This window comes from Euleptes europaea, chromosome 10 (assembly GCF_029931775.1).
Source record: "Euleptes europaea isolate rEulEur1 chromosome 10, rEulEur1.hap1, whole genome shotgun sequence".
NCBI classification, from domain to species: Eukaryota; Metazoa; Chordata; class Lepidosauria; order Squamata; family Sphaerodactylidae; genus Euleptes; species Euleptes europaea.
Window position 1 is genome coordinate 79,184,532 of NC_079321.1, and position 72,089 is coordinate 79,256,620.

Genomic DNA, 72,089 nt, shown 5'->3' on the forward strand with positions numbered 1-72,089 from the left:
GAAGCATAAGTTCCATTACTTCCTGGAGTTGATCAACACGGTCGGAGAGCTCCCGATTCTGGGCTCGTAAGAGATGAACCTCCTCACTTGGGCCACCAGTAAGATGAGGCTTACTGGTTCGGAAGCTTGTGGCCCATTGAGAGCTATCCCCATATAAATCCTCGTCTTCAGACTCTCCTGAGTCTCGAGGTCGGTCAGCCAAACGGCGTGCGCGTTGGGTCGCGCGCGACGGGACAAACGCCGGGGGAAAAGACAGACCTGATAGCCCTAGTACATAGTCCTTGGGGCGCGTGTCCACGTTCGCCTGATTCCTAATCCTTGCTGCAGCCGCCCTGGCTGCTTCCGCAGCCTCTCTCTCTCTTGCGACCCTAGCCGCTTCGGCGGCTTGCTGATCCGCAAGAACTTTGGCGTTCTCAAGTCTTAGGGCAGTCTCTGCCGTAATGCGCGGCAAAAGTTCTGTCTCGAGGAGTAAGAGTATGGGGTCGGGTTCCCCGCCCAGCAGAGGTTGTACTCGAACCGCCAGTGCGGGTGCCTCGGCTCCAAAGGTCGGGGTCAAAACTTGAGCCAAGGTGGCTACCGGGGTGTCCTTTGTACATTCCACAAGGAGAAGAGCGGTGCTAATAGCGACTCACTTGGCCTCAGCCTGACAGCTGGCTGCATCCGGGATCAGGGAAAAACCCTCCGGCGGGGCTCCCGCCATGGTAGAAAGAGTTTCTCGAGAAATAAGATTATCCAAAAGTCCAGTTAATATTTGTAAATCCTCAGTCGCCAATCGGGCATCGTCCAGTAATTGATCCAAGTCCTGAAGATCTAAACGAGCATCAGTATCCTCCGACGTTAACATCCAGAGACGTCCTGTAAGAGATTGCCACTGCTCCTGTACCAGTCCCCTCAAGCGGCAAACCTCTCGGGTCGTCCGGAAAAGTTCAGCGATTAAGTCTTGTAACAGAGTAGGGTCCTCAGAGAAGGGCTCCAGGGTAGTAGATCACCTGGAGAGCTGCACAGCTCCCATCCAAGTGGCAGGCGAACCCCCCTGGGCTCCAGCCTGGCTAGTAGAATGGTGAAGAGGGATAGCTGTCATAATGTCAGCCCTTGGCCCACAGAACCAGAAATCACCACAAAGTCATATAGAGTCCAAACAGATGGCTTTTACTGGTCAAATAGGCATACAGTGCAAACGAATAAAATGACAGCTATGAGAGACTCACTAGCTGGGAGATATTATAAGGCAGGAAAGGCGGGAGATTACACGCATAGGCTGAATACAGTTTCCCAGGAGCTGAGTTCCCAGGCCTAGGTATGCGACCTTGGGGGGCAGACAATACAGCGCAGAGACAGAGGCAATAACGAAACCGAGATAGCAGCCTGACAGTCTCATACTTTCCCCCCATCCACTTTATGTGTGTAATTGTCCCAAACATAGTAAAGAATCAGACCTCTCCAGCTTTCCAACCCCTGCCCCAATATTACAAGTGACATAATTTGCTGTTATTCTGAGGTCAGTGAATAATAATCTCATTGGAAAAAAAATAATCAATGCTACTTACTCCCATATACATCTAAAACCAAGTTTCAAAGTAATTAAAAAGAGAAAATATTCACCTTCAAAACCATTTTTATTTAGACTGTACAATCCAAATTAGCCTGTTGATTTTTAGTCCTTCCCAAATCACAAGTCTCAGAGCTTATCATGTAAATGTTGCTTCTCTATCAAACTGCTGTACAAAATTCATAAGACATAAGTAGTATTTATACAGTAAATATTAGTTCAATAACATTTCTTTTAAAAAAAGGCAAAACAGATTAGCTGACATCTTCATATTATTTTTCCAACATGTGTTTCTACAAAGTGACTCAGTTCTTAAAACCTCCAAGATCTGAAATAATTAAATGGAACATAATTGTCCGGAAGACAGAACTTCCCAAAAGTTGTTCTGGACTTTGTCCTTATAATGAAGGGAAAGAGAATTATTTGCTTTAAAAGACTTAAACCCACATAGGTTTTACTATTTGTACAGGTTAGAGCTTTCTGAAATTCAATCAGAATTAAGTTTAGATTCTTTATTAATCACCTCCATGTACAAAGATCTGAGAGAATTACTTAGAACAGTTAGATACGTGTATTATTTGGCAGTTCAAGTCAGAGTCCTGTAAAGTCAAATTTGTGATTAGCCATTTTACATGCATTAGTTTTGCTCAGTGACGTCAAACATCTGACAAATACATAAATTAAGTATACAAATATTTGCTAACTTTAAATGTGTCTCAACGCTTTTAAGGTAAGCACATCAAGCCCCTTTTATCAGATTAGACTTTGCCAAGTTTGCCAATACCCAGAACCTGGTTTATATCAAAATATGAAAAAAGTGTTCTTAAACAAAACAAAAACATTGGTTCTTGTAGGTTATATGTAGCCTTCGACAATATTTTAAAACAAAAACAGCTGAATTAATCCAAATGTTTCAGAAATATTGGATAGAAAGAGAATATAGCTGCCAGCAACCTATTAGATTTGAACTGTTCACATGAGGAGAAGTGGCCAGACCTGCATCAGGAATTACTGGGGCACCATACATGACTGCTTACAGAAAAGAATTTAAAAGTTTCAGACTACAATATCCATACACAGAGTAATTCATGATTTGTTACAAGAAATAAATTGGCCCAACAAAGCCATGGATTAGAAATTGACCAGATAAACTGAATTTTGACAATTTAAGCCCTGCATGTTGCTTTTTAATCTCCTCAGTGAGAACTTTAAAGGGCACAACTGAATGACTTGGCTCACAGCCCTCAGAGGGTGCAAGACTCCACATATCTGCATCTGCAAGCTTGCCCCACTTGAACAATAGGTCATATACTGCACCGTGCCATTAGGGTGTTGCATAACCATTGCAACTTGGCCTGGAGGCAAAGGAGAAGACTACAGGATGGCAGGCATGGAGAAGAAGTAGCCTCCCCCCAGGTTAAACACTGGCAATATACCCTGCTGCATTCAATGGTGCAATAAATTCAGTGAATCACACTATGGAAGCTGAAGGAAGGGGTGGAGCACTGCTGGATTTAAAAAAATGCATTATGTAGAAAAGCAAAAGTGATAAAGGTGGATCCGTCATTTACTGAACAGCTTCATGAGACATCTGTGGAAATCCTCCTTCTTAATTTGATTTTGTTGCTCCCCATATGATTAGGCCAAGGATGGTTCCGCCTACAACCAGTACAAGAATGAGGATACACATTCTCTTACGGGATTTGTGCTGCAGAGGCAAGAAAAAGGGAAATTTTTTAGTAAGGAACAATTGGGAGATGGACACTAAACATACCAGCACTTGGAAACCACAGCTTTCTCCCAATGAACATATGAGGTGGCAAGTTTGTGTATGGAGATGGGGGCTTCTACTATATATAGCCTCTACTACATTACAATTTTTCCCTGTCTTCCAGCACCCAACCGGGGTGGAAGAAGAGAGGGTTTTTTTAGAGCAAGGATTAACATTCAGTCATGTGAGCCCCACCTGCAGTTTCAACTTCTACAGTCCAGAGCCTAGTCTACCACCTTATATGCTGTTGATAAAATCTAGGCCTGCAGCATCAAATATGAAATGGCTATCATACCATAAAGACAGTATTTCATTAACACTGACATCTTGTCAACACAATATTTTCTACAAGAGGCTTGATGCACCCCATTGTGTATGCTTGGTTCCTACTGTTCCTTCCAAGAATGAATATACTGTGAAATGGAGGAGGGAAATTCCTCTCCTTCTTTCTCCACTCCTTGGGATAAAAAAAGAGAAACCAGGCACATACAACATTTCCTATCACTGTTTTCCTGACATTTAGATACTACAGAATAGTTAAAGAGGACATTTAGTTAAAGAGGAAAGAATAGTTAAAGAGGATGGTGCTGCTGCAGTCGTCTTTTTTGTGGCTTCTTAGAGGCATCTGGTTGGCCACTGTGTGAACAGACTGCTGGACTTGATGGGCCTTTGTCTGATCCAGCAGGGCCTTTCGTATGTTCTTATGTTCATTTATAAGAAAGGAATACAGTTTCCATTTTAACTTTTAGGAATTCCTCCATGCATTGTTTATAGTATGTATTAAAAAGGTAAAGGTCCCCTGTGCAAGCACCAGGTCATTCCTGACCCATGGGGTGACGTCACATCCCGACGTTTACTAGGCAGACTTTGTTTACGGGGTGGTTTGCCAGTGCCTTCCCCAGTCATCTACACTTTACCCCCAGCAAGCTGGGCACTCATTTTACCGACCTCGGAAGGATGGAAGGCTGAGTCAACCTTGAGCTGGCTACCTGAAGCCGACTTCCGTCGGGATCGAACTCAGGTCGTGAGCAGAGCTTGGACTGCAGTACTGCAGCTTACCACTCTGCGCCATGGGTCTCCTATGTATGTATTACATGATATGTATTACACTGCTTTTATTGTCTTAATTAATCAGATTCCCAACACAGCCTCAAAACGTAGATCAAAAAATCTGCACAAAACATACAATTTATAGACAAGGGGATTTTTCTGTAGGCCTAGGGGCACCCAGATTTGCCTAGCAACCAAAGCACTGGAACCTGGGCCTAGGCAATCCCAGCAGGAAAGAAATCTGTGGGGGGCGGAGGCAGCGGCTGAGTGAGTGAGTAGGGGGGCAAAGTGGAGGAAAGGCTGAGAAGAGAGTGTGAAAAATGGGAAGGAGCCAGTGGGAGCCAGTGTGGGAAGATATGTGTTGTTGTTTTCTAATTTGATATCACACTTTGAGTCTTAACAAGTAAAACAGACTACAAGTAAAGAAATGCATCCTAGTCTTGAGTCAGGAGATAGCACAAATTGCTGCAGGTGGGGAAGAAGAGGCAGCCCACTGGCAACACAGGCCAGACTACAGTGTGGCTATGAACGTAGCAATGCGCTGACCACCAATACAAGGAGGCTCCATCACATCATATCAGTGCAATAAAAAAAATGTGATATGCAAATATAAATTCATTCTAAGTCAAAAAGGCTTTTAAGTTTAAATTGATTGGAAAGGCTGAAAAGATAAAGTTGTTTAATAATTTTACTTGAATTAATTCCTATTAATGGGAGAGCAATTAGAGATTATAGTATTGTAGGAAGTTAAAACTATCCATAATTATTTAAATCCTACATTTCTTACTTTCCTCCCTCCATCATGGAATAATCTCACTACTGGGAAATCAGAAGGAAGCTAGATTAATAAGAATAAAATTTGCACTGAGTTAAGTGTTCAATGCAGGAGATCGAATAGCTTGAGATAAACATGACAGGTTGACTGTGCTAAGAATCCATCAAAGTTCCTTTCAGGAAACCTATTTTAAGCAGGTTTTTATGAGCTATCCATGAAATTCATTGTATCAACTGTGTTTAAACTACTGAGCCCAAAGCAGGCAAGCAGGCTGAAACTTTACCCAGCATGCATCTTGACCTTGATCCCACTTACACTACAATAAAGACCCATTAAATCACCTTGCACTTATACTTCCAAGTGAGAATATTTAGGATCATGACAATGGTTCTTTTTTCTTTAATGTTATCAGCTAAGTCAAAGTGATTTTTTTGAATTTCTTTTTTTAATAGATGGTATTTAAATTCTGAGGAGACTTACATTAACAGTATACTAGATTTATTAATGTTTGGAGTTGCTACCTTTATCAATCAAGCAACAGCTTCCTTTAAACAATGTGTTTCATTAATGTCATTTATTAGGGTCCACTACTGATTTCATGAATTAGGCTTTGCTGAATGGCACAATCCCTGCACATTTCATTCAAACTGGAAGGAACATAAAAAATACTTGCTGCCACCGACACCAAGGGAAAGATAAATGAACACAACAAATCATGAAAATGCAGCCAAGAACAAACACGAGGTCGATAAATGAAAATACAATGACAGAGTACTACTAAAGAGATTCTTGATGACTTTTGACAGCAATGAAAAAGATTGGCCAGATAAATACTAGTTTTGTACTGTATGATCTAAGCATTATTACTACCAGCAAATGCCTTAATGAGAATGTGGCCTAGAAGGAAAGGATCCTGAAAATTGGCTCCCAAAATCCAAAACTGAAAGAACTTCAACTTTTAATACATCTCATGGAAGTGATGCAACACAGTCTTGCAATAATATTTACCTGGTAGTCTGCTGCTCTGGACAACTGCTGATTCGCTTGCTGGACATGGACTTCAGCTGTTTCTACGTTGGCCTCTATGCTATCTTTGGGAAGGGAAAAATAAAGTTACAATCTGCTTCTGAAGTCATATGATAATACTCTGTAACAGAAATGCACTGCTTTGGGGACCCTTACATTTTTAGTCAAATTCTATGACAACACAGCAAATATTTGTAACATAATTCCAGGAATATTCATTCAAAAGCACATTCCACTAAAACAAATGCAAACTCAGATGGAAGTACACATTACAAAAAAAAAGGGGGATGCTCCTATTGAAAATAGGACAGTCTTAGATATGGAACAAACAGGGCAGCTTCCCAAGGCCCTGTCTGACTGCCATCACAGCCATAGCCACTGCTTGAGAGGCAACAGAATGAACAAGAGGCAGAGGCTGGTTCCCAACAACTGTGTGCTGAGGAGGGCTCGAACCACCCTGCAACTGTCCTGAGGCAAAGCGAGCCACCTCTGCTTTCACGTCCCCAGTGTTGCCTTGCTGATTGCAGAGAGGGCCAGCCCGCTCCTGCTGTATGATTGGCTTGCATGCCAGGGTGCAGAAGCGTGGGAAGGCAGCAGTAAAGGCTCCTTCTTCTTGCTCACGGCCTGTACAGCAGCTGTTCTCACACAGCACTCCGCCCACTATTGCTGCCACCGAAAAGAATTCACAGATGACTGATACACGATAGTCCGAATGAAGGGGGAGGGCCCCCCAGATTTTTACCCAGGGACCCAGAATCACTAGGCCTGCTCCTTAACGATGCTCCTGGAAGATGGGGACTACATATGTGAGGAGGTATAGGTCACCACCCCATCACTGATGGGCAGGGCCAAGGAATGCATATCACAGTAGCATCAGAACATGAAAAAAGTTGAACTAGACATCATATGGGGAAGAGATCAACACAGGACAGCTGTTTTCAGTAGCAGCCATGCTTCCTTTACAGAGTGCAGTTCCACTCTTAAGGGAACATGCTTAGAATCAGGTTTATTGTTTTGCAACTGGCTGTCAGGCTGCTATCTCGGTTTCGTTATTGCCTCTGTCTCTGCGCTGTATTGTCTGGCCCCCAAGGTCGCATACCTAGGCCTGGGAACTCAGCTCCTGGGAAACTGTATTCAGCCTATGCTTGTAATCTCCCGCCTTTTCTGCCTTATATTATCTCTCAGCTAGTGAGTCTCTCATAGCTGTCATTTTATTCGTTTGCACTGTTTGCCTATTTGACCAGTAAAAGCCATCTGTTTGGACTCTATATGACTTTGTGGTGATTTCTGGTTCTGTGGGCCAAGGGCTGACATTATGACAGCTATCTCTTCACCATTCTACTAGCCAGGCTGGAGCCCAGGGGGGTTCGCCTGCCACTTGGATGGGAGCTGTGCAGCTCTCCAGGTGATCTACTACCCTGGAGCCCTTCTCTGAGGATCCTACTCTGTTACAAGACTTAATCGCTGAACTTTTCCGGACGACCCGAGAGGTTTGCCGCTTGAGGGGACTGGTACAGGAACAGTGGCAATCTCTTACAGGAACTCTCTGGATGTTGACGTCGGAGGATACTGATACTCGCTTAGATCTTCAAGACTTGGATCAATTACTGGACGATGCCCGGTTGGCAACTGAGGATTTACAAATATTAACTGGACTTTTGGATAATCTTATTTCTCGAGAAACTCTTTCTACCATGGCGGGAGCCCCGCCGGAGGGTTTTTCCCTGATCCCGGATGCAGCCAGCTGTCAGGCTGAGGCCAAGCGGGTCGCTATTAGCACCGCTCTTCTCCTTGTGGAATGTACAAAGGACACCCCGGTAGCCACCTTGGCTCAAGTTTTGACCTCGACTTTTGGAGCCGAGGCACCCGCACTGGCGGTTCGAGTACAACCTCTGCTGGGCGGGGAACCCGACCCCATACTCTCACTCCTGGAGACAGAACTTTTGCCGCGCATTACGGCAGAGACTGCCCTAAGACTTGAGAACGCCAAAGTTCTTGCGGATCAGCAAGCCGTCGAAGCGGCTAAGGTCGCAAGAGAGAGAGAAGCTGCGGAAGCAGCCAGGGCGGCTGCAGCAAGGATTAGGGATCGGGCGAACGTGGACACGCGCCCCAAGGACAATGTACAAGGGCTATCAGGTCTGTCTTTTTCCCCGGCGTTTGTCCCGTCGCGCGCGACCCAACGCGCACGCCGTTTGGCTGACCGACGTCGAGACTCAGGAGAGTCTGAAGACGAGGATCTATATGGGGATAGCTCTCAATGGGCCACAAGCTTCCGGACCAGTAAACCTCATCTTACTGGTGGCCCAAGTGAGGAGGTTCATCTCTTACGAGCCCAGAATCGGGAGCTCTCCGACCGTGTTGATCAACTCCAGGAACTAATGGAACGTATGCTTCAGGAGAACAGGCAATTACAACAAACCCTGATAGCTCAGAGACAGCCCGTTCCGATACCGGGTCAGGGGGTACCCGTACAGCCACCCGCTAATGTGCCTGCTCCACCCTTGCCTCCTGGAGCTCCTGTTATTCCTCCGCCCGGACCACCCGTGCAACCACCCGCTAATGTGCCTGCTCCACCCTTGCCTCCTGGAGCTCCTGTTGTTCCTCCGCCCGGACCACCCGTGCAACCGGGCCAACCTGCGCCCGGCCCTTGGAAGCAACTCAAATTGAGGACTACGTATGACGGATCTCTCGAGACTTTGCCTTGTTTCTTGCATCAAGTGGACAGTTATATGCGAGAACAAGGACAACTTTTCCCCACGGAAGATAGCCGGGTGCGTTACGTAGCTTCCCTTCTGACAGGCAAAGCGGCTGACTGGATGGTCCTCCAGTTTGACACCCGCTCTCGTGCTATTCGTTCCCTCAACAACTTCATGACTGCCCTGAGAAGGAGGTTTGAGGACCCCTTCCTAGGGGAAAGAGCCAAAACGGAACTCTTACAATTAAAACAAGGCTCTGCTACAGTACGAGAATTTGCCGATGAATTTCAACGACTGGCAAGTAAAATTGTAGGTTGGCCCGAGACCACCCTGATCCATCATTTCAGGGAAGCCTTGCATCCTGACATTCTGAACTGGTCTTACATGCGGGGCGATCCCGATACCCTCGAAGACTGGATCCTATTAGCCGAGGAAGTGGAAAGCCGCCGACGCTTTATTTCTCTCGTTCGTCAAAAGCACAAGGAAAAAGGCACCCAAAAGCCTCAACCCAAGGCACCACTGCTCGTCCCACGAAATCCCCCACGTCCCCCCCAGGAACGTGAAGCCCGATTTCAGAGGGGTGCCTGTCTTACTTGCGGAGAAATGGGCCACTTTGCAGCCGTTTGCCCGCGCCGCCAGGAATTATTTCGTCCCAGCACGACAACCCGCGCCCGAGGTCGTCCACCACGCAGAGGCACCGCGGCCACCCGCAGCGCAGCTCCGGGAAGACCCACACCCTCTGCACTCCATGCCGGGGACCCAGCCTCCCTGCCTACTACCAACGACCCCGCCGGGTCTCGGATTACAAGTGCCCCATTGGGGGACAACTTTCCCTCTTCGGATGAGGAAAATCCTTGGATTTCTCCAGCCTTAAACCTGGAATCTCCCCTCGACTTGTCAAAAAACGGCTCCGGTCTGTGGTGAATGGAGCGTCTCCACAGACCTCTCAGGATCTTCCTATCAAACCGAATGCTCCTACCAAAATCAAAGAAGTGGACTCCACCGTCTACGTGGATGCAGTTTTACAACACCTTAACGGTGCTCCACAACTCCCCGTCAAAGCACTAATTGACACCGGTTGCTGTCGCACTCTCATAAGCGAAGCCACTTTTGCTGCACTCAGAGCCGACTCTGAGGCTTTACCCGCCCCCGTCCAATTTGCCCAAATGGACGGAAGCCATTTCCAGGGGGGTCCAGTTGATCACCGCACCATAGGGGTGGCAATGGGAATTGGTTCCCACTGGGAACAAATAGACTTCACTATAGCCCCTATCCGATTTGAAGTGGTCTTGGGAATTAACTGGATTAAAGGACATAGTCCCAGTATTGATTGGGAAACAAACACTATCTCCTTCGCTAGTCCCACCTGCGACCAGCATCGGCAGAACTTTGCTCTGCTATATCCGCCCGTTCCAGCATTAACCTCTACTGCCCCAGCACCACCGGTTCTACCTGCTGTATACCGGGACTTTGAAGATGTCTTCGACCTTAGGGAATGTGATGCCTTACCCCCCCACCGGGCCTCAGACTGTGCGATTGAAGTGGTAAAGGACTGCACATTAACCAAGAGTAAGATTTACCCTATGAGCGCTTCCGAGCGCACTGTCCTCCGGGACTTTTTGGACAAAAACCTCGCCAGAGGGTTCATTCGCCCTTCGAATGCCCCAAACTCGGCCCCCGCGTTTTTCGTCCGGAAAAAAGAGGGCGACCTTCGCCTGTGCATTGACTTCAGAAAGCTCAATGCGGTTACCCAGACCAACGCCTATCCTATCCCTTTAATATCGGATATTTTGGGACAATTACAGGAAGGCCGTGTGTTCTCTAAATTAGACTTGGTGGAAGCTTACTACCGAGTCCGTATCCGCGAAGGGGATGAGCACCTCACTGCCTTCTCTAGCTGTTTCGGAATGTATGAATTCCTAGTGATGCCGTTCGGATTAAAAGGGGCCCCGGGGGTCTTCATGCAACTCATCAATGAAATCCTACATGACCTTCTATATCGTGGGGTGGTGGTCTATTTAGATGACATTCTCATTTATTCGAAAACTATGAACGAGCATGTGGCTCTGGTCCGGGAAGTTCTGCAACGCCTGCGTGACCATCAACTTTTCGCAAAACTAGCTAAGTGCGAATTTCATCAAAGCAAACTCACGTTTTTGGGATACATCATCTCCCACCAAGGTCTTCGCATGGACCCCGCCAAAGTCCAAGCCGTCCTCGATTGGACTCCCCCCACCAACCGTAAGCAAGTACAACAGTTTCTGGGATTTGCAAACTTCTATCGGGGATTCATCCCTAACTTCGCCCAAGTGGCTCTACCCATTACGGACCTACTGAAAACTAAGGGAAAAGTAAGCTCGGCTGCCTTGCCCTCCGCAAAAATCCTATGGACTGAGCAATGCCAAGCCGCTTTTCTGGCCCTCAAACGCCTCTTCACTTCGGAGCCGGTGCTACGGCACCCAGACCCAAATCAAATGTTCATTGTGCAAGTCGATGCTTCTGATGTAGCCATGGGAGGGGCTCTCCTCCAGCAAGGACCGGATGGTCTTCTTCACCCTTGCGCTTACTTTTCAAAAAAATTTGCGCACGCTCAATTAAACTGGCCCATCTGGGAGAAAGAGGCCTCAGCAGTTCATCATGCACTGACTCTATGGCGACAATTCTTGGAAGGGTCTAAAGTCCCCTTTGAGGTTTGGACCGATCACAAAAATCTAGCTGCCCTCACGGGGTCCCATAAGCTATCGGCGAAACAACAACGGTGGGCGGAGTTCTTTGCTCAGTTCCGTTTCACCCTGAAGCACGTCCCTGGGAAGCAGAACGTTCTCGCGGATGCCCTCTCCCGTTTACCACAATATCCGGTAAAACTCGAGAGACCCACCAACTCTCTGTTCACCCCTATGCAACGTGGGGCCCTACCTATGCTGGCTGTGCAAACTCGATCCCAGCATCAGCACGCCTCACCCAACTTACAAGCTCCGCCAGCCCAACCGGCTGCCCAGCCGCCACCGCAACAGACCAGCGTTCCCGCCCTTCCTACCCCTCCGGCCGCCCAGCCGCCTGCAGTCTGCGCGCCGCCGCACGTAAGCACTAGCCCCATAACTGTTTCTAAGATCTCCATGGCCGACGGGGGGGCCCCCTCCAAAGTCCCCATCTCCGAGTCCTTTTTAAATGTCCTTCGGGACCAGTGCCTTTTAGAACGCTCCGCTCATACCCTACCCCCTGGTGTTTTGGAACAGGGAGGGTCCTGGTACAAGGACTCGAAATTGTATGTACCCAAAGCTCTCCGGAAGGACGTTTTACATTTAGCTCATGGAGCCAAAACAGCTGGGCACTTTGGGTTTCTGAAAACCCTTCACTTATTGCGCAGACAGTTCTGGTGGGGGGGAATGCGTTCCGACATTGACTCCTTCATCCGCAGCTGTCCAGTTTGTGCCGCTGCGAAACGATCGCAGGGCAAACCCCCGGGACTGCTACAACCTCTTGAAACGCCCAGCAAACCTTGGGAAGTGATTGCTATGGACTTTATGACTGATCTCCCTCTCAGTGGGGGTAAAACTGTGTTGTGGGTTGTTACTGATTTGTTTTCTAAACAAATACATTTGATTCCATGCGCAGGGATCCCCTCTGCTCAGAAACTGGCCCGCCTCTTCGTGACGCATATCTTTCGTTTACATTCGTTTCCGCGTAAGATAATTTGTGACCGCGGAAGTGGTTTCGTTTCTAAGTTTTGGAAAGCTTTCCTCAAGTTGGTGGGAGTGGAACAAGGGTTGTCTAGTGCATACCATCCTCAAACTGATGGTCAAACTGAACGTGTCAATGCTGTACTTGAATGTTATTTACGCTGTTATGTTAACTACCACCAGGATGACTGGGTGGAACTGTTACCTTTAGCAGAATATGCCTACAATAATGCCATGCATCAATCCACAGGTTTTAGCCCATTTTTTGCTGTATTTGGACAAGATTTCAGTCCTATTGCTCCTGCAGATGATGTAGAGGGGGAGGGGAACCCCGACATTGCCTCCTGGGCACACGCCCTCCGTACCACTTGGCCCTGGCTCGTTAGCAACCTCGACCGAGCCAAGCGTAAATACAAAGCGCAAGCTGACAAACATCGCTCCCCCGGGGGTGATCTGCAAGTGGGTGCTTTGGTTTACCTTTCCACCAAAAATCTCCGTTCCACCCGTCCGTGCCATAAGCTCAGTGCTAAATTCATTGGCCCTTTCCCCATCACCCGGGTCATAAACCCTGTCACGGTGGAACTGGCTCTCCCCAAGTCCTTGAGGCGTGTGCATCCTGTTTTCCACATTAGCCTCCTCAAACCCCATGTTGCTTCTCCACAGTGGCATCCGGATCCACCTCCTGCGCAACCCATCATGGTGGGGGGGGAGGAACACTTCGAAGTCTCCAAGATCCTTGACTCCCGTGTTCACCATGGCAACCTGCAGTATTTAGTCCGTTGGAAACATTTCCCCCCTGCCTATGACGAATGGGTGCGCGCACGGGATGTCTCCGCCCCCGACCTCGTCAACGCCTTTCACATTGCTTACCCGGATAAGCCAGCCCCCTTACGAACTGGGAGGGGGCCTTGAGGGGAGCAGAATGTCAGGCTGCTATCTCGGTTTCGTTATTGCCTCTGTCTCTGCGCTGTATTGTCTGGCCCCCAAGGTCGCATACCTAGGCCTGGGAACTCAGCTCCTGGGAAACTGTATTCAGCCTATGCTTGTAATCTCCCGCCTTTTCTGCCTTATATTATCTCCCAGCTAGTGAGTCTCTCATAGCTGTCATTTTATTCGTTTGCACTGTTTGCCTATTTGACCAGTAAAAGCCATCTGTTTGGACTCTATATGACTTTGTGGTTATTTCTGGTTCTGTGGGCCAAGGGCTGACACTGGCCCACGATCATCCATTGAACTTCATGGCTGAGTAAAGACTTGAATCTGGGTCTCCCCAGTCCTAGTCTGACTCTAGCCACCACTTTATACTGGGTCTCTCGTAATGGCTTTTCCCTAGGCACCCCACTGTTTCAACCTGTCACTCTGAATGTACTGGGAAAGTCTTTCCATGTAGACACAGTTTCCTCAAAATTTGAAATGTGGACACAAAACGCTGACCGACAAGTTTTTATCCAAGAACCCATCTGAAAATATGCTTTTCTGTAACAAAACAAAGCATGCACAAGACAGTGAGAGGGGCATTTCATTCAATTTTTTTCTAGCCTGAAGTTTAACTGAAAAAATATATAGAATACACATATGGAGTAAAGGCACTCAGATTCTTGGTAAACAGAATCTGACCTTATTAGATTGCTGGGTAACCAAATTGCTGCTGTGAAATCAGTGCCTCCAACTATTGGGTGCATATTTGATAAACATTAGCAAGCAGCCCTCTCAAAGCACTGATCTCTGCTTACCTATTATATCTCCTTGTTCATGAATCATCATCCCCAGATCTTTAAATATTTCATTGATATCCATAATATCTGCCTGTAAAAACAGGAGACACATTTTATTACAAGACCTACCAATTGTTTGCGCAATTGACAACTATTTTTCTATCCAAGTTGTTGAATGGAGGAAGGAGATAGGACAAGTGGAATCAGGAAGATGGATGACTGCCTACAGAGCCAGAGAGTTTAAGAAATATAGAGACCACCACCACAAAGTCTGGATGGGCACGTCTGATATGATGCATAAGCATCAGCTGGCAAGCAGGGGGGACACTGGCTGGAACTCATCAGATCCTCCCTGGGAGAGCAAGAGAGGAAGAAGCAGGGACAGGTGGGATTTCCACTCCCTGCCCCCATCTTGTACATATCTAAGTACAAAGAGAAAGACAAGACTACATGATGTCTTCGCACATTATATTTTTGACATGAATCTAAAATATAGGTTTTGATCAATATGTTTCAGAAGACATTTACATATTACAGATACATTCAGAAAACAGCCTGCAATTTCCTGTTGTGAACACACTTTAGACATATCCCCAGGTTTGTCACTGTGTCATATGCAAAACCACACAAGCCATATAAGGCTGTGGGGCTCTATCACTACAGAGCATTTAAACATCTCTCCTCAGTTTTATATTTCCAGGTTGGACCCCCACCCCCACCCCCACCATCTGCTTGAGAGAAAAGCTTACAGGCCACTAGACATTTTTAAAAAATCTTGACACAGACTGAACATTGAGGGATGCCGCTCTCAATTCTCCAGTCTGTAAAATGGAAACTATGCCACCTGCTGTCCAAAATGAGCTGTACATTTAGATTCAATCCATCTGGGAATTGCAATACAAGCACCAAAAAAAGGGGAGTCTGCAATACAAGGCTAACATTTAGGAGCATTAGGGCCTTCAGTGAAAAAGGAAGAAAAATTATATTTGATTTCATTGTTGCTGCAAGGCTTACCTCAAGCTGCCTGATGGTAGTTTCTCTCTCTTCAATAAGACGAAGGTCATCTTCTGTGATTTCTTCATCTAGTACTTGATTTTGAGGTTGGCTGTAAGTGAATAGGTACACAGGATGTTCAGCTCCCAAGTGGATAAGCTTGGATGCTTTACATGCAATATGACAGACTATATTAATTTGAAGTAGTGGCTGGGTTCTGCTGGTCTCCCAATTAACTGGGGGGGAAAGGTCTCCAGCATTAGGGGAACCATGATTCAGTTGCAAAGAATGTTTTTTGTATGCAGATATTGCCAGGTTCAGTCCTTGGCATCTCCAGTTTAAAGGATCAGATAATAAGTGATGCGAAAGACCTCTACCTGAGACCCTGAAGATCCACTGCTAAAGCAGAGAGTACTGATCTTGACAGACCAATGTTCTGACTCAGTATAAGACAGCTTCATGTGGGGACCCTTTTTCTAAGCCAGCTTCTAGCTTAAAAAAACTAGTGACTGACAGTCACTAAAGTTTTGACACTGCAAAAAATGAGTCAATACTTTAAAAAACAACAACTGCACGGCACTTGGGGGGGGCATGAAAGTCAATAGGAAATTTTAACTAGTGCAGAATGTAGTTGTCTGCTTTCCCCCCGATCCTAGTTCATACACTCAGTTGGAGCAAGGCTGAAATAGCGCAGTGGAGTGATTCTTCCCTCACTTTAAAGAGGAAGATTCAGGCAAAGGAGACCTTTTCTATATGGTGTTGGTGTGGAGTGCTCACGCAGACTGCTCTCCACTGCGGGTGGCAGAATCGCAAGCCTTTGCCATGCTACTTTCAGTGCTATCCCAGCAGAACATATGAAGCAATGAACTGAAATCTAGAAAACAAGGCCCTGCTCCAGTTCCGCTTGTTGAAGCAGGTATCACTAGTGGGAGAAAGATCTTTCTCTGCTTTTATTCTCCTGCCCATGAAGCCCTCATATGACTATCACTTCTCTTTAGAAAACTAATTAAAGCTGTGTTTGGAAGTGTTAACTCTAATATGCCTTCTGGATTTAACCTATGTTAAATTGCTTCAGACACGAATCTCGACAAAAAAATAGCCCAATAAGTTATTGTGTTTAGGGATTTCATGTTTTTACTTTTACTGGGAACCAATGAGTTTTAACACACACACACACACACACCATAAAAATGAAATAGCAAAATAAAACGCAAGTCTCTATAAACTCATGATCACATAAAGCATAAAAAAAGAAGTGCAGCCAGTTTTCATGCTGTCTATGGGTAATTTCACTAAATGCTGCATAAAAAGCTATTTATTTTACTTTTTTGCTGCCCTTTCCCGACTTTTAGCCAGGCTCAAAGGGGCTTACAGCACATAACACAGCTAAAATCCCCGCAATTTACAATTTAAAACCACAGAATTTTAAAATTATCAAAGGCGCCCTAAACCATATAACGGTAAACAATTAGCAGAGACCAATTCAGAGGGAGAAAGTAAGGGAAACAATGGGATACCCTCATAAAGAAAAGGATAGGGACTAAAATAAATAGGATATATGTGTGTGTGTTAAGTGCCTTCAAGTCGCTTCTGACTCATGGCGACCCTATGAATCAACATCCTCCAAAATGTCCTATCTTTGACAGCCTTGCTCAGGTCTTGCAAATTGAGGGCTGTGGCTTCCTTTATTGAGTCAATCCATCTCTTGTTGGGTCTTCCTCTTTTCCTGCTGCCCTCAACTTTTCCTAGTATGACTGTCTTTTCCAGTGACTCTTGTCATCTCATGATGTGACCAAAATACGATAGCCTCAGTTTAGTCATTTTAGCTTCTAGGGTCAGTTCAGGCTTGATTTGATCTAAAACCCACTGATTTGTTTTTTTGGCAGTCCAAGGTCTCCATAACACTGTCCTCCACCACATTTTAAAGCAGTCTACTTTCCTTCTGTCAGCTTTCTTAGAGGTACAAAATTTAAAAAGAAGAAGGGAGGTAGGGAGGCCGGCATGATGGAAACCATTGCTGGCCTCAACTGTAGGCCTGGTGGAACATCTCAGTCTTACAGGCCTTGCAGAATTGCTTCAGATCTGATATCTGCAGCCAAGTTCTCTGTGTCTTGGCATTTTTGGTTTGCAAAACATCAGTGATGGCATGTGAGAAATATAAAGTTAGGAACTGAGCATTTATCCCAGCATTTAAATATTTAAAGTAGGAGCACTGGCGGCCAAAAATGCCAAAGCATGGATCATCAATGTTGCCTATTAAAAAAAACACAGAACTGAACACCAGGGGTTCCACAAGCTTTGGCTTGTTTTAGTAGCCTAGTAGTGTTTGTGGTTGCCATCAACTCCTCCTCTCCTGAAAGACCTCTGTTGCACAGAGAAAGACTTTCACCACTCTCCTGAATTGTGTGTGTGTACCAGAGGACTCTGGGGGACAGAATGGGTAGTGGTCACTTCAATCTGGCACTTCCTCCAAATTTCAGAATGGATGTTTCTGCTGGGTGACCAGGAGAGGAAGTGTGTGGTTGCATCAGGCTAAGGGAACCCTTCAACACATCCTAGTGCCCACTGCTGAAGGTGAGTTTATCTAAACTGTTTGTAAACAGGACTGCAGAAGTTTTCAGGGTACATCCTACCAAGATTTTGTGCTAGTAGAGAACGTCTCTGCCAACGGAAAGGATGTGTGTGATGATCTTTGCTGCTTGGGGAGGGGGTGGTAAATGAGCTTCCAATGCGCTCAGCTGAGACTAGACAGAATAATTTGGGAATAAGAAAACACTGTACTTCAACAATCTAAACATCACATTTGTAGTCACCGGCAATCTTATTCATTTGAAAATTAGCAGTGGTACAGATACTGAGATTTAATCATTTTTGTATTTTATTATATATAGGATTTAAAAACTGTCATTGTCAGGTTTTATTACACATCTTACCTCTCCCAAGATACTAATGTTCCTTCCCTGTAACTTTCCTCAGGGGCACCCCCCTGAAAGGTTAAGGAGAAAAGAAAATAGATTTACAACTTTCCTTCTGAGCCTGGTATTAAATCACGAACACTTCTGTAATAAGTCAGGCAACCATACAAAGTCCATTTCTGAATTAAAGGCCAGCTTATCATCACAAGGGGTTAGTGTACACATACAAACTCACAAATAGATCTTCTGGCGATTAGTATTTAAGCACTGTCCCTGGGTCATACATTCACTTATCACACGGCAGCCCCTATTTTGCTTGCCCCTGCCATGAACATCACAAAGGGAAACTGGCTCAAATAAAGCCAAATAATTACAGAGCTGGTACTTAGCAAGAATCCCATAGCTCTTGTTGCAAATGGTGTAAACTATGCCTACAACCTCTGAAACGTCAAAGGCTGTTGTGAAAAGCTGTCCCAAACAGATACGAGTCTATTGGTTCTCGTAGGTTATCCGGGCTGTGTAACCGTGGTCTTGGTATAGGAAAGAAAATACCAAGACCACGGTTACACAGCCCGGATAACCTACGAGAACCAATGAACTCTGACCGTGAAAGCCTTCGACAATATTTTAGATACGAGTCTCTTTGCCCTGGCTTCTCCCGATATTTTACTGCCATCAGTGGTAACGTTTCAGAGGTCTATGCTTACCGACACCCTGGAGCTGGCTCGTACTCTTGCCACAAACTCCCTCTCTCTCTCGGCTGCTTGTCTTTGGACCCGCTGGAAGTTGGTCAGGGCTGCAGTGAACTCATTCACAAGTCGGTCTTTCTGTATTTTTCTTTGACGCTAAATGGCGAGAGAAGAGAAGAAAAGAATCTACTGAAGCAAAACAGATTATAACTAATTCTTTAACTGGAGCTTTCGGATAGGGATTCCCACCTCTTCAGGGTTCAGTGCAAAAGAAGTAGCCAACCTTGTAAAAGCAATTTCACGGATGGCCTTCGTTTCCGCTGGAGATCACATGACTGAGCAGTACATCATAAATGAAAACAGTGTGTGAGACATCTTGCCAGATTTAAACAGTCCTCAATGCTCTTTCCAGTTTACAATTTGACGAACACATATGTACTTAAATTATGGCAAGCTCTAATACTGCAGCCTGTACCTGCCAAATTACTGAAAGCCGCCCTTCTGAACGTATCAAGAAATTGCACACCGGCAGAAGTCACCTCAACTGGCTCACAGTGGAAGTCTAACAGTGCATGACTGTGATCACGGAGGACCATAGCAGAGCTGACTGACACCTATTTGGTGGCTCGGCATCCTCCACGTTTTGAAGGTATACCCACACTGAGGGATCACAACAACACGCAGAGAAGCAGATCAATGACCCCCCACCCCCCAAGGCCATGAAGTGAGAAGGGATTTTATCTTGGCATCTCCGTGTCTCCAAACTCCAGCCACCACCCCGCCTTGTCTTTCAGAAAGGCAAGAACCACCAGAAAGCAATTCATAATTAAGTATGAATGCTGCTGAGTGGCTAGGCTGCTGTTTTAGCAGAAAATTGTGGGCTGAAGTGAGTCGAAAACACAAACAAGCTCCCGTTCAGTTTTCAGAAAACACAGGCGAGGACACACGAGCCGTTACCAGGCCTCCAGACTGGATGGACAAGAGAACAAGATACCGAGCACAGCCCTGGCCGCTGCAGCTTTGCCGATGGGACCAAATTTCAAACTGTATGTTGCCAGCACCAATATCCCACAGGTAAATAAGTGGTCACATGACTAGTACCCAGTGTTAATTTCAAGCCCTGCCAATCCATGCTCTTACTGAACAGACATGGGCACAGGAGCAGCACTGAGCAGGCCCAGAAAAAAATGGGCAGATTGGGAGCAAAGTACCAGAAATTTGGATTTCTTCCCCTCTCAAAAAAACACACACACACACACACCAAAAAGTACTGTTGGTGTGTTTGAGCAAATAATTAATTATAAGGAGATTTTGGAAGGTACTTTAATTCTGTTTTGCGACCAACAGTATAAAGAAGAAGAGGTGGTTTTTATATGCTGACTTTCTCTACCTTTTAAGGAGTATCAAACCAGTTTACAATCTCCTTCTCTTCCTCTCTCCACAACAGACACCTTGTGAGGTAGGTGGGGCTCAGAGAGTTCTGAGAGAACTGTGACAAGCCCAAAGTCACTCAGCTGGCTTCATGTGTAGGCGTGGGAAAATCAACCCTGTTACCAGATTCGTGTCCACTGCTCATGTGGAGGAGTGGGGAATCAAACCCAGTTCTCCGGATTAGAGTCCACTGTTATTAACCACTACACCATGCTGGCGTTCAGGTACATTCACTCCTCTCCCTCCCAAACAGAAAAGGTTGCAGTCCTGAACATTGAGTTAAGTTGCTTAAACCCCACTACAGTTAATAAGATTTAAGCATTATGTTACTGTGCACTGGATTAAATGACCATAAACCACATGCCTACACCATCCTATAATCCCAGTGGCTCAGAAATGCTTTGTGTGGGAGAGCCAGTGTGGTTTAGTGGTTAAGAGAAGTGGACTCTAACCTGGAGAACTGGGTTGGTTTCCCCACTCCTCCACATGAAGCCTGCTGGGTGACCATGGGCTAGTCACAATTCTCTTAAAGCTCTCTTAGCTTCACCTACCTCAAAAAGTGTCTGCTGTGGGGAGAGGATGGGAAGTACGTTGGAACCCGCTTTGATTCTCCTTAAAAGGTAGAGAAAATCGGGATATAAAAACCAATTCTTCTTCTCATATCTTAAATACGTGAAATTAATTAACTGCAATATAGAATCACAGAAACACAGAGTTGGAAGGGACCTCCAGAATCATCTAGTCCAACTCCCTACACAGTGCAGGAAATACCTCCCCTCCCCCACACACACCCCTAGTGACCGCTCAGAAGATGACAAAAAATCCCTGGCCAATCTGGCCTGGAAGAAAATTGCTTCCTGACCCCCAAGTGGCGATCAGCATTACCCTTCCCCATCATTCCCCCAATGGAGGGAGGAAGAACTGGCTGAAGGAAAGGAGATGCTTCCATGTTCCTCACCAGCAGAATTGGGTCCTGGCCCCAGTGAGTCCTTGCAGATTTTTGCCCACCCTGTGTGAGCACTTGTCCCCATGGTAACCCCATCAACAACATCCACAGGCGAGTAGTCCAAAAGAGAGTTGATTTATTAGAAAACCTACAGGTATACAGAGCTAACAGGTAAATTGGCATGAATGAGAACTAAAGGCACGGCTAAAGGCCTATATGGAAGAGCATTGGTCATAACAGATAGTGAAGGCAGCCATGGCACCCCCCCCCCCCCCGAGAGCGGTTCCCACAGAGGAAAGGAATTTGGCAGTTACCAGGCTTGGCCTTGGGAGGCACCTGGCGGAATCATAACACACACAGTCTGGCTGTCTCAGCAGAGAGAAGGCCTGACACCCTGGGAAACGTCCTCCTTGCCTGTCTAAGTAGTCCAATGGGTATAATTCCATTCATTCAGTGACTCTAGTTATGCATCTGAACAGGGTCCTGAAAGTGTTACATGGGCACAGGGTTGCCAGCCGTTCAATGGGGCCTTGAGTTCTCCTGGATTAACAACTGATCTTCATACTGCAGAGATCAGTTCCCTGGCAAATGTGGCAGCTTTGGAGGGTGGATACTATGAAATCAAATTGCCACTGAGCTACCTTTCCTCTCAAAACATCTTCCTTTTCATGCTTCCTTTTCATGAAAATCTCCTTGAATTTCCAGGATGGAGTTGGCAACCCTATTTGTGTATCACTTTCTTAGAATTTGGGATACATTAATACTAACTATGGGAAAAATTAATTATGATTATTGTAATAAACCTTTATAGTACTTTAGTTCTGTTGGCTATTCCTTTCAGACTGGAACCCCACTCTCACTCACCTTTAACTCACCATGCAAACAAAGCCCACTTTTAATATGGTTTATTTTATATCTCCTTTTCTTGCTTTTGCAGGCTGTCTTTCTGCCTCTGCTGCCCCTCCATTGCCTTTGAATGCAGCTCGGGGCTGCCTGCAGGCTCCCAGTGCACGTGCTGCATTTAGGGGCAACAGAGGCAGAAAGACAGGTGGAGGTGGGCTAAAAATACGGGAGAGAAAGGGAGAAGAGAAAAACACAGGGAAGCTGCCCCAGGTTCATTTGTGAATAGTTTCAGCACAAAATGGTGCTGTCCAGTTCCTAAAAAGTCTGACATGTCCACCAAATAACCCTCCTTCATACCATTTTGCAAATGTTTGTAGCCCAATCAACTACTTCTTTGGGAACGGTAGATTAATCTGCTAAGGTTAACTACCTTGGGAGCAGTATGCTGAGAGGTGCCCCCCCCCCCATGTTGAAATGAATGTAGCTCTTATTTTTTTATGTTTATTTGATTCAATACACATGGCCCGGCCTGACCAAGTGACATTTATGTCATACCCAGCCCTCTGAACAAATGAGTTCAACACCCCTGATCTAGCCTCTGCTTAAAAACCTCCAGAGAAAGATATGCATCAAAAGTAACTGCTGAGAGTTTTTTGCAAAATTGACAATGTAATTTAATTGATTTTTAAAAGCATTTTTATACCTGTTCATTTATTGAAGGCAGAGATCCAAACTCTTTAATGTATTTGTCAGTCTCTTTGGCCAGTTGGTTTGTATATTGTTGCTTCTGTTGTCTAAAATAGAAAGTTAATAATTCAGCTACTTACTTCATTGCAACATATTCACATTATTGGTCCATAGTAGATTATGTTCAGAAAAGGGATTATTGACTAAGTAATATTTACTGGTATTACTATTGCCCTTGCAAATGAAGGGCTGGGTCAGACTTGGCTGTTACATTCCTTGAAAATGATCAGTCATAGAAGAAGAAGGCTATTATTTACAATTTAAAACATTGGCTGTGGGAAAGAGGAAGGTAAGGTAAGAGGACTGTATTCTGATGATTGAAAAAAGCTTCCCACTGTACTTGAAACAAGAACTTTAAGAAGGCTTACAGATCCCCTTAGAAGAAAAGAAAGACAAAGAAATTTCTATTTCCTGTACTGTGAGCACTGAATTAGTTTTATGTAGAATACAATACTCTAATTTGGAATTGTGAGCATATGTGATGCATCTCCTGCATTACCAGAGGAAGATGGTCCACAGATTAAGGCCAGTGCAAGTTTCATGCATTAAAATATGGCCCTCTACCAATTCACAGAATGAAATTAAGCAATCAGGCCCATATAGAAACTAGAGCCTCTGATTAATTTCCTTCTTTCATCAAGTATTATGATTTATGTTGTACCAGAAGCCACCCTCCTCCAGAAAACCCTCTTATTCCAAGAAATTCTATGACTCATAAACAGGGCACAAAATGCATTTACACTAAGAAACCCAGTATTTTGATTAAATACCATCACACAATGGCTATAATTCTGTTGATGAGTCAAGCTTCTGCCCAACTTTAAACATACCTGCACAGCTGTTGTACGCACTAGACAGAGGAGACACACCGATGTCAGCCCTCCTTGAAGCAATTCATTTCCACTGAATTTTATTTTTCTCCCCTTTATATATAGTATGTTGGGCTGCATTCCTCAAACTATACATCTGCATTAATTTATCAAACCCAACTTGTTTCACTCCTCTTGAAATTCTATTTCCAGAAACCAGGAAGAGAAATAGAACTACTACCTGACCTCTGAGACAACTCAGTAACTTTTGGTATCTCAGCATTCTCTTACTTCAAGCACCACTTGGATGTTTAACACTGACCAAAAATAGTAAGGTTAATGAGTCAAACAGCAGGTACATACTGCTTCCCCCCCCACTCCTTTTCTATTCTCAGACATCTGAAAGATGGCAAAGCATTTTGGTAAGACATCATCAAGACATGAGGTGGTATTTACAATGAGACATGAGGTGGTATTACAAGACATGAGGTGGTATTTAAAATGCAGTTAAATGAAAGGTCATCTCATGAAGTACTTACAGCTGCTGCCGCAATTCATGTGTGTCTTGTGGTGTTCCAAGTTGATTCAGTACTCTTTGTATTTCTGCAGCTGTTTGCAAAAAAGAGGAAGAGAAATTTCAATGATACATTTCCACCGCCATTTCATGCATTTCTAATTGATGGTTCAAAAATGCACACCAGTTGACAAGAGATATGGTAGGTCAAACTCTGCAAAAAAAAAAAAAAAAAACCACACACACACACACACACACACACACCCTAGATACCAGACGGCGGGACAGCTAGAAACATCTAAAGCCAAAGATCTCAAGCCACATTTTGTTCAAAATCTTAAATAGCCTAAGGTGGCATTTTACAAAAATTATTGCTATTTAAGTGGGCATCCATGCTAACCAAAGGACACAATCACCAAGAATGTGGAAAACAATTTAAGTGTCACTGCTCTTCCCAAATAAAACAATTTAAGTGTCACTGCTCTTCTCCACAGCTGCAAGTTTACATCGGGACCACAAAACGCAGCATACAAACAAGGATAAAAGAACATGAAAGATACTGCAGACTTGGCCAACCTGAGAAATCAGCAGTGGCTGAACATGGACTGACACAAACAGGACACAGGGTCTTATTCCAAGACACTGAAAGACTGGACAATTCTACCAACTATTTTGTCAGATTGCACAGAGAAGCCATTGAAATTCATAAACATCAGCACAACTTTAACAGAAAAGAGGAGAGTTTAAGAATGAATAAGGCTTGGCTTCCTGTTCTGAAAACCTCCAGACTAACAAAGACAACATTCAACAATAGCCATGCAGATTAGCTTTGGATTACACACATTAACAGATCACTTCAGGATACAATGGTTCCATATTAACATACCACACCCTCATTAGCACATTATCTTGATACTCACAGGACAATGATTAGCACATTACTTTTGCAGGACAATACTCAGCTCAAACCCAACCCCTTTCTGACTATATATTACTCTTCCTACACCCTTGACACTGAGAGACACTGTCCTTCAGTGTTAATCCTCTGAAGATGCCTGCCACAGTTGCTGGCGAAACGTCAGGAAAGAAAATTCCAAGACCACGGTTACACAGCCCGGATAACCTACAAGAACCAAAGAGTTGATTTATTGGAAAATCTACAGGTTTACAGCAGCTAAGAGTCAAGATGGCACTAATGAGAACTATAAGCACGGTGCAGGGCATATAACAAAGAGCATAGGGTACATCAGAGCAAATCTGGATGCCATGGCAACCCCCTCCCATGGCAGTAAGTTTCCCACAGAGTTCAGAGTCAAAACACATAGTTGGCAGAGTTGAAGCTGGCCTTGGCCGGAACCTGGAGAAACCACAACATCCTCTGACAGGCACTGCCTGACACTACGCTGTATTTGCACCATCTTTATAACCCTCAGCAACACAGAGCTTTTTCCCTGGCCAGATGTAATGTCATGCCATCTGCGATATTGGAAGGAAGATTTCAGAAAATCCCCCCTTCAGAGAGACTTTGCCCCTGTGGTAAAAACTGCATTGAATCAATTGTACATGTCTTATTCCACTGTAGATTTTATGCAGAAATTCGCAGCAAATTTCTAGGCCCTATTTTGAAAAAAAAGTCAAATTCCCCTGATTTTCTTAATGCTGTTTTTTTTTAACTGAATAATCACTCTCCTGTTATATTGGAGAAAGTGGCACAATTACTGAGACTTGCTGTGAATGTACGCCAGCAAGTTAATTAGAGGGCTTTTACTAATTCTAGCATCTTTTTTTGTATCTATTTATGTTTTAACCTTGTCAGAAATGCTCAACTGCAACAATTTTATGTTACTATGTAGATACCCCATGTTTTGATTTTATGCCAATAAAGGAGATTGTATTGTTGTTGGTAAAAGTTTTACTTTTCTATTTTACCTTGCTTAGACAGTTTCCTGTTTATATTAATCATTTAACCTGACTCCACTGGAAAGGAAATTAGCAACCCCAAGCCAAAACAGTTACCAAAAAATAATAATAATAACCATTTTGTAGGATATGCAAGTACTAACTTAGAGATGGCACCATCAGCTTGATCATGGCATAGATTAGAGGCTAAATCTTAATCTTGTATTTTATTATGCACAATCCATTTACTCAAGTCATCCTGTGTAAATGAATGGTTCAGATGAAATTCCAATGACTCCAATTTAATGAACTCCAATTAATTGTGTTGAAGACTGGTATAGATGGTAACAAATCTTATGATCAAGTGCCACCTGCTGGCCAGTTTAAAAAGATGTTATCCTAATTCAGCAAGAGTGGATGACAAACAGGAAAAAAGCTTCCATAGTGGAAGAAGACTTGACAAGAAAACTCCCTGCGTTAAGCACCTGGGGTGCACAAGCTATGCTTCAGAACCTATGCGCTAGACTTAATAGATGATCCTGCAACTCTGGCCATGGGCTGCCTCTCACATCCATGATGCCTAACTGAAGGACTGATAACCCTAGACACACAGCCTCCTAGAGTGCTCTTGGTTCCCTGGATTGGGGCCATGTTCTAGCTATAACTACATATTAATAGAAAAGTGTAATACCAACCAGAGGAAAAACAATTATTTTTAATTTAATCAAATAGTGGAAAGCTTTAATATTGGGCAAATCTACACTGAAAAATTCTCCTTGATATTGAATTACAGTTTTCTCTTTGTTCCTGTAATAAAGATTAAAAAACTAAATCCTAACTTTAAAAAAATGTAGTTAGACATCACCCTTTCAATTAGGATTTTAGACAATTGATTTTACTTGGGATTAATATTTTTCAACTGAGAACTCTCTTTAACTTGCATTCCACATTTTTGGAGTATTTCCTTAAAAAGGGATTCAACCATCTTGAAGATGTGTAGCGTAACTGCAATGGAAAATTAAAACCTCCTTTTTTTGCAATAAGCAATATTTTACTCTTGGCTTTGATTGTGTATTAAACTACACAGCACCTCTATGAAGCAAGCAGCTGCACACATTTCACATTCCTGTTCCAAAATCAAAGCACCTAAACGCCCCGCTAACACTTAATCCCAGAGATATTTTTAACATATGCCTGTCTAATTCTATGGGCATGAAATATAAACTTTACCACAGACAAAGTAATATGCCTCAATACCAGCCAAAAAGATGTAACAGATGGAAATCATGTGAACAACAAAAGAACCTGCTCAATAAAGACAATATATATTTAGCTCTTCTAGATGAAAACAAACAACAGCTAAATACAAAATGAGGTAAAGTTTCAATTACAGCTCTACCATAAAGGGCAGTCTCTCTGGGGGTGGCTAATACCCTCACAGTCACCTGACAGTTCGGCAAGTGATAAGGCATTTATTGTTAAAAACGTAAAATAAGTCAGTAAGACAGGAAAAGGGGGCTGAAAAAACCCCAAAGGGGGGGGACGTCTCCTAGCATCTAAATTAATAACCTCCTGATCTAACCTCCTCAGTGATTCCAAAGTAAAATAACTCAGCAAGACAGGAAAAAGAGGGGCTGAAAAGCCCCCCAAAGGGGGGAACGATGTCTCCTTGCATCTAAATTAATAACCTCCTGATCTAATCTCCTCAGTTATTCCAAAGCCTTCTTTCTAACATTTGGTATATCAATAGAAGAGGCTACTTTCTCTGGTGGTAAGGAGAGAGAATTGGTGGAGGTGTCTATGAGAACCCCTAGGTGTTGGAGTACCTGGGAGGGAACTAGGTGGCTTTTGTCCCTTTTGATTAGGAAACCGTGAGACTACCGAAGCTGGAGGACTCTGTCGGCAAGACTCTGATCCCTGGATGGAGCACAAACTAGAATGTCGTCCAGGTAGGGATGGACCTGGATGCTGTCCTGACGAGCTTTGGATATTACTGAGACGAGAATCTTTGTGAAGACTCTGGGAGCCAATGCTAGACCAAAGGGGAGTGCCCAAAACTGGAAGTGTTGATTTTTATATTTGAAGTGCAGAAATCTTTGGTGGTCTTGATAGATTGGGACATGGAGATAAGCCTCTGTGAGGTCTACCAATTTGAGGAAGGCCCTGGGGTGAAGGGCGTCCATAATGGAGCGCAGGGTTTCCTGTGGAGGACATGTCGATTGACTTGCTTCAAGTCCAAAATGGCATGCCAACAATGCTTTCTTTACCAGCTATATTTAGTAAGTTCTAAACTGAGAACTAATAATTCAAAGAGTCCCTGAGCTAATCAATACTGAATGGAGGGGGGATATCTAGCAGATAAAATCCCCTCAGTTACTGAAGTGATGGTAAGTTACGGCTGCCAATCCTCTTCCTGTCACACAGCTATTAGAGCTATTAAATGCCATGTACTGGGAACTGCAGCCCTTCAACAACTCTGAATCATTAATTTTTTATCAGCTCCACAGGCTGGATCCGCCAGCTTTTCTGCGGAGGGAAAGAGGGGTACACTTTCACAATCCAAAATTATTATATGCCGGGGTGATGGGACTGCTATGGACAAAAATAATGTTAGATGGGGGGTGTATTGAGGAGAACTAGGAATGACTGAGCAAAAAAGGAGGTAGGGTCTAAAACCCAACAGCACCAGGAAAGTGAATGATACCATTGGGAGTACAGCGTTCAGTTCTGGGCCCCACATTTTAACAAACATGTAGACAAATGGGAAAAAGGGCAATGAAGATGGTCAAGAGTCCAAAAAACAAGTCCTACAATGATAGGTCGAAGAACTAGACATATTTAGAAGAGAATACTTAGTTGAGACATGATTGCTTCTGTTGTGAAACTGCTCATACCATTATGAGTTTTTGCCTAATGTTCAGCTGAAATCTACCTCCTTTTAATTTGAAGCCATTACATCTGGTGTTTTCTTCTTTGATTTGACACTCTTTCAGATATGTGTGGGGGGGAAAACAACCTGTGGGCGGGGGGCTCTCCCTCACTGGAGGTCTTCAAGCTGACGTTGGCAAGCGAACTTCCAACTTTTGATTTCCTGGATTGACCTAGAAGGTTGGATCACTAGCCACATAAACTTACAGCCCCACATACATAAATGTTGTTTGACTTGTTTCCTTTAATTGAGCAAGTAGAACTTGTTTATCTTGTTGAAAAGTAAGCATTAGCAACCTGACATAATTGCGAGAGTCTTGTTTGGATATGATAACAGTGTCTCTGAAAGACCAGCTTCCACACATCAGTAACTTTGACAGCTCTTGGTTGGTCATAAAAGGACAAACAATCTGGATATATTTCAATTAGAAGAACTACAAATATTTACAAAAATATTACATTAATGAGGCCCCACAATCCAGCAGCTCCAAACTGCGGTGTTGCAATGTGACTGAGTTGCAATGTAATACACGGTCAAAGCTCTCTCACAGGTGATCTGCATAGCTGACCACTCCATGCCAACCTTGGGGCCATAGGAAGCAGCAGCTGAGAGGCAGCAGACCCTCTTCCCTTTACCAATGGCTTATTTGCAGCCAAAATATCAAGGCAGCAAACACACCACAATCAACCCTATTACTTGTGATGGGGTCCAAAACCAATTTCAGAAATCTTGTTAGCTTTACAAGTATACGCTGTGGTATGCACTGGTAAATCCACCCAGAATCTACAGATGTTCAGCAGACAAAACTGAGTTTCAAGATGCAAATTCTAAAGGTGTGTCACTAATAATCTCTAGTTTGTTTTCTTCTAAAACACAGATCTCACAGGGTGTTTCCCACATGCCACAGAGCAACACAAGGACGCTCACTCTAGCCCACGAAAGGTTATGTCACGATAAAACTTTGGTCCTAAATAGGTACCGTAAGACTGCATTGCTTTTGCTGCAACAGAACATGAGGACCGCTAATCAGAATACATTTCTTGCAATCATTCTTTTAATAGCCAGTATCCGAAGTTAGATCCAAATAACCACCAGGTTACAGAATGATCCAAATAACAACCAGCTTATGAAGGAAATTGAGTTTTTCTTAAGAATGATTAAGGACTAAACAAAGTGAGTGTATTCAGAAGTCACAAACTTGGTAACCGACTGAGAGACAGGCTTATTTCTAACTAGGGTCCATAACTAACAGGGCAACATGCGGCCTGTTACTCCTCTCTTTCACTGTAACTAGAAGGAAGAGGAGGGGTGCATTATGGGAACAAACAAGAACACAGGGAGAGAAGGGAGAAGGATCACAACCTTTCTATCTATCCAACTCTCACACTTGCTGCCCCCTGCTGATCTTCCTTTCTTTAATCAATCTTTGTGCACTAGACACTGTATTTCCAGCAGCTTACAGAATGGATCTTTCCTCCAGCTTCCATTTTCTGACTCCCACCTCCCATGCTACTAAACCTTGGAAAGCTGATTCCAAGGTTTAGGAGACCCTTGTGAAAAAAATTACGAGTTGTAATGCTGGGACTGCAGCTTGTTGGCGGGGTGGGGGGGGGGAGAATCCACGGAAACTGGATCCAACCCAGGAACTGTACTACTGCATTTTGCACAGGTCATTTGTCAAAGTGCTTCAGTGGAGGTAATCTCCACTGGGGGTATCATGCATAAAACAAACTGATTCTTGAAGGCATACCTTTCCACTAGAGTCAATTTTACACACCACCATCCCAGTACAAAAACATTGGGTGAGGTGAGCCTACTACTCTTAACTCAAATATTTCACTGTCCAGAAAAAGTACAACAGGCTCCAGATAATATTATCAGGAGGAATAAATTGTGGCAAGGTGGCCAAAAAGCTCTACAAGTCAAACAAGTCCAACTGCATGTATGTGTTAAGTGCTGTCAAGTCACTTCTAACTTATGGCAACCCTATAAATCAGTGATGTCCAATATGTCCTATTGTTAACAGCCTTGACTTCCTTTATTGAGTCAGAAAAGCCTTCCTCTTTTCCTGCTGCCTTCAACTTATCCTAGCATTACTGTCTTTTCCAATGACTCTGGAATTGAATACTGGCCAAAAAATTTGCTCCAGAGTTTCAAAACTGACAAACCCCTCATCTAAATGAGGGATGCACAAATGCCTACTGGTCTAGCTCATGTTCTGATCAGCAGTCACGATCAGGGAACTGATAATTCAATATGCTCTTCATGACTGTTTGGCCTGAACAGGAAACTTCACACTGCATCCTAGCCTTACAGGAAATCAGAAGGCATTGGGGGAGAAGACAAGGTGATGGGGGAGGTCAGCTGAAATGCCATTTCTGCCCTCCCCCCAGTTAAACACAGTGTTCCAGCCTTGCAAAGACACAGGGAGAAGATTAAGGGAAGGGAGAAATCAGAAGATGGGAGTAGAATGCTGGGCTTCTTTCTGCCCTTCCAAATTTCCCACTATGCCCCTAAAAGGCTGGAATGCAGGGAGAATGTTTAGTGTGGGGTGCAGAGCTCTCACTATCCCCAAAATGAGCTTCTCATCTTATCTCTCCACCCCAAGGTTCTTGCAGGGTGACAGCAAAAACTCTGGGAGGGTAGAGAACAGAAACACACTCCCAGCTTATTCACATTTCCCCCACATAGAATCATAGAGTTGGAAGGGACCCTCCCAACCCCTGCACAATGCAGGAATTTCACAACTACCTCCCACACACCCCCAGTGACCCCTACTCCATGCCCAGAAGATGGCCAAGATGCCCTCCCTCTCATGAACTGCCTAAGGCAGGGATGGGGAACGTCCGGCCCCCGGGCCGTTTACGGCCTCCGAGGCCATTTTCAGTGGCCCCCGGGAGCTCCAGGGCCCTGCCAGAGAAACACAGCGCAGCATGGCCCTCCCTGAAGCTGCAGCGTGCAGGAACGCCGCAGACCCTTTAAATTCCCTCTCACCGACTGGCAGCTGTTAATCGGCAAGAGGAGGCGGGAGGGAGGGAGGAAGATGCTTCCTCCAAGCCGAAGCGTCCCTGCACACCGCGCGGCACAACAGTTTAAACCTCTCTCGCCGCTGAGGGAGGGGGGGAGAGGAAAAAGCCAGCCGCTCACAGCGGTGGAGCATGCGCGTGGGAGCCAATCAGGTGGAGGACTTTTGTGGGGGGGGGGGAGGTGGGAAGGCCGAAGCCCGGTCGCATGGAGCCGGCTCTGTGTGTATGTGAGAAGCTTTTCTTCCTTTTTCTGTCACTCTCTCTCCTATTCTTTCTTTCCTCTTTTTCTGTCTTTCTTTCTCCCCCGTCTTTCTCTATTTTTTCTCTCCTTCCCTTTCTTTCTTTCTTTCTTTCTTTCTTTCTCTTTCCTTCCTTCCTCCCTTCCTTCCTTCTTCCCTTCCTTCTTCCCTTGCTTCCTTCCTTCTTTCTTCCATTCCTTCCGTCTTTCCTTCCTTACTTCTTTCTTCCCTTCCTTCCTTCTTCCTTCCTTTTTCCCTTCCTTCCTTCTTCCCTTCCTTCCTTCCTTGCTTCCTTCCTTCCTTCCTTCCTTGCTTCCCTTCCTTCCTTCTTTCCTTCCCTGCAGATTGACCGCAGGCTGCAAGCTGCGCCTTCCTGGCACCTCGGTTGCCTGGGCCCACCGCTGGCTGCCCTCCCACATGGGAGGACAGGAAAGAGCTGGGGGAGCAGAGGAACCCTCCAAGCCTTCTCTGCACAGCTTCCCTTAGGGTTGCCAACCTCCAGGTGGTGGCTGGAGATCTCCTGCTATTACAACTGATCTCCAGCCAATAGAGATCAGTTCCCCTGGAGAAAATGGCCACTTCGGCTATTGGGCTCTATGGCTATGCAGTCTTCCTCCCCAAACCCTACCCTCCTCAGGCTCCACCCCAAAACCTCCCACCAGTGGTGAAGAGGACCTGGCAACCCTAGCTTCCCCCACACACACACACCAGGAGATCTATGCCCGGTATGGCCCCCGAACGATGTTATAAATATGCAAATGGCCCTTGACAGAAAAAAGGTTCCCCACCCCTGGCCAAAGGTCATAGAATCAGCATTGCTGACAGATGACCATCTAACCTCTGCTTAAAAACCTCCAGGGAAGGAGAGCTTACCACCTCCCGAGGAAGCCTGTTCCACTGAGGAAATGCTGTTAGAAAAATTCTTCTCAATGTCTAGATGGAAACTCTTTTGATTTAATTTTAACCCGTTGGTTCTGGTCCGACCTTCTGGGGCAACAGAAAACAACTCGGCACCATCCTCTATATCAGAGCTTCTTAAACTTTTTCCACTTGTGACCCCTTTTTGAACGAGAATGTTTTACGCCACCCCGGGTATATAGGTATATAAAATAGGCACACAAACCAAACATTTACTGATAATAAATCATAAATAAACCTTTTGATGTCGCCAAATTTTTTGTGGCCCCCACATTCAGTTACGCGACCCCATATGAAGCTTTGCTCTATATGACAGCCCTTCAAGTACTTGAAGATGGTTATCATATCACCTCTCAGTCTTCTCCTCTTCAGGCTAAACATACCCAGCTCCTTCAACCTTTCCTCATAGGACTTGGTCTCCAGGCCCCTCACCATCTTTTCTGCCCTCCTCTGGACATGTTCCAGCTTGTCTACATCCTTCTTAAATTGTGGTGCCCAAAACTGACCACAGTACTCTAGGTGAGGGAGCAGAGCAAAGCGCTACCAGCAATCTGGACACTACACTTCTATTGAAACAGCCCAGGATTCCACTTGCCTTTTTAGCTACCACATCACACTGCTGACTCATGTTCAGTGTTTGGTCTACTAAGACCCCAAGATCCTTTTCGCACACACTACTGCTAAGACAAGTCTCCCCCATCCTATAATTATGCATTCGATTTTTCCTACCTAAATGCAGAACTTTACATTATTGCTGCTGAAATGCATTTTATTAGTTTTAGCCCAATTCTCCTGCCTGTCAAGATCATCCTGTATCCTGGCTCTATCTTCCACCGTATTTGCTACCCCTCCCAATTTAGAATCAACTGCAAATTTAATAAGCATCCTTCATCCAAATAATTTATGTTGAACAACACAGGGCCCAGGACAGATCCCTGAGGCAGTCCACTAGTCACTCCTCTCCAATTGGATGAGGAACCATTAACAAGCACTCTTTGGGTGCTATCTGTCAACCATCTAACAGTAATAGGATCTAGATCACATTTTCCCAATTTGTCAACATGAATATTATGGGGAACCTTATCAAAAGGCTTACTGAAATCAAGGCTTTTGATAAGGTTCCCCTTATCTTGTGTATGAGGATCAGAATCCCACTCCTAGCTGATCTCCCAATCAGCTGAGAGGAAGTTTCTGACTCCCCACACCCAAAAAAACCTTATCTGCATCTCCCCAAGGCTGTGACAATGACGTTTTTGGGAGGTATGGGGAGGGGCAGTGGCTCAGTGGTAGGGCATCTGCTTGGCATGCAGAAGGTCCCAGGTTCAATCCCCGGCATCTCCAGTTAAAGGGACTAGGCAAGTAGGTGATGTGAAAGACCTCTACCTGAGATCCTGGAGAGCTGCTGTTGGTCTGTGTAGACAATACTGACTTTGATATACCAAGGATCTGATTCTGTATAAGGCAGCTTCATGTGGTCTATCAGTAGCTTAACTTCCAGCTGATTCCCATATCAGCTGAGAGTTGGCTTCTAAATAATCAGGCACTGCAAAGATGTTCAGCAGCTGCCCAAACCATTCAATGCAAACAGAGGACATGTTCTCAGCATGAGTGAAGAACATAGTAGGTTCACCTGTAAAACATATTCACTGCAAAATCTGCAGTATCCTTAATTTTTAGGTACTATTTCTACAATATTTTTAAGATATCAACAATCAATTTTAAATAAAGATTCTCAATATATAACAGTCATAACCTGTAAAAGATAAAGGTATAGAAATGTGTCAACAGTTTAAAATGTAGGATTAAGTTTAAATGTAACTTACAACATTGTGTGATTTTCTGGATATTGGAAGTTATACGCTGTGCTAGTTGATTAGGGTCCCCACTGATGCCTTCGTTGTACGCCATGACTGATCACAATGCTCACTGAATACCATAGGCCAGTAGATTCACCAGTAACACCACCTGAATATATATATGAAAAAGTTAATTTTCCTTTTTAAAAATACACTTAGTGTGATGAGTTACACAATAAGCCATCACATTCAAAATGGCTTTGTACATCAAGTCTTTTTCCTGACACTGGTACCTCTAATATCAGCCTGGATCTTGTCTGGGTAATGTCAAAGAATGAAAGTGACCAAGAACTCTTTGAGCCCTCTCGAGAAAGACAGTCTATAGGTGTAAATAAATTGGCAAAAGAAGAAATATCTGGATTTATCATGTTCAAAGACAGGCTATTCTACAGAATCTTCCCTCTTTACTACCATTAATATCCTTGATGGTTTAAAAAAACTAACATTGTTTTGATCATTTGACTGTACAAAGCTTAGAAGTCATGCAAGTTTATAAAAGGCCAGCAAAGATAATCTCATGGAGAAAAGCTGCTGGAAATTCAGTTTATGAATCTGGAAACCTAGACTAGCACTACTGGTAAGTAAGGACAGAAAATCAAGGAGAGGCTCTATTAGAGACGTCTGCACAGAGAGGCATGTGAGAGTTTCCCACGCACAGATACTTCGTGCGTTGGATGAGGAGGACTGTGGCTAACAAAAGTTTATACCCATAAAAAATTTGTTAGTCTTTAAGGTGCCACAAGTAAGTAGCATTGGTCAGTGGGGAAATCCAGATTCCAAATCCCCATTCAGGAAAATAACGTAAATGAATAAACAGATCCCTATTCAGGATGGCAGCACACCCAAAAAAGTATTCCAACTCGTTTTAAGTCAGAGTACTGCCATGCAACAGCTTCAGTCCCTTATAGTAAAGGTTTACACTACAGAAGGACTTGCTTCATAGAACCAGTTTCCACTGTGTTCAATATATAGTACTGTTGCAAGAGCAACAGTCCTATGAAGTGACTCCCAACTCATGTAATGGAAGCTACCCCCGAGAACACACGTGCAGGATGGCAACTCTAATTTTGTGCTCCAAGCCAACAGTGTAATCACTACTCTGGTTGTCCCTTCTATCATCACTTCCTGAGGAAACTCATGAACAAGGTTGGGCCAATTCCCAAAGCTAGACAAAGATCAGTAGACTTCCCTGGTTGTCTTTCCTGTGCAGTCCTCCACCAAAGTATGCAGAGACAGCCAACTCTAGAGGAACTTATAGAAAGAGCCCCAAAGTAACACCAAATTCTGGTAACACACCACTGGTGTCACTTTCAGAGTCAACAATTCGCAAAAGGCAGTTTTCATGCAGTAAACTGCAATGCTGTTTTTAGTATTTGTTCAATTCCTTTCACCGAAAAGTCCCCTCTTACATCCAGTGGTACTTCCTCTTTTTTCAATTGCAACATTTATTGCAAGTTGACTTTTGACACAAAGCTCGGTGAGCCCTATGCACTACGGTCACAGTGGGACTCCTTGGATGAAGATCCTGGCTACCTCCCTCATACATATATAAGATGCATGATTAGAACAGGTATAGTGATATCCCCAGGACAACCTGGAATTTTGTACCGTAGTGTGTTCCCTCCCCCCCCCACCTCCATGGCTTTGGTCATCAATACTACAGAGTAGAGTCTAGAGTCCTATCACATTGTTCAATTGGATTGTTTTTACATTTTGCCTTGAGTCTCAGTGAGAAGAATGGGCTATAAATGAGGTAAGTAAATAATTCTCTCATTCTCAATGGCCAAATCACAACATTGCCGGATTATCAGCATCAGTCAGGCTCTATCACTGGCCAGCTCAGCCCCAATAGGCTGACTGGGGGCTCAAGGTCTGCTGCGGCAACATATAAACAAGGGTGACCTTCTGCAAGATAAACAAGCGAATTTTAATACAATCTCAGTACAGTTAATTACAGGACTACATCTTTGATCTATTAATGCAAATTGCAATCATACATTGTAGGAGATGAGTAAAGCTCCTGCCATCTCTTGTTTACACAGTCAGTCATCCTGAAGAGCTGCTTAAACTAAGAAGCTGATTTTAGAGAAAGCATCTTAAGTGTGAACACTATAATATTTAATCAACGGTATGCCTGGCTCCAGAAATCTAATCTCTCAAATTAAAAAAATAGTCACAAAATATACTGTGAAAGGTTAGGGATTTTAAGCTTTTGGTATAGTAAGTAGTAAGCTTTCTAAATAATAAATAACAGTGATGTGGTCTTAACTGAACTGGCATGTTTCAGATCCTTCAAGGCAAACTCTGCTGACTTCTCCGTTAGCAAAGACTCATGCACCTGCTCAGCAGTTCCCAAATTCATTTGATGTTAACCCAGAACACATCTGAATTACTCTGCCGTATTCACTCGAAAGCCCAGACCTGGAGCGTCCCAAGGTAGCCTGATCCCATCAGATCTCAGATGCTAAGCAAGATTAGCCCTGGCTAGAACTTGGATGGGTGACCGCCCAAAATCACCGCCCAGGGTCGTGAGGCGGAGGCCGTCAATGGCAAACCACCTCCAGACATCTCTTGCCTTAAGAACCCCTCCAGGGTCACCTTAAGTCAGCGGTGGCTTGATGGTGCATACCCAAAACATTCACTGCCTTATAGTCACTAAGGGCACACATCTCTTCCGTGTTCTTCTGACACCTGCCTGGTGCCGGGCGGCCACGGACCCCGCACGGCCCTCCAGGGCCTCAGAGGTGGCACCTCCATGCAAGGGGGGGGTCCCTGGCTGGAGCCTTTGGGGGCTGCCCGCTTGAACGCAGTGACCAGAGACCGAGGAGGCGGCTCAATACTTCCCCCTCCAGCTGTTTTCCTGCGGAAACTCCAGATGTCCTCCTTTCCTTTCCTCTCCCCATCCCAGACCCCTCATGGGGCGGGGGGGGGAGGAAAGGTGTCCCCCTACAAACCTCCAGTGTACAGGCATTTCCTTTCTTTCTTTTGCTCCCTCTGGCCATTGCGGTCGAGTGCCGGGGGTGGGGTGCCGGGGGTGGGGTGCGGGGGGGGGTCTTCTTAAACTTTTCCCACCCACGACCCCTTTTCGCCTGAGAACGTTTGACGCTACCCCGGGTACACAGGTCTCTCAATCAAACCTTTACTGGCAATAAATCGTACGGGAACCTTTCCCCGTTCCCACGTGCAGTGAGCCGCCCCGCGTAAGAAGCGTTCGGCCTGCCCCACCCCGGGGGCGAGCCAGGCGCCTCCAAGCCAGCGCCTGGTTCTGGCTGCGGCCTCTTCCTCCTCCTCCTCCTCCTCCTCCGGGCGAGCAGGAGTCCGCCCGCCCCGCCCCCGCGTCCTGCTTGCGGCGCGCCCTGCGGAGCCGGGGAGCGGGGTCCAGCCCCACACGGGAAGGGAGGGGGGAGGGGGGAGGGGCTGGCGCCCCAGGGCCCCTCTGGGGAAAGCGGGGCCGCCCCCCGCAAAGCCGGCGCGGCCGTCTGGCCCTCGGGCGGGGGGGGAGCCCAAGCCGCCGCCCCGCCCACTCCCACTCCCCCCCCCCGGCCAGACCACCCTTCCGCGGGGCCGCCGCAGTCGCCAGGGCAGCGGCCGCCGGAGCCCCCACAGCAGGCCGGCAGGGGAAGGGCCTCCAACCGCCCTCTCCTCCCTCTCCCCCCCCCCCCCCCCGGCTCTCCTCTCACCGCCTCGCCGGGCTTCCGCACTCGAGCGCTCAGCTGACCCGGAGCCAAGGGTGGGCGGGCCCGCGCGGACGCCCCGCCCACCGCCCCGCCCCACGTGTGGGCGGAGCACGGGCGGCGGCGGCGGCGGCGTTGGCGGCTCCTCCCTCCCGGCTCTCTCCGCGGGGCGCGCCTCCCACCCCGCCGGGGGCACAACAGCCCTCCAGGGCGGGCGCGGAAGACGTCAGCCGGCGAGGGCCCGAGTGGAAAAGGGTCGCCTCGTGGGCAAGCCGAGCCAGCGGGGAGGCGTCAGATGCGTTTGTCCTCTTGCTTCTTCCGGCCAGGCAGTGGGCCACGAGCCGCCCAGTCATAGAGGCCGCCTCTGCTTTCACCGAAAAGAACGAAGTAGCCACAGTGTCAATAAATATAGGGAGTAAGGTTAGGCCAGCCCTGGCCTGGATGGCCCAGGCTAGCCTGACCTCGTCAGATCTCAGAAGCTAAGCAGGGTCGGCCCTGGTTAGTATTTGGATGGGAGACCACCCAGGAAGACCAGGGTTGCTGTGCAGAGGAAGGCACTGGCAAACCACCTCTGTTAGTCTCTTGCCATGAAAACCCCAAAAAGGGGTCGCCGTAAGTCGGCTGCGACTAGACGGCACTTCACACACACACAAATACTTATGGTTATAGTACAGACTTTCAATTTCCCCCCCTCCAAAAATGGTTGCCAACCTCCTGGAGATCTCCTGGAATTGCATCTGATCTCCAGACAACAGTCACCTTAAGGCAATACAAACCTCGCCCTTACAATCAAGAAGATGTCGCTAAGTTACTTCACAGACATGAAATGAAATTTGTCCACTTATTTAAATCCATGACACCATTAGGTCTCAACAATGCATTTGATTTGTGTTGTTATCTTTAAATGAATTCATTTATCCACGCCTACACACCTACAAGAGACTAACCACCTCTCTGTTAGTCTCTTGCCATGAAAACCCCCCAAAAAAGGGGTCGCCATAAGTCGGCTGCGACTAGACAGCACTGTACACACACACAACGTTAGGCCATAGATTTCATGGGAACGTGCTTCATGAATGACATGAACCATGGGCCAAATCCAGGACCTGTCCCCTTCCACGATGGGTGAATCCATCAGATGAGATGCCTGTACGACTAACTAGTTTCAGCATAACAGAATTTGCCTTCAGCCTCAAGAAATTTTGTAGTACGGGATGCCCTGCTTTTCAAATCAAGGGCGAAATAGCATGACATAATGGGGGGTGGGGGAGGAAAGAGAGTGAAATCCAAATCCCAGTTGCATCCATGGCTGGATACTGCGTTACTGATATAAAGCTAGTAAAATGTGGGCTGGACACTGCTACTGTCAGGTGGATTGGGAATGGGTTGACCAACCGAACCCAAAGGGTGCTCATTAACGGCACAACTTCATCCTGGAGAGGAGTGACCCGTGGGGTGCCACAGGGGTCTGTCCTGGGACCGGTACTATTTAGTATTTTTATAAATAACTGGGATGATGGAATAGAGGACATGATAATTAAATTTGCAGATGACACCAAGTTAGGAGGGATAGTAGAAATCCCAGAGGACAGGGTCAGAGTTCAGAATGACCTTGATAGACTGGAGAGCTGGGCCATAATCAATAAAAGGGAGAAGTGTAAGGTACTTCACCTAGGCAGAAACAACATAAGGCACAGGTACAGGATGGGAGAGAGTTGGCTTGACAACAGTGCATATGAAAGAGATCTGGGGGGTTCTAGTGGACCACAAACTGAACATGAGCCAACAGTGTGATATGGCGGCTAAGAAGGCCAATGCAATTCTGGGCTGCATCAATAGGAGTATTGTGTCTAGATCAAGGGAAGTAATACTACCACTGTATTCTGCATTGGTCAGACCTCACTTGGAATACTGTGTCCAGTTTTGGGCTCCACAATTTAAGAAGGATGTTGACAAGTTGGAGCGTGTCCAGAGGAGAGTGACCAGAATGATCAGAGGTCTGGAATCCATGCCCTATGAGGAGAGACTTAGGGAGTTGGGTTTGTTTAGTTTGGAGAAGAGAAGGTTGAGGGGAGACATGATAGCCATGTTTAAATATTTGAAGGGATGCCATGTTAATGAGGGAACTAGCTTGTTCTCGGTTGCTTCAGAGACTAGGACACGGAATAATGGATTTAAACTAAGAGAAAAGTGATTCCACCTAAACATTAGGAAGAACTTTCTGACGGTGAGGGTGGTTCGACAGTGGAATGCCCTGCCTCCGGGTGGGGGGGATGAGTCCCCATCTTTGGAGGTCTTTAAGCAGAGGTTGGATGGCCATCTGTCGGGAGCGCTTTGATTGTGGGATCCTGCATGGCAGGGGGTTGGACTGGATGGCCCTTGTGGTCTCTTCCAACCATGTGTGATTTTGTGATTTTTTGTGATTTGCAGCAGTATTCACAACTGGGTTGTTATTTCTACATAGAAAAACCCAATTGAAAAAGGTGAAATGATAGGCACAGCATCCAGCTCTGTGTGGCTGCAGCCACAGGGGGACGGAATGCTGAATTTAAACCCAGCAGAACATACTTCCTCACCTATACAAAGGAACTTGGGAGGATTAATGACAAAAGAAAATGTTAACCTGACATTTAGAAGAAGAGTTGGTTTTTATATGCCGACTTTCTCTACCACTTAAAGAAGACTCAAACCGGCTCACAATCGCCTTCCCTTCCCCTCCCCACAACAGACACCCTGTGAGGTAGGTGAGGCTGAGAGAGCTCTAAGAGAGCTGTGACTGGCCCAAGGTCACCCAGCTGGCTTCGTGTGTAGGGGTGGGGAAACCTACCCAGTTCACCAGATTAGCCTCCGCCGCTTATGTGTAGGAGTGGGGAATCGAACCTGGTCCTCCAGATTAGAGTCCACCGCTCCAAACCACTGCTCTTACCCACTACACCATGCTAGGGATAAATCTAAATAAATAACAAATAGTTACCATTATTTTTATAGGTTATTATCTACTCATCATTTATCTTAATTTAAGTAATCTGTTATAACAAGTTTTTAAAGGCATACTTATGGAGAAAAGGGAGATTCTAACCTTCATAATAATGGTTAATTAATGTGGTGTGCAAGACTGTGATCGTATACAGGAACATGGCTGCAGGCAGCTGGCCAGTTCAATATCCCAAAGAACTAGAGCAGTTCTTGAAAGCATGAAAATTATGACCTAGTGCCAGATGGCAGAAACCATAGACCTAGAAGAAGAAGAGTATATATGCCGACTTTTTATATGCCGACTTTCTCTACCACTTAAGGTAGACTCCAACCGGCTTACAATCACCTACAATAACAATCTCATGCAAAATTTGAATCAGCCACGAGTGGGAGCCAAAGATCAGAGATTCCAATATGATACTAGGCTGAATTCACATTGACACACAAGAATCTTGTATTTTTGTTAATTTGATTTTTATTAGATGGGTTCTGGATTCCTTGGCATATATTTTTTTTTAAAAATGACAACAACAATAGGTTTAAAAAATCACATTTATCTCCCTATACCCTTCAGTTTGATGAAGGGAAACACATACACTTTTAACAGAACCACTTTATACAGGTTTGTACTTAGTAAATTCAGTGAGTGAATAAGTTATACAGGGTTTTATTGGCATATCTGTCAACACTTTTTGAACTATTATCTTCAGACTCACAATTCCATATTAGCCAAAATGAGCATTTCACATTTGCATGTTTGGAGTATGAATACTTCCAGTGTATTATCACTCACATTTAAAATATATATATATAGCCCATAGTTGTCTGGTATCCAGATTCCATTTAATACACAGTAGAAAGGCAATGAGTTTGACAGTATGGTACAGAGTGTTGGACTAAGATCTGGAGTACCCAGGTTCCAATCCCCACTCTGCCATGGAAACTTGCTAGAGGACCTTGGGCTACTCACACACATGCTTAGACTAACCTACCTAACAGGGTTGTTTTGAGGATAACATTGAGAAGAAGTGAATGATGTAAGCTGCTTTGGGTCCCTACTGGAGAAGAAAGTGGGGTATAAATGAAGCAGGCAGACAGACAGACAACTGGTAAACAAGTCCCATTAGATAACAACCTGTGCACAAAAATCCAGGTACAGCATGAAAAATTAGCACTGTGTTGCACTATTAAAATAATTACTGGATAGGTACACAATCTGAATTTTGTTCAGTGCAGAATAACAATAAAAACCTATAGGCTTCTGGTCTCTTGGTTTCCTCAAACAATAGTAATCCCCACCTATGAGTGTCAGTTGTTTTATAGAAAAAGCAAAGTGCCCGTCGTTTCCTTGACTTACAAATGCTGCTCCACTCCCTGTAGGCAAGGCAGCTGCCACCCTTCCTCCCTTGGTTTTCTGGTTTTGTAGTGTGGTCTTAATTTTCTTATTTCTCATTAGTCACAGCTTTGGGTAGTTTTAGGCATTGGGCCAGATCCATTTGTGGAGGGAGGCTGTACCTGCGTGCCCATCTGTCCTGGGTGGGGACCCCCTTAATGGGTCTTGGGGATAGAGCCAGGTGGCATCATGTCCAGCTCTGGGGCTGTCACTTGGCTCTGCCCTGTGAGGAAAGGTTGAAGGAGCTGGGTATGTTTAGCCTAAAGAGGAGAAGGCTGAGAGGGGATATGATAACCATCTTCAAGTACTTGAAGGGCTGTCATATAGAGGAGGGTGCCGAGTTGTTTTCTGTTGCCCCAGAAGGTCGGATCAGAACCAATGGGTTGAAATTAAATCAAAAGAGTTTCCATCTAGACATTAGGAAGAACGGTTAGAACGGTTCCTCAGTGGAACAGGCTTCCTCGGGAGGCGGTAAGCTCTCCTTCCCTGGAGGTTTTTAAGAAGAGGTTAGATGACCATCTGTCAGTAATGCTGATTCTATGACCTTAAGCAGATGATGAGAGGGAGGGCATCTTGGCCATCCTCTGGGCATGTAGTAGGGGTCACTGGAGGTGTGGGGGAGAGATAGTTGTGAATTTCCTGCATTGTGCAGGGGGTTGGACTAGATGACCCTGGTGGTCCCTTCCAACTCTATGATTCTATTATTCTAAGCGGGCTGGTGACTGGGGTTTCATTGGCCCAGCAGGTGGGTCACTGCCTGGATCCGTGCCCTATGCCACGCCAATGCTCTGGTGGCTGTAATCAATAAAGCTGGGGCCTGTTTTATCCCATCTTGGTTGTTGCACCCTGCCTCCTCCCCTGCCCCCACCTGCCCTTAGGACCGACCACAAGCGAAACTTTCAAGGCTTCCTCTACATCCATGCAGAGTCCAAGCAAGGGGGCATATATGAACAGTTAGTTACTGGTCCAATCCTGGCCAGTCTGTAGAACAGAGAATGTTTGCTTGTACGTTTAAAGCAAGACATGAAGGTTCAGAGGAAGAGAGAGAGCTTTGTGCAACTATTATTCAGTGCACAGCTGAAGAGATTGCTTTGCACACTGCCAGTGACTGTGGCAGAAGCCGAAAGCAGTTTCATTAAACTAACTCTTATCAAAAGCAGCAGGCATCCTACTATGGGGCTGTACTGATTGTCCCGTCATACAGCCAGTGGATTTCTCTTTTTTTTTTTTTGCATGTTTTCCTTGAGTGATATGATTTCTCCTTGTGGGGGGTAAGCTCTTTTAGCAAGCACCCTCCTCTTTGGATTATGACTTTAGCTAATGGTGTCTGAGTTTCTTTGTTGTGACAGAGGTGTGAATCCCCATACCCTTCTTTTTCTCCAAACCTACTTACTTGTCACTGGCCATTCTTAGAAGCAGTATTCAGAAACTGCCCATCAAATCAGTTGTCCAGTCTCCAGCCCATCTAAAACCTTATCAAACAGGAAATTCCTTGCATGTTCCCCAGGGAATTCCCCATAGTGATGTTCTAAGAATTTCCCCATGTCTCTATGGTATTTACCATACAGATTGGGTGAAATTCCCAGCATGTCACCTGGAAGTGATAGAATCATAGAGTTGGAAGGGGCCATACAGGCCATCCAGTCCAACTCTCTGCTCAATGCAGGGTCAGCCTAGAGCACTGGTTCCCAACCAGGGGTCTGTGGACCCCCAGCGGTCCGGGAGAACTAAATTAAGGTCAGCGAAAGAAAGTTATAAACCCATAATAAATATTTTCAATTAAAAGTTCTCTATTATAAAATATATATATATTCAAATATTATTCTAAGTTTAATGTTTAACTAACAGTTATGATTAAAGTTTATTTTAAAATTCTCTGAATTTTTATTTTGAACCTTGGGGTCCCTGGACCGAACTAAAAAGTCCTAGTGGTCCCTGGTCAAAAAAAGGTTGGGAACCACTGGCCTAGAGCATCCCTGACAAGTGTTGGTCCAGCTGTTGCTTGAAGACTGCCAGAGAGTGGGAGCTCACCACCTCCCTAGGCAGCCAATTCCACTATTGAACTACTCTCACTGTAAATATATATATATAAATCCTAATATCCAGCCCGTACCTTTCTGTCTGTAATTTAATCCCATTATTGTGAGTCCTGTCCTCTGCTGCCAACAGGAACAGCTCCCTGCCCTCCCCTAAGTGACAGCCCTTCAAATGCTTAAAGAGAGCAATCATGTCCCCCCTCAACCTCCTCTTCTCCAGACTGAACATCCCCAACTCCCTCCGCCTTTCCTGTTAGGGCTTAGTCTCCAGGTCCCTGATCATCCTCATAGCTCTCCTCTGCACTCGCTCCATTCTGTCTACATCCTTTCTGAAGTGAGGCCTCCAGAACTGCACATAGTACTTTAGGTGCGCCCTAAACAATGCAATGATGCCACATGCTCCCCAAATGCCAATCTCCCCAGGCCCTGCCCTCAAAATTTCCCTGTAAATCTATGGCAGTGCTGACCTCCCTACGAGGGTCTTAGGTAGAGGTCTTTCTTATCAGCTAGTAATTGGAGATGGTGAGGATTGACAGATTTATGGAGCTTGAGTCCATCAATGACTTCTAGCCAGGCTACAGAACCTCCACATTTTGAGAAAGTAAACCTTTGAATACCAGTGCCTGCGTGAATCAGCTTAAGAAGAGGCACCGCTGCGCCTCTTGTCCACCGACTCCGCACACTGCATTCTCAGGAATGGGCTGTGAGACGTCTGTGGGACCTGTTTTGCTACATCTGTTTCTAAGGTTTAAACTGTTAAATTAGAAGCACAGTGTCCAAGCAGAAGCATAGCATCCAAATCACAAGAAGTAATAGTTCAAGTCTATCCTGTACTAGTGAGATTACACCTGGACAACAGTGGTAAATAGTTCTGGGCACCACACTTTAAGAAGGATGTAGACAAACTGGGACAAGTTTAGAGGAGAGCAACGAAGACTGTCAGAGGTGGGGAAAACATGTCTTGTGATTAGGCTGACCATATTTCCTTGAGACAAAAACAGGACATTGGAATGGCAAAAACAGGACAGGGGTTATGTAATATTAGTGTAGCCCAATCGGAGCACTTTTTCTATGAGATTTTACCCAGCCATGCCTGCATGCAGCATAAGAAATGTCAGAACTGAAGGAAACAAATGCTAAAAGTGTAATGAGGTGCAAAATGGGACAAAATTGACATTTTAATTAAAAAGACGGGACGGCCGGGAAATATGATAAAAACGGGACTATCCCTTTCAAAATGGTACGTATGGTCAGCCTACCTGTGATGAAAGGTGGAAGGAATCAAATTATCATGAGCCTGGACATGGGAGGTTGGCTCTAGTAATACGTCAGTGGAAGGCATTGACAGCTGCAATTCATCCCTGCTTTCTCCTTCCATCAGCAGTCCCTTCTGACCCCAGGAAAGTTGTTTTGTAAGGTCACAGGACTTTCTATATGGTGGGTGGACAGCAATGAGGAAAAGGGGGCAAATTTTTCCTTTCTGCTTCTATCATTAGTGCAGAAAAAAAAGTGTGCTGAAATATTCAGACTAGGACTGTGAAGAGATCCATATTCAAATTCCTCCTCTGCCATGAAACTCATTGGGTGATCTGGTGCCAGTCACTCTCACCTCGCTATGAACCTTCCTCACTGGATTGCTGTGAGGAGAAAATGGGGGGTGGGGGAGTAACAGTGTAGCAGGTCCTGATCATCTTGGAGGAACAAACAAGCAAATAGATAAAACTTTGCACAATTACACTTGGTTTACTTGGTCTAAAATTTGAATTTTGTTTGAATGTTGTTCATACAGAATAGTCACAGCCATGGCATCTTCTCAACCAAAGGTCTTGCTCTTCTATGCAGCCCACACGTGGAGACCATTTTCAAACATTATCTCATTTGGTACAAATTAGGTATCCATGCACTAAACTAGATGGTCTGTTATCCAAATCCAACTTCCTGAGTGGTACCACTTGCTGCTCCCTCCCCCACCACACACACACAACAGTTGCTAACCCTTCTTATCCTCCACTCTTCTTGATATGGCTCAGAGGACCAGAAAGAAAGTGCCAGCCATGGGGGACACAGCCCATGAAAACTACTGTAATCAGTCAGACTAGCAAAGCTACTTGCTAAAAATGGCATTAAACAGTTATCAGTACCAGGTCTTGGGAACCTTGCAGTGAGGTGGAAATTTACTGCTATTAATGCAAGATTCAGGCAAGATTCAGCCCTGGGAGTCCTAGTTGTCACCTTCATTTTATGCACTATATGTAGTCACAACACTGATGGGATGCAATATAATTCCTGAGGGTCCATGGTCACAGATGCAAAATCAAACAAAGAAAATTACTCCCAAGGACTTTTCATAGGCCAGTATCACTCCTCCTGTTCACATGTGAACACACATCTTTTTGTAAGAAAGAACCAATGTGTGTTCACTTTACAAATGAAACTGGGGACACCAATACGTAGAGAAATGTGGCGTTTAAACTGCATGTTCAGCTATATATAAATTGAATGTAACATGTGAATTGCTCAAAGTAAATATTAAGAAAAATATAATATACGCTGTACATGGATTGTTCATGTGTTTGCTATCATCATTGAACAGGGCTACTATCTGAAGTAAAATGTTGACAGTATACGGGCATCTTATATGTTTACAAAAATCAGCGTATCTCCAAACAGTGGTCAAGCACACACTCTGCATGTAGGAGGTCTTCAGCTCAATCCTTAGTTTCTTCTGTTAAATGTTTCAGGCAGCTGGGTCTCTCCCTGAGACCTCCAAGAACCACTGTCAATTACAATAAATACTATCAGGCAAGATAGGCCAATGCCCGGATACGGTACATGGCAGTTTGTATGGTGTGCATTCTTATAACAGGTAGAGTTTTAATAATTAACAATTTATTATTTTGATCCAAAGCTTTACCTCTTGTAACTTCTATTGGACATGGAAGCCATTTATTTGCAGAGACTGAGAAATATGCAATATATGAATGTAAATAGAAGCTCAACAAGGAGTATATTTTTTTTATATTGCTGCCAGGGTTAATCTCAGGAGGATTTTATAATATAAAAGCATGATCTGCATGTATAAGGCAAAAAAGATTCAGTTAAACAGAGCATGGAGGTACATGGAATCTGTAGTTGTCCTGAGTCCATGGCACGCTCCCAGGACTTGGGACTCCTCTTACCCTCCTGAGTGGGTCCCAATGGCCCGGGAGGGCTCAAGCTCGATGACGGAGACCTCCGGTTACCTGGCCAGCTGAGAGGCAGAGGAGTGGCGGCCGCGGGCAAGTGGGACCGGGAGTGCATGGTAGCGCATCCCAGCCCGCCGAAGGAGGCGGGGGGAGGGAAGGCAGCAGGTGGGCCTGGACACGGTGCGAGCGATGCACGTACCCTGGCCAACACCGCAGCTGGGGAGAAGGCTGTTGCTGGCCCTGACACCCCCGACACCGGGGGGAGGGGAAGCCCCAGCACCGAGCGGCCAGAGGCGTGGCTAGAAGCTGCACCCCCAATGGACGGGAAAGGCAGGAGGACAGAGCCAGGCAGCCGAGTGGTGGTAGGAGGGGAGGAGGAGGAATCAGGGGCGGGCGGAGAGCCGGGCGCCTGGGAAAGCACGGTAGTGCAGGCTTGCCTCACCGTAGCAGAAGGGAGGGGAAAAGAGAGAGCTCCCTATGGGAGAGATGGGCCCTGGTATAGTGGGGCAGGGGAGAGATGGCATGAGCCATGGCCCCGCAGTGGGGGCAAGCTGGAGGAGGAAGAGACAGGAGGTCTAGAGCTGAGCGCTTAAGGCCCGGCGCGGCTGGGGGAGGGGCTCACAGGAAGAGCACGTCAACAGAGGACAGGAAGGTTGTGGAGATGGGCCCTAAATGCCCTCGGAGGGCTGGGCTGAGCTGGGGGGAGGAGTAAAAGGGAAGCATGCCCATAAAGGCAGAATGCGGGCAGAGGCCGAGGAGGAAGGAGGCTAAGGGTGTGCTAGGCGGACGCCGTAACACCTGATGCCAGGAGAAGGAGCAGAGAGAAAGGTTCCAAGCTCTTATTCTCCAAGTCTGAGGCCTGTGAAGTTGACGCCTGCCAGGGCCAGGAGCCAAGGTGGACCCACCGATGATACGGGGAACTGTGTCAGGGCATCACAATGTGGTGGAGAATGCGGGCACTGTGAACATCCCGCTGAACACTGTGAGGCCTCCCATCCCTTCCCCCCTGGGGTGGAACAGCAGCCGGAACGTGTTGAGACCTGCAACATTTCAGGGGCCTCAGATATCCTCGCCGGACTGGCAACCCCAGACGGAAGAGCCTGAGGAAGCAACCCACAAAGACCCTGGAGTTGAGATGGATTTTACGCAGTTTGGTCAGTGGTTGGCAAGAGAGATGAAAGGCTGTTTAGAGATATGACCCGTCAACAACAGGAGACACAAGAGGCCTTGGTGAGGGAGATGCGGCATATGGTAGGAGGAGCTGCGCTGGGGAATGCTGGAGCGACAGCCGGCCCTACTACAGTCCCCTGAAGGAAATGGAGTTTTTCTTAAGAATGATCCTGAGTCTGATTAAGGACTAAGCAAAGTGAGTGTATTCAGAAATCACAAACTTGGTAACCGACTGAGAGACAGGCTTATTTCTAACTAGGGTCCATAACTAACAGGGTAACATGTGGCCTGTTACTCCTCTCTTTCATTGTAACTAGAAGGAAGAGGGGTGCATTATGGGAACAAACAAGAACACAGGAAGAGAAGGGAGAAGGATCACAACCTTTCTATCTATCCAACTCTCACACTTGCTGCCCCCTGCTGATCTTCCTTTCTTTAATCAATCTTTGTGCACTAGACATTGTATTTCCAACACCCCTTCTCAAGGTCTAGCATACAAAGTCTACAAGATTGAGGTTCTGGCATAGACCTTTAAACTTGTCTTTTGGGAGAGGCTTTGTAAGTATATCTGCAATCATTTTCTCTGTGCAGCAATATTTCAACTCGACAAGCCCTTCCTCTTGCATACTTCTTATTATGTCTTCCCATGTGGAAGGCTCAGATACAGTCTCTGTTCTAGCCAAATGCGAAAGTCTGTTTGGTGGAATCCCTTTGGTTGTTCTGATGCTTGACTCTTTGGCTTCTGTAGCCCCTTCTGGCTCTTCATTTGTGTCAGGTTCGTGGTCCATAATGTAGAATGTTGTTATTTGTAGGTGCTGTTCTTCATCTTCCTTTGTCAGTGCTTGGTCACTCACATCTTCTTTCTTTCTTCCATCAACATAAACTGCATGGCAAATTTTTATTGTTTCAGTCTTTGGATTGAGGACCCGGTACCCTCTACTTCCTTGTGCATATCCCACAATAATTCCTGCTTCTGCTCTCAGATCCATTTTGGACCTCTTTTCTTTAGGAACATAGCTGTAGGCTTTTGATCCAAAATCCTTAATGTGATTGACATTGGGTTTGTATCCAAACCATAGTTCAAAAGGAGTACTGCTTGCACCTTTGGTAGGCAGTCTATTTTTCAAATAGGTAGCAGTATTTATTGCTTCTCCCCAAAATTTCTCAGGTAGTCTTGCTTCAAAAAGCATGCATCTGCTCATTTCAGTGAGAGAGTGATTCTTTCTCTCTGCCACAGCGTTCATCTCTGGCGTGAAAGGCACTGTGACTTGATGCTGGATCCCCTGCTCAGACATGTAGTTCTTCATTTCATGTCCTACGTATTCACCTCCATTGTCAGTGCGTAGTACTAGTGGTTTTCTCTGGTATCTATTACTAACCAGTGCCACATACATTTTAAACTTTTCAAACACTTGACTTTTCTTTCTGATCATGTAAGTCGTGGTATACTTGGAGTATTCATCAATGAAGGTGAAAATATATCTGTTGCCACTAGGTGTTGCAATTTTCATTGGGCCACATAAGTCACTATGAACCAAGTCTAATGGCTTTCTTGCTTCATTTTTCTCAGTTCTTTTGCCCTTGAAACGTGGTCGTGTTGCCTTGTTTTTAATGCAGCATACACATTTTTCTTCAAAAGCACATTTTGTAAATTTCATCCCTTTTGTTAAGTCATTGCTTTGCAGCTGGTTTATTGCGTTTGCATCACGATGACCAAAACGTCGGTGCCAAATTAATGAAAAATCTCTGTGCTTGCAACTTTCCTTTGCATTGGCAAAGCTTGCTACTTGCTCACATGTTTCCAGTACATACAGTCCATCTCTTTTCTTAGCTATTGCAATTATTTCTTTGTCCTTTTCAATAGCACATTCTTTTCCAAAAGACACATTCATGCCTTTTTCAGTAAGAACACTCACAGAAATCAGGTTAGACTTTAAGGCTGGCACATAAAAACACTTTGTTATTAGGATTTCTTGAATTTCTTCATTTGGAAGTTTGCACCTCAAAGTCTCTGACCCAACACCTGCTATTTCTACAGTCCTGCCATCAGCAACATGCAGTACCTCCCTTTTTTCTTCTTTTAATATTTCAAAGAAGTTTTTGTTTCCTGTCATGTGTGCAGTACTGTCAGGCTGCTATCTCGGTTTCAGTATTGTTTCTGTGTCGGTACTGTACTGTCTAGCCTCAAGGCCGACCACACATACCAAGGCCTGGGAATACTGCTCCTGGGAAAGTTGACTCTGTCTGTGTATGCTGATGTTGTATAATCTCCCGCCATTTACTGCCTTATATTATCGTTCGGCTAGTAAGACTCTCATAGCTGCCATAGTTCCCTGTATGCACTGTATTGCCTTTTTGACCAGTAAAAGCCATCTGCTTGGATTCTATACGACTCTGTGGTGATTTCTGGTTCGAAGGGTCAGGAGCTTACATTATGGCAGCTATCTATCATCTTCTTTATTGTACTACTAGTCAGGCTGGAGCCCAGGGGGGTTCGCCTGCCGCTTGGATGGGAGCTGAGAAGCTCTCCGAGTGACCTACTATCCTGGATTCCTCTCGGAAGGATCCCACCCTGTTACAGGACATAGTCGCTGAACTCTTCAGAACTACCCTAGAGGTTTGCCGCTTGAGGGGACTGGTACAGGAGCAGTGGCAATCTCTTAAAGGGACTCTCTGGATGTTGACGTCGGAGGATACAGATACTCGTTTAGATCTTCAGGTCTTGGATCAATTACTGGACGATGCCCGGTTGGCAACTGAGGATTTACAAGTACTAACTGGACTTTTGGATAATCTTATTTCTCGAGAGACTCTTTCCTCTAGTTCTACCATGGCAGGAGCCCCGCCGGAGGGTTTTTCCCTGGTCCCGGATGCGGCCAGCTGTCAGGCTGAAGCCAAGCGAGTCGCAATTCGCACCGCTCTTCTCCTTGTGGAATGTACAAAGGACACCCCGGTCGCCACCTTGGCTCAGGCTTTGACCTCGACTTTTGGAGCCGATGCACCTGCACTGGCGGTTCGAATACAACCCTTGCTGGGCAGGGAATCCGACCCCATACTCTCACTCCTGGAAACAGAACTTTTACCGTGCATTACGGCAGAGGCTGCCCTAAGACTTGAGAACGCCAAAGTTCTTGCGGATAAGGATGCCGCCGAAGCGGCTAAGGTCGCCAGAGAGAGAGAGGCTGCTGACGCAGCCAAGGCGGCAGCAGCAAGGGTTAGGGATCGGGCGAGAATGGATACGCGCCCCAAGGGCACTGTACAAGGGCTATCAGGTCTGTCTTTTTCCCCGGCGTTTGTCCCGTCGCGCGCGACCCAACGCGCACGCCGTTTGGCTGACCGACGTCTAGACTCAGGAGAGTCTGAAGACGAGGATCTTTATGGAGATAGCTCTCAATGGGCCACGAGCTTCCGGACCAGTAAACCTCATCTCACTGGTGGCCCAAGTGAGGAGGTTCACCTCTTACGAGCCCAGAATCGGGAGCTCTCCGACCGTGTTGATCAACTCCAAGAACTAATGGAACGTATGCTTCAGGATAACAGGCAATTACAACAAACCCTGATAGCCCAAGCACAGCCTGTTCCGATACCGGGTCAGGGGGTGCCCATCCAGCCACCCCAACCACCCGCTAATGTGCCTGCTCCACCCTTGCCTCCCGGAGCTCCCGTTGTTCCTCCGCCCGGACCACCCGTGCAACCGGGCCAACCTGCGCCCGGCCCTTGGAAGCAACTTAAATTGAGGACTACGTACGACGGATCTCTCGAGACTTTGCCTTGTTTCTTGCATCAAGTGGACAGTTATATGCGAGAACAAGGACAACTTTTCCCCACGGAAGATAGCCGGGTGCGTTATGTAGCTTCCCTTCTGACAGGTAAAGCAGCTGACTGGATGGTCCTCCAGTTTGACACCCGCTCTCGAGCTATTCATTCCCTCAACAACTTCATGACTGCTCTAAGAAGGAGGTTTGAAGACCCCTTCCTGGGGGAAAGAGCCAAAACGGAACTCTTACAACTAAAACAAGGCTCTGCTACAGTTCGAGAATTTGCCGATGAATTTCAACGACTGGCAAGCAAAATTGTAGGCTGGCCCGAAACCACCCTAATTCATCATTTCAGGGAAGCCTTGCACCCTGACGTTCTGAACTGGTCATACATGCGGGGCGATCCCGATACCCTTGAAGACTGGATTCTATTGGCCGAGGAAGTGGAAAGCCGCCGACGCTTTATTTCCCTAGTCCGTCAAAAGCACAAGGAAAAAGGCACCCAAAAGCCGCAATCCAATGCACCACCGCCCGTCCCACGAAATCATCCACGTCCGCCCCAGGAACGTGAAGTCCGATTTCAGAGAGGTGCCTGTCTTACTTGCGGAGAAATGGGCCACTTTGCAGCTGTTTGCCCGCACCGCCATGAATTATTTCGTCCCACACGACGACCCGCGCCAGAGGTCGTCCACCACGCAGAGGCACCGCGGCCACCCGCAGCGCAGCTCCGGGAAGACCCACACCCTCTGCACTCCATGCCGGAGACCCAGCCTCCCTGCCTACTACCAACGACCCCGCCAGGTCTCGGATTACAAGTGCCCCATTGGGGGACAACTTTCCCTCTTCGGATGAGGAAAATCCTTGGAATTCTCTAGCCTTAAACCTGGAATCTCCCCTCGACTTGTCAAAAAACGGCTCCAGTCTGTGGTGAATGGAGCGTCTCCACAGACCTCTCAGGATCCTCCTGTTAAACCGAATGCTCCTACCAAAATCAAAGAAGTGGACTCCACCGTCTACGTGGATGCAGTTTTACAACACATTAACGGTGGCCCACAACTACCCGTCAAAGCACTAATCGACTCCGGTTGCTGTCGCACTCTCATAAGCGAAGCCACTTTTGCTGCACTCAGAGCCGAATCTGAGGCTTTACCCGCCCCCGTCCAATTTGCCCAAATGGATGGGAGCCATTTCCAGGGGGGTCCAGTTGATCACCGCACCATAGGGGTAGCAATGGGAATTGGCTCCCACTGGGAGCAAATAGACTTCACTATAGCCCCTATCCGTTTTGAAGTGGTCTTGGGTATTAACTGGATTAAAGGACATAGTCCCAGTATTAACTGGGAAACAAACACTATCTCCTTCGCCAGCCCTATGTGCAATCAGCACCGGCAGAACTTTGCACTGTTATATCCGCCCGTACCAGCATTGGCCTCCGATGCCCCAGCACTTCCAGTCCTACCTAATGTATATCGAGACTTTGCGGATGTCTTCGACCTTAAAGAATGTGATACCTTACCCCCCCACCGGGCCTCAGACTGTACAATTGAGGTGGTCAAGGACTGCACATTAACCAAAAGTAAGATTTACCCTATGAGCGCTTCCGAGCGCACTGTTCTCCGGGACTTCCTTGACAAAAACCTCGCCAGAGGGTTCATTCGCCCATCGAAAGCCCCAAACTCGGCCCCCGCGTTTTTTGTCCGGAAAAAAGAGGGCGACCTTCGTTTATGCATTGACTTCAGAAAACTCAATGCGGTTACCCAAACCAACGCCTATCCTATCCCATTAATATCTGATATTTTGGGACAGTTACAGGAGGGCCGGGTATTCTCCAAGTTGGACTTGGTGGAAGCCTACTACCGAGTCCGCATCCGCGAAGGAGATGAGCACCTCACTGCCTTCTCTAGCTGTTTCGGTATGTATGAATTCCTCGTGATGCCGTTCGGATTGAAAGGGGCCCCGGGGGTCTTTATGCAACTCATCAACGAAATCCTTCATGACTTGCTGTATCGCGGGGTGGTGGTTTACTTAGATGACATTCTTATTTATTCAAAAACCATGGAAGAGCATGTAACTCTAGTCCGAGAAGTTCTGCAGCGCCTGCGCGACCACCAACTCTTTGCAAAACTGGCTAAATGCGAGTTTCATCAAAGCCAGCTCACATTTTTAGGATACATAATCTCCCACCAAGGTCTTCGCATGGACCCTGTCAAAGTCCAAGCCGTTCTCGATTGGACTCCTCCCACCAACCGCAAGCAAGTGCAACAGTTTTTGGGATTTGCAAACTTTTATCGAGGATTCATTCCTAACTTCGCCCAAGTGGCCCTACCCATTACTGATCTACTAAAAACCAAAGGGAAAGCAAACACAGCTACCTTACCCTCCGCAAAAATCCTGTGGACTGATCAATGCCAAGCCGCGTTTGTGGCTCTAAAACGCCTCTTCACATCCGAACCCGTACTACAGCACCCGGACCCAAACCAAATGTTTATTGTGCAAGTCGATGCCTCCGATGTCGCTATGGGAGGGGCCCTCCTCCAGAAAGGTCCGGATGGCCTCCTTCACCCGTGCGCTTACTTTTCGAGAAAATTTGCGCACGCACAATTGAACTGGCCCATTTGGGAAAAAGAGGCAGCGGCCGTTCACCATGCCCTGACTCTATGGAGACAATTCTTAGAGGGGTCCAATATCCCCTTCGAGGTTTGGACCGATCACAAGAATCTAGCTGCCCTCACGGGGTCCCATAAACTATCAGCAAAACAACAACGTTGGGCTGAATTCTTCGCTCAGTTTCGTTTCGTCCTAAAGCATGTTCCTGGGAAACAAAACGTTCTCGCAGATGCCCTCTCCCGGTTGCCACAATACCCGGTAAAACTCGAGAGACCAACTGACTCTCTGTTCACCCCTACGCAAAGGGGAACCCTTCCTGTACTGGCCGTGCAAACTCGATCTCAGCAACAGCACCCCAGACCCAGTTCTCCAGCACCTCCAACCCGAGCGGCTACCCAACCGCCCTCGCAACAGCAACGAACCGACGATTCCACTCCTCCAACCCCACCGGCTGCCCTACCGCCTACAATCTGCGCACCACCGCACGTAAGCACTACCCCCATAGCTGGTCCTAAGACTACTATAGCCGGGGGGGGGGGGGTTCCCGCCAAGGTTCCCATCTCCGAATCCTTTTTAAATACCCTTCGTAACCACTGCCTCTCTGAACGCTCCACTCACACCCTACCCCCTGGGGTAATAGAACAGGGAGGTTCATGGTACAAAGACTCTAAATTGTATGTACCCAAGGCACTTCGAAAAGATGTCTTACACTTAGCTCATGGAGTAAAAACAGCTGGACACTTTGGATTCCTAAAAACTCTCCACTTATTGCGCAGACAATTTTGGTGGGGGGGAATGCGTTCCGACGTTGACTCTTTTATTCGCAGCTGCCCTGTTTGCGCCACAGTGAAGCGATCACAAGGCAAACCCCCGGGGCTACTGCAACCTCTAGAAACACCCACCAGACCATGGGAAGTGATTGCTATGGACTTTATGACTGATCTCCCTCTCAGCGGGGGAAAAACTGTGTTATGGGTTGTTACTGATTTGTTTTCCAAGCAAATCCATTTAGTTCCATGCGCAGGGATCCCCTCTGCTCAAAAAATGGCCCGCCTCTTCGTTACACATATCTTCAAATTACATTCGTTTCCGCGCAAAATAATCTGTGACCGCGGCAGTGGCTTTGTTTCCAAGTTTTGGAAAGCATTCCTCAAGTTGGTGGGGGTTGAACAAGGATTATCTACTGCATACCATCCTCAAACCGATGGTCAAACTGAACGTGTAAATGCTGTCCTTGAATGTTATTTACGCTGTTATGTAAACTACCACCAAGATAACTGGGTAGAACTGTTACCTTTTGCAGAATATGCCTACAATAATGCTGTACATCAATCTACAGGTTTTAGCCCATTCTATGCAGTATATGGACAGGATTTCGGTCCTGTTACGCCCAACAAGAATGTGGAGGGGGAGGGAGATCCTGACGTTGCTTCCTGGGCACACACCCTCCGTACCACTTGGCCTTGGCTCGTTAGCAATCTCGACCGAGCCAAGCGCAAATACAAAGCACAAGCTGATAAACATCGTTCCCCCGGGGGCGAACTGCGAGTGGGTAAATTGGTCTATCTTTCCACCAAAAACCTACGTTCCACCCGTCCGTGCCTTAAACTCAATGCTAAATTCATTGGCCCTTTCCCGATCACACGGGTCATAAATCCTGTCACGGTGGAATTAGCTCTCCCGAAAACTCTGAGGCGTGTGCATCCCGTTTTCCACATTAGCCTCCTGAAGCCCCATACGGCCTCTCCACAATGGCATCCCGATCCGCCCCCCGAACAGCCCATTATGGTGGGGGGGGAAGAGCACTTCGAAGTCTCCAAAATCCTTGACTCCCGTGTTCACCATGGCAACCTACAGTATTTGGTCCGTTGGAAACACTTCCCCCCTGCCTACGACGAGTGGGTTCGCGCACGAGATGTCTCCGCCCCAAAACTAATCGATGCCTTTCACACTGCCTACCCGGACAGACCATCCCCCTTGCAGACTGGGAGGGGGCCTTAAGGGGAGCAGGATGTCAGGCTGCTATCTCGGTTTCAGTATTGTTTCTGTGTCGGTACTGTACTGTCTAGCCTCAAGGCCGACCACACATACCAAGGCCTGGGAATACTGCTCCTGGGAAAGTTGACTCTGTCTGTGTATGCTGATGTTGTATAATCTCCCGCCATTTACTGCCTTATATTATCGTTCGGCTAGTAAGACTCTCATAGCTGCCATAGTTCCCTGTATGCACTGTATTGCCTTTTTGACCAGTAAAAGCCATCTGCTTGGATTCTATACGACTCTGTGGTGATTTCTGGTTCGAAGGGTCAGGAGCTTACAAGTACATGCAGAATCTATATGCCATACTTGATTACTGGATTCTTTCTCTGCCAGCACAAAACATTTCTTTGGAGGTTTTGATTTCTCATATGAGAAATTCCCCCTTTTCTTCTCCTTTCTTGGAGAAATTATTTCCTTGTTTAAAGAAAGGACAATTTCTTTAATATGTCCACGCTTCCCACACTGATGGCATATGATTTCAGTTTTCTTTTTTAATTTTACAGCACTCATTGCATTCTCACAGTCTTTCAGTTCACACCCCCTGTCTGAGTTCTTAAACTCTTTATATCTATTACACTCTTCCAGCATACTTATTGCTTGACTCAAGGTTAAGTCTTTCTTAGTTTCAACTTGGTTTATAAAATTTTCATACTCTGGGCGCAGACTTATCAACAACAGTATTATCAAATCCTCATCAAGAAAGTCTTTTCCAGCTGAGCGGAGCTGATGCACTAAATTCAGAAAATTGTCCAAATGTGCACACAAGCTCTGATCATTTCTCATTCTGATGGAGAATAACTTTCTTTGCAAAAACATACTACTTTTCAGAGAGGTATCTGTATAAAGTTTCTGAACTTTTTCCCAGATTTCTTTAGCTTTATCAAAATGAATCACCCTCAAAATGTCCCTGTCTTCCAAACCGTTGAACAGGACTCCTTTTGCTTTGTCATTATGCTTATCCCATTTGCGTTGTTTTTCTCCCTCGGCATCTGCTGGTCTTGGATCCTTTATCGCACTCCAGTTTCCCAGCTCCATGAGGTGAGTCTGCATACGGACTTTCCAGATTAAGTAGTTCTGTTCATTCAGTTTTTCTATCACAGCAGCATGCTGATTATTGTAGGCAGCCATCTTGCCTCTCGTGACCCCTTTCCTTTACTCAGAGATCAATCCACAACCATCCTCTGCTACCATGAAGGAAATGGAGTTTTTCTTAAGAATGATCCTGAGTCTGATTAAGGACTAAACAAAGTGAGTGTATTCAGAAATCACAAACTTGGTAACCGACTGAGAGACAGGCTTATTTCTAACTAGGGTCCATAACTAACAGGGTAACATGTGGCCTGTTACTCCTCTCTTTCACTGTAACTAGAAGGAAGAGTAGGGGTGCATTATGGGAACAAACAAGAACACAGGAAGAGAAGGGAGAAGGATCACAACCTTTCTATCTATCCAACTCTCACACTTGCTGCCCCCTGCTGATCTTCCTTTCTTTAATCAATCTTTGTGCACTAGACATTGTATTTCCAACATCCCCAAACTTCCATCAGTACCTCTGATGAAACTAGGGCCTGATGACGAGATCGAAGAGTTTTTAGAAGCCTTTGTATGGGTTGCAGAGGTGTTGGAATGGCCCAAAGAGAGGTGGGCCTTCATTCTAGGCCTCTTTCTCACTGGGCTGGCTCAGGCCACGATGAAGGTGCTGTCTAAGATGGAGGCTGATGATTATGGATGCTTGAAGAAGGCCATCCTAGATTGTTACGAGATCTCCCCTGAAACCTACCGACACAAATTCCGGTCCCTTACCTGGAAGAAGACAGCCCACCCTAGGGCCTTTGTAACATCGCTGCAAGATGCGACCTATAGATGGCTGACCCCTCGGAACACAGAGGCCTATCAAGTGGCAAACTTAGTTGTGTTAGAACAACTCCTAATGGTAGTCCCACCGAAGGCGAAGGAGTGGCTGCTTTACAATAAACCAACTGATCTTAATGAGACCACCCATCTGCTAGAATACGTGATTGCAATTGAGAACTGGGAGGGGAGGAGCGAAGGAGGCCTGGCCGGTAGAAAAAACAGGAACCCGTCCTGGCCCATATATGCCTGATTGGGCGGGAGTTGAATACCTTCCTGGATACTGGGAGTTCTGTTTCTATGATACACTCCCACTTGCTGCTGGTGCATTTGCCATATTGTGGAGGGTCACGGTGGCATGTTTCCATCGCTATTCAGAAGAGTATCCCATGGTGCGAGTCCAACTTGTGTGGAAGGGAAATACCTATCCCATCGAGTTGGCCCGAGTAAATACCCTGCCATATCCTGTACTCTTAGGAAGGGATACCCCCTGCTTTGTGGAGATACTACATGTCTCTTCCACAGGTCAAGGGGCTGCTGTCTCTTTAGTAGTCAAAGAAGAAGATCTGGGAGAGGGGACATCGTGAGGAGCTCCTCCACAAGAGGAAGCAGAAGACGACCCGACATGGGAGGCTGACCCAGAGTTCCGAAAGGCCCAAGAGGAGGATGAGACCCTGGCAGCCTTGAGATATCTGACAACTGTAAGTGAGGGGGAAGTGCTCAATGTCCGGAGGGTGGCTAGGGTACCTCATAGTATGAAAGATGGTGGGTTGTGGTATTGGGTAATCCAGGTAAAAGGAGAAGTGAGAAGACAGCTACTGGTTCCCCATGGCTATAGAACATGACTCCTGCAGGCCAGCAATGAGCAGGCCTGGGCAGGACATCAAGGAGTAGCTGGAACTTTAGCACGGATATCCCACTGATTCTTCTGGCCGTCCCTTTCCCAAGACATCAAGCATTTTTGCAAATCCTGTGTCCCTTGTCAAATGCTCACCCCCCAGGGGACCAAGAAAACCCCCCTTGGCACCTTTAGAGATAATCCAAACCCCATTTGAAAGGGTGGGTGTGGACTTCATCAGACCATTCCCTTGTACTCCCAGGGGTTTCCGGTATATTTTGGTGTTAATTGACTAAGCCTCTCGCTATCCTGAGGCTATACCCCAATGTACTCGCCAGGCCTCAGGGGTTTGTAGGACCCTGTAAGCACTTGTCCCATCGAAAACCAAAAGCCACACCAGGAGACTTAGTAGTCCAAAAGAGTTGGTTTAATGGTATCACAGGCAAGCAGAGCTTAGAAATCCAAAGACAGGAATGGGGGGGAAATGGTATGCACTTGATAATATAAGGACACTAGAAAAGCGGCAGCAATACAGTCTCATGAGATAACCTCAAACAGTCTAGAGACACCACGGCTCCCACAGCCATCTGCTAGCTTCAAAGGGAATAGGAATGCAGTTTTAGGGAAACAGTTCTTGAACGAAAGTCTGTGAGTAAACGAAACTATCTGAGACATAGCGAGCAGGCCTGACAGACCCTCATTCATTTCTTTTCTCATTTTGGGTTGCCCTGGGAGTTAGCATCAGATAGAGGTACCTCCTTCACCGCCGCCATAACACGCCAATTGTGTCAAACCTTTGGCATTCGGCAGTTGTTTGCCTCCATAGCCCACCCCCAAATGAATGGGTTAGTAGAGAGGTTGAACCAAAACCTGAAGTCAATGCTAAGGAAATTGGCGGCGGAGAAACCTCATCAGTGGGACCTTTTTCTTGATCCCATTCTCTTTGCTGTGCGGGAAAGCATCTACAGCAGTGGTTCCCAACCTTTTATTGACCAGGGACCACTAGGACTTTTTTGTTTGGTGCAGGGACCCCAAGGTTCAAAATAAAAATTCCGAGAATTTGAAAATAAATTGTAATCATAACTGTTAGTTAAACATTAAACTTAGAATAATATTTGAATATGTTTTTTTATAATAGAAAACTTTTAATTGAAAAGATTAATTTATTATGGGTTTATAACTTTGTTTCACGGACCTTAATTTAGTTCTCGCGGACCCCTGGGGGTCCATGGACCCCCGGTTGGGAACCAGTGATCTACAGGATACGCCCCTTTCGAGCTGGTGTTTGGTCGTCGGCCCCGGGGCATACTAGATGTCATAGGAGAGGGGTGGACAGCAGTCGCTCCCCGTTTGGGGCTCGATCCTCCCACATATATGCAACAGCTACAAGAGAGGTTAGCCCATGCCCAGGAAATGGCCCGGCAAAACCTGTCCCTGGCTCAGCATGCACAGAAAAAGAGATATGACCAACACTCGGACCCTAGAGCTCTGGTGGAGGGAGAAAAAGTACTAGTGAAGAGTCGGGTGTTTGGGGAAAACGAAGGGGACCCTTGGCGAGGGCCCTATGAGATCACGAGGGTCCTCGGGCCCTTATTGTATGAAGTTCAATGTGGAGCGGAACCACGACACCGTAAGCGCCTACATGTCAATGACCTAAAAAAATGGCAGGTGCGAGACCCCGATGAGTGAGCCTTCAATAACCCACCTGAAGAACTACCAGATGGAGAATTACCCTGGGAGGAAGAGCAGTGCCTGAAGGTGTTTCCTCCATTGGACTCTGAACTGACGCCCAACCGATGAGTTCAACTAGAAAGTTTGTTCACTAACGGACCTCCTTTGTTTGCTCAAGTCCCAGGTCTGATTTCATGGGTGTCCCATCACATTCCCACCCAGCCAGGTCAGGTTGCTTGATCAGTATGGTGACCTATACCTCGGAAACGATGGGAGGCGGTAGAGACGGAAGTAAAAAAAATGCTATGTCTCGTGATCATTGAACCCTCACATAGTGCCTGGAGGAGCCCGATAGTCTTGGTACCAAAAGCAGATGGGAATCTCCTCTTCTGTGTAGATTACCGGGAAGTAAATAAAGTGGACCAATTTGACGCATACCCCATGCCCCGGGCTGATGTCGTCATCCACCAGCTAGGCTCAGCCAGATTCCTATCAGCCTTAGATCTCACCAAGGGTTATTGGCAAATCCCAATGCACCCTGTCAACATGGAGAAGATGGCTTTTGCCACCCCATCAGGATTATATCAATTCAGGGTAATTCTGTTTGGGCTACTGTCATTTGCTCAGCAACTTCTGTGTCCTGTCACCCCATCCTGCCCCTTGTGGGTAGCAGCATCTTGATTCTTTGTCCCATCAGTCTTTGGGCTACTGCCTGGGAGAGCGTTCTACAATATTCCAATATGGCCAGAAAGGAATCTCATGCATTATTTTTTTACTTTGACAAGAAACTCTTGGCTGTCTTTACTACTTATTCCTGTCTTCCCATTGCTCTGGGGATACCCAGGGAGTGATGTCTTGTGCTGAATTGGTGTGTTTCTTTAGAAATTTATAAGCCACCTGTCCAGAGACCTGCCCAAGGTGCCATACAAAGTAAAACAATACAATAAAATAATAAATAACATGAACATTATTGATAATAAGCTGTAAAAACAAACAATTTAAACAAGCTGTGGCATAAATGATATTCATACAATAGTCCTCACGCTACAGATAGACCTTAAAATAGCTTTAAACGGATTTAAAATTGATAGTTGAAGTCTGGAGTTCAGTTGAAAATCCAGGAGATCTCCAGGCACAATATGGAAGTTGGCAACCCTTGGGCTGCCATAGTTTGAAAATAGTATGTCTGGTATCCCATGGCATGCACATTGTCCTGATTCTATTACTGGGACATTGCAAGTGGCAAACAGTTCATCTGAAATCATACAGGTCTTCACTGTATGCAGATAAGGCTGTTGAGTTGTTGATAACTTTCTTCTGTAATGTACATTCTGAATCTGTAAATCTGTCAGAGTTGCACTGAAGACCCTCTTTGTTGTCTGCAGTCTCCATCATCACTCCATGTATGTTTTTCTTCCTTGGGTAGCTGCCCTAAAATTATTCCTGTTTTCTATATCCTTTGTACTCTTTCCATATGCTGAACATTTATCCTTTTTATTCAGCCTTCCATAATATGTGCACTGAATCATATGGCTTGTGCTCATAGGTGGTGTGTCATGTTCCTCTGAGCATGTGCATGGGCTACGTGCCTGTGGTTTCTGACAGGTTTGCTTAAACAGTTTTGCAGCCTTCGCAATTCAATGGCATTTTGAAGGATTAAATATGACCCTCTCTTGGTAATCTCTTTTCCAAAACAAGGCTTGTCAATGTCCTATCCTTGATTAAGGAGTCCTTGGGCGAAAACGCATGGTTGCTTTATCCTCCTTTAATCCCTGTTTTAGCCAGGATCGAACTCACATTAGACGAAACGCATGCGTTCGATCCTGGCTGAATCCTGGATGAAACAGGGATTAAAGGAGGATAAAGTGACCATGCGTTTTCGCCATTAGATGTCCCCAAAATTACATGTGGATGCCAGTCTTCAATGCTATAGGGTTGCCAACCTCCAGATGGGGCCTAGAGTTCTCCTGGAATTACTACTCATCTCTAGACTACAGAGATAATTCTCCTGGAGAATAAGACAGTTTTGGAGAGTAAGGTCTATGGCATGACATCTCTGCTGAGCTCCTTCCCTTCTGTAAACTCTACCCTATCCAGTCACTAGGATGGCCAACCATTGGCTGGCCATCAGTGGGAGAGAAAGGGGGAGGGGACAGGGGATGATGTTGTGCAGATGGTTAATGCCTAGAAGTGATATCACAACACTGGCATGACATTTCTAGGATTTGCCAAAACTCAATGGTAAAACCACAGAGTTTGGGTCAAATCCTAGAGCATCACATCAGCAATGTGATGCCACTTGGGGGTATTTGCCAGAAATGTTGTACCACTGGTCCAATGCTACTTTTCCAGGTATTTTTCCCTTCCTCCTCACTGAGTGGCAACAGGCAGAGAAAAGGGAAACTGGGAGGCCTCCCTACCAGGCTCCACCCAAAGATCTCCAGGAATTTCCCAACAAGGAGTTGACAACCCTAGTTGTACCACAAATAGCTTTTTTCTCTTTCAGCTGAAAAACTGGTGATCTCTCTAGTTTCAGAGGGCAGCCATGTTGGTCTACAGTAGACCTTGAATGCAGCTGGCATCTGTCTACAGCAGGCTGCCTACAGCCCGTGGGCACATTTGCAATTCTGACGTGGTGGTGGGCACAGCAACAAAACGACTGCCACAAAATGGTTGCTACAGGAGGCGGCCTCAAAATGATTGCCAGAGCTTAATTTCAGAAACACAGTGTAGATCCTTGTGCTGCAGTGGCAGCTGCTGCCAAAGCAATATTTTAAAAAATCTGTGCAGCCAATCAGAAGCCTCGCTGGGCAAAAGCCCTCACTGACCCCACCCATTTCCTGAAAACACTTGACAGGTGCCTGCAAAGGTGTTGGCGGGTACCATGGCACCCACGGGCACCATGTTTGGCACCTGTGGTCTACACTCACTTCTGGGGTAACAGTATGCATCAGATACCTCTATCTGCTTGTTCAGAGTTACAGGCTATCAACGTTGCACTTATTTCATGTTCCTTTCATATTAAACAGTAAATCAGCTTTGCTGGAATTTTCTTCTCTTATCTGCCATAGTCAGCTCTGCATTCGTACCGAATTTGTGCTCCAAATCCTCCCATGCCCGTTGAAATACTGTTCCCCTGGAGTCCTCAGTCCTTTCATTCTCCACACTGAGTGTTTTTCCTGACTGCTTCTCCCTGGCCCTGGGCTTCCTCTCAAAGATACTGGTGCTATTATTCATGTAGAGTCAGTGATTCAATCTAGAGAATGACTCCCAGTTTACGGTAACATAAACTATGTGTTTTGTTGGGTCGAACTCTCCAAAACGATTGCAGGGCCTACAGTTTACGTAGACCGAACTCCTCGGTCAGTGACCTCCTCGCTCCATGTTCCTCCCCTTTAGACGCTTCCCCCCTGCTGCTTCTGTCTCTAACCCTGAATATTATGTATACTTTTGCAGGGATGATAAATCTCTCCCGTGACATGTATCTATTATATTTTATCCTTGTCTTCCTACAAAAGGTTTAGGGTGGCATATATGGTTCTCCTCTTTTACTCTCACAAAAATCCTGTGAGGTCCGTTAGGCTGGTTCAAGGCTGCTGCTGGCTGAGTGAGGATTTGAACATGGGGCCCCTCAGTCTTAGACCAACACCAACTCATTACACCCTGCTGCAGTTTGACCCTCGGTTAGTCCCAGCAAATGAGGGCTGCTAACTATAGTTTGGGAAATTCCTGGAGATTTAAGTGTGGTGCCTGGGGATAGCAGAGTCTGGGGAGGGGAGGGATGTCAGTGGAAATGTGATGCCATAGAATTCACCCTCCAAAGCTGCTGTTTTCTCCCGGGAAACTGATCTCTGCTGTCTATAGATCATTTCTAATCCAGGCCCCACCTGGAGGATGGAAACACTGAGCAAATATATTTTGTTAGTGTCTGTGTTAGAATATTTTATAGTATACCAAAACAGCTATCTGCATATTTTGTCAAAAACATAATTATCCCCAAATTAGTAAAATTTTAAAAACGATGAGAGTCATATGGATTCCTTATCTTTTTCTTCCTTTCAGCAAACCTATAGAGCAGTTCACATTCATTCCCACAGACGGGGAAGTCAGTTTAAGGCTGCATGGGCAACTGTGAAATATTGGTTCTTGTAGGTTATCCGGGCTGTGTAACGGTGGTCTTGGAATTTTCTTTCCTGACGTTTCGCCAGCAACTGTGGCAGGCATCTTCAGAGGAGTAACACTGAAGGACAGTGTCTCTCAGTGTCAAGGGTGTAGGAAGAGTAATATATAGTCAGAAAGGGGTTGGGTTTGAGCTGAGTACTGTCCTGCAAAAGTAATGTGCTAATCATTGTCCTGTAAGTATCAAGATAATGTGCTAATGAGGGTGTGGTATGTTAATATGGAACCATTGTATCCTGAAGTGATCTGTTAATGTGTGTAATCCAAAGCTAATCTGCATGGCTATTGTTGAATGTTGTCTTTGTTAGTCTGGAGGTTTTTTAGAACAGGAAGCCAAGCCTTATTCATTCTTAAACTCTCCTCTTTTCTGTTAAAGTTGTGCTGATGTTTATGAATTTCAATGGCTTCTCTGTGCAATCTGACAAAATAGTTGGTAGAATTGTCCAGTCTTTCAGTGTCTTGGAATAAGACCCTGTGTCCTGTTTGGGTCAGTCCATGTTCAGCCACTGCTGATTTCTCAGGTTGGCCAAGTCTGCAGTATCTTTCATGTTCTTTTATCCTTGTTTGTATGCTGCGTTTTGTGGTCCCGATGTAAACTTCTCCACAGCTGCAAGGTATACGATATACTCCTGCAGAGGTGAGGGGGTCTCTTTTGTCTTTTGCTGATCGTAGCATTTGTTGTATTTTCTTGGTGGGTTTTAACACTGTTTGTAGGTTATGTTTTTTCAAAAGTTTCTCCATCCTATCAGTGACTCCTTTAATAAATGGCAAGAATACCTTTCCTATGGGAGACTGTTTTTCCTGAGTTTTCTGATTTTTGTTTGGTTTAATGGCCCTTCTGATTTCATTCTTGGAGTAGCCGTTTGCTAGCAGTGCGAGATTTAGATGATTAGTTTCTTCCTTGAGAAACTGTGGTTCACAGATCCGTCTTGCACGGTCCATTAATGTTTTGATTATTCCTCTTTTCTGTCGGGGGTGGTGGTTGGAGTTTTTGTGTAAGTAGCGATCTGTGTGAGTTGGTTTCCGGTAGACCTTGTGACCTAACTGAAAGTTTGTTTTACGGATGACAAGGGTATCAAGAAATGGGAGTTTACCCTCAATTTCCTTTTCCATGGTAAACTGAATGTTTGGATGGATATTATTAAGATGGTTTAGAAAGTCCATTAATTTTTCTTCACCATGGCTCCAAATAGTAAATGTATCATCTACGAACCTGAACCAGACTGTAGGTTTGTAAGGTGCTGATTCTAATGCTGTCTTTTCAAAATATTCCATGTAAAAGTTTGCTATTACTGGACTGAGTGGACTTCCCATAGCTACTCCATCAATCTGTTCATAAAATTCTTGATCCCATAGGAAGTAACTTGTTGCCAAACAATGGTGAAATAAGGCTGTTATATCTTCTGGAAAAATCTGGGTAATCAATGAGATTGTGTCTTTTACTGGAACCTTGGTAAAGAGGGATACAACATCAAAACTGATTAATATATCCTGTGGATTGAGTCTCAACGGACTGATTTTGTTGATGAAGTGAGTTGAATCTTTGATGTAAGAAGTGGTTTTTCCAATGTGGTCCTGTAGGAGGGTGGTCAAATATCTAGCTAATTCATATGTTGGGGAACCAATGGCACTCACGATGGGTCGGAGTGGAACGGAATCCGTAAAACAAACTTTCGCTACTTACACAAAAACTCCAACCACCACCCCCGACGGAAAAGAGGAATAATCAAAACATTAATGGACCGTGCAAGACGGATCTGTGAACCACAGTTTCTCAAGGAAGAAACTAATCATCTAAATCACGCACTGCTAGCAAACAGCTACTCCAAGAATGAAATCAGAAGGGCCATTAAACCAAACAAAAATCAGAAAACTCAGGAAAAACAGTCTCCCATAGGAAAGGTATTCTTGCCATTTATTAAAGGAGTCACTGATAGGATGGAGAAACTTTTGAAAAAACATAACCTACAAACAGTGTTAAAACCCACCAAGAAAATACAACAAATGCTACGATCAGCAAAAGACAAAAGAGACCCCCTCACCTCTGCAGGAGTATATCGTATACCTTGCAGCTGTGGAGACCACAAAACGCAGCATACAAACAAGGATAAAAGAACATGAAAGATACTGCAGACTTGGCCAACCTGAGAAATCAGCAGTGGCTGAACATGGACTGACACAAACAGGACACAGGGTCTTATTCCAAGACACTGAAAGACTGGACAATTCTACCAACTATTTTGTCAGATTGCACAGAGAAGCCATTGAAATTCATAAACATCAGCACAACTTTAACAGAAAAGAGGAGAGTTTAAGAATGAATAAGGCTTGGCTTCCTGTTCTAAAAAACCTCCAGACTAACAAAGACAACATTCAACAATAGCCATGCAGATTAGCTTTGGATTACACACATTAACAGATCACTTCAGGATACAATGGTTCCATATTAACATACCATACCCCCATTAGCACATTATCTTGATACTTACAGGACAATGATTAGCACATTACTTTTGCAGGACAATACTCAGCTCAAACCCCTTTCTGACTATATATTATTCTTCCTACACCCTTGACACTGAGAGACACTGTCCTTCAGTGTTACTCCTCTGAAGATGCCTGCCACAGCTGCTGGCGAAACGTCAGGAAAGAAAATTCCAAGACCACGGTTACACAGCCCGGATAACCTACAAGAACCAATGAACTCTGACCGTGAAAGCCTTCGACAACTGTGAAATATATTCGTTTGAAGCAAGAGAGGTTGGTAAGGATATCGGCATTATTCACAATAAAAGTTCTAATGAAACAAACACGTCTCACAGTGCTGTTGCCATGATTCATAATCCATTTGTGTTATGAACCGATGTGGCTGGGCCGGGCCCCGGCACCTGCAGAACTCTACTAATTTTGGGTACCAGCCATGTAATAAACAGAGTAGAAATCTATTCAGCATAACAGCAGTTATATAGTTCTCCCTTAGTCACATCACAAAAATATTTTTCCAAGTTTCACTGGTGTTTCCAAGCTCCAGAGACTGAAATACTGAAAGATACTGAAAACCCAGGTGTTTTAGTACTGGATTTACTTTTTTGAAGGAGGGAACACATTTTCTCTTTCACTGTGAGGAAGGAAGTAAATCTCAAGGGAACATGCAGGGATATAAATAGTGCCATGTTCCACACATTTTCCGGTTCACACAGATTTTCAAAGCACATATTTAAGGTGAGACAGGAGATGAAGTTAGTGTTCAAATCTGGAAAGATTTTTTTTTCTATTTACATTGTATTTAATGAGAAGAGCTCTGAATTAATTTTTCTTAAGAAAAAGAGAATTGATTTCTTGATATAATTACTGAAGTATGCTTTCAAGAGGAAAGTTAACAATTTGTATTTCAGGAATAAAAAGATGAAAAGAGGATTAATCACCAGTCAGAAATAAGTATAAATTCAATACAGCAGTTTGATAAGGAAGAAATGGAAACGCCATTCCTTCAAAGTGACACGTTGCAGTTCTGCTTTGAAAATCTGAATGGATCTTGCACCAAAGAGCCATGGTCTCTCCAGTTCTGAGCATCTTAGTATATTATCTTTGGTGTTCTGACATTGCTTACAGTAGGTGGGAATCTCATGGTTATCATTTCAATTGTGTATTTTAAACAGCTTAATTCTCCCGCCAATGCTTTGATCGCCTCCTTGGTGTGTGCTGATTTCTCCTTGGGACTTATAGTGCTACCCTTTAGCACCGTCCGGTCATTGAAAAGTGCTGGTACTTTGGGGACACTTTTTGCATATTCCATAGTTGCTTGGATGTATTGTTTTGCCTTGCTTCTATATTTCATTTGTCTTTTATTTCTATAGACCGGTACATTGCTGTTACTAACCCACTGATTTACCCTGTCAAGTTCACAATGGCTGTGGCAGGAATATTCATAGCTCTTGCATGGAGCTTTTCGATTGTCTACAGTTTTCTTCTCCTGTACACAGGGGCCAGTGAAGAGGGGCTAGACAGCAGCTGTCAAGGAAGATGTCAGATTGTCTTTAGTGAAGTGTGGGTTTTTCTAACTTCTCTCTTATATTTCATCCCCTTTTTCACAATGATGGGACTTTACAGTATGGTTTTCAGAGTTAGGAAAAGAGAGAGAAAAGCTGCCAAGACTCTTGGTGTAGCAGTGATGGCTTTTTTGCTCTTCTGGTCCCCTTATTTCCTCTCAGCTTATAGTTCCTAAATTGGAGAGTTAGTGGCAGTGGTGGTACCAAAAGAGAGAAAGAAAACCATTATTTGGGTCAGGCAGGCAAGGAGAGTGGTGGAGATTTGGGTAGCCGCTGGTGTCTTGGAAGACCAGATGGAGTGGTGCCCACAAGTCAGCAGGACCATTCTGTCACACACACCACACACCACACATTAAACAGAACCACTTTACAGTGGTTTGTGCTTAGCAAATTCTGAGTCATTCAGTTTTATAAGGTTACGTAACATGTCTGCTAAAGATTTTGTCAAATATTGTCTTCAGACTTTGTATAACTCCCTACTAGCCAAAATAAACATTATCATATTTAGATGTTTTACACATGAATAGTTATTGTTGGTTTTGCACATCCCACACCCAAAATATTAACACTCAGCATTTAAAAACTCAATATTAACTACATAGGTGTCTGAGATAGCCAAAATAGATATAACTGGCATGTGGCCGCATTGTTAGATAGGAATATCTAACAATATTGTGCATGAGAAACCATCATAGACTGTGAAAAGAAGTACTGTGTATGTTTGCTAAAATAGCTACAGGACAAGTAGACTGTTTGAAGCTTGTTCAGTGCATATTAAGAAGCCCGTGGGCTCAAGAGTGTGGAATTCTCCAAACAGAAGGAGCCTTCCCCTTGTCTGACATGGAGATTCCTTGTCCCACAGTCGGGACAGGTGGTAAAGGTCTGATAGGGTAAGAGAACCATGTCCTTCTGTATGGAACCCTCAAGTGCCATTCTTACCAGCAAAAGGGTCCTGACAAGTAATGGACCAATGGAAATGGAAATACTCTCTCCAACATTTAAAAGGCTAATGCAATTTTAAAGAGCATTTCTAGATAGAGCTGCCCAGAGCTACCAGGGACCTGCAGACAAAGGTTCCCTTTGGACTTCCTCTCCACACTACTGAGACTCAAACCAAACATCATATGAAAACAAATCACACGAACTGCTCTTATCATGATTAATAAGGTAATATTTATTAGGCAAGAAAAATTAAAGCAGAAGAGACAAATATATTAACAAGCTTTATTTATTTGTGGTGTATATAGCGCATTTTACAATAGCTTATTCTGCCGCCGCCCCACACATTTCAAATGACAACCAACTGGTTTGTTTCAATAGTTAAGAAAAGAAATAGGTCTATAGGGAACAAGCTTGCAGTGCTTTTGAACTAGAATGTAATAAGAATTAAAATAATTATTAAGCAATGAGAAAATGGCTCTACTTTTAGCATAAGTATCAAGGCAGATGTTCATCTCCCCATCTCCTAACCATGGACTAGTAAATGAGAACTTCCCTCTGGATACCTTTCACTCTTCCCCCCCCCCCCGCATAAATCCAGGTGGGGCCTAGAGATCTCCCAGAATTGTAACTATCCCCAGATGACAGATATCAGTTCCCCTGGAGAAAATGGCTGCTTTGGAGGGTGGACTCTATGGCATTATACA

General features: G+C 45.5%; 1 protein-coding gene and 1 pseudogene across 1 annotated transcript; one reads left to right on the top strand and one right to left on the bottom strand.

The window, feature by feature from the left end:
- Positions 1-3,158: 3,158 nt before the first annotated feature.
- STX7 (syntaxin 7) lies at positions 3,159-35,120 on the bottom strand. Its single transcript, XM_056856234.1, has 9 exons — positions 34,984-35,120; positions 24,175-24,244; positions 22,783-22,873; positions 18,878-19,015; positions 18,189-18,241; positions 15,277-15,367; positions 14,281-14,353; positions 6,154-6,236; positions 3,159-3,257 (listed from the first exon to the last, which is right to left on the bottom strand). The coding sequence occupies exons 1-9, from the start codon at positions 35,066-35,068 to the stop codon at positions 3,159-3,161; spliced, it is 783 nt and encodes a 260-aa protein (XP_056712212.1). The 5' UTR covers positions 35,069-35,120.
- Positions 35,121-69,867: 34,747 nt separating this feature from the next.
- Positions 69,868-70,619, top strand: LOC130483476 (trace amine-associated receptor 7a-like; annotated as a pseudogene).
- Positions 70,620-72,089: the final 1,470 nt, after the last annotated feature.

Bases quoted from the DNA above. Each gene is read 5' to 3' on its own strand.
- STX7 (XM_056856234.1), bottom strand. From the start codon at position 35,068: ATGGCGTACAACGAAGGCATCAGTGGGGACCCTAATCAACTAGCACAG. The intron at 15,368-18,188 runs GTAAGATGTGTA...ATTCACTTACAG, and splicing joins ACATTAGTATCTTGGGAGAG to CCAACCTCAAAATCAAGTAC. The intron at 14,354-15,276 runs GTAAGCCTTGCA...CTGTTTTTACAG, and splicing joins CTACCATCAGGCAGCTTGAG to GCAGATATTATGGATATCAA.